General features: G+C 34.3%; 3 protein-coding genes across 3 annotated transcripts; 2 read left to right on the top strand and 1 right to left on the bottom strand.

Annotated features, from left to right (window-relative positions):
- The first annotated feature begins 34,530 nt into the window (after positions 1-34,530).
- Positions 34,531-37,957, top strand: LOC138336132 (thyrotropin-releasing hormone receptor-like). Its single transcript, XM_069285449.1, has one exon. The coding sequence runs from the start codon at positions 34,531-34,533 to the stop codon at positions 35,614-35,616; it is 1,086 nt and encodes a 361-aa protein (XP_069141550.1). The 3' UTR covers positions 35,617-37,957.
- Positions 37,958-38,504: 547 nt separating this feature from the next.
- LOC138336131 (testin-like) lies at positions 38,505-59,339 on the bottom strand. The gene is made up of 7 exons (XM_069285448.1): positions 59,138-59,339; positions 51,765-51,862; positions 48,283-48,514; positions 47,369-47,596; positions 44,727-44,942; positions 42,631-42,789; positions 38,505-41,703 (listed from the first exon to the last, which is right to left on the bottom strand). The coding sequence occupies exons 1-7, from the start codon at positions 59,180-59,182 to the stop codon at positions 41,476-41,478; spliced, it is 1,206 nt and encodes a 401-aa protein (XP_069141549.1). The 5' UTR covers positions 59,183-59,339; the 3' UTR covers positions 38,505-41,475.
- A 3,726-nt stretch (positions 59,340-63,065) lies between these two features.
- On the top strand, positions 63,066-64,418 carry LOC138336564 (uncharacterized). The gene has a single exon (XM_069286076.1). The coding sequence runs from the start codon at positions 63,066-63,068 to the stop codon at positions 64,416-64,418; it is 1,353 nt and encodes a 450-aa protein (XP_069142177.1).
- The last annotated feature ends 7,671 nt before the right edge of the window (positions 64,419-72,089 follow it).

The raw sequence follows: 72,089 nt of genomic DNA, 5'->3' as shown, positions 1-72,089 counted from the left end.
TCTTGTGCGCAGTTTTATTCTGTTACATAATGCTGAAATCGTATTGCATTCTTTTGTTGTCGCATCCCATTGACAGACGGGACCTATGATACCGACGGCCGCAGGTCAATACAATAACATTATAGTAACAAAAAATACAAACATATCAAAACAACTAATACCTAAAATAATAGGATTCTGGTTGAATTGGAATCAAAATGATCAGCAGATGTATTATGGAGTTATATATATAAACCAAAATTTTAATATTTATCCGAGCAGGCGTTCGATATCTAGGTCACGGTGTTACCACTTTTGACAGAATCGTCTGCGAACGTCTCTAGTAATAATTACGTCAAGAGTGAAATCTAGGCGTCCATCAATCTTGCATCGACTGGGGCTAATATTAGTCCTCCGGTAATATCACAGCCCTGTGAAAGGTTAGTGATTTTCTAACGCAAAGCAATCACACCATCCCAAAAGAGACATGGAACTTATTACTCTTATAAAGTTAAGTCAGAACCCAAGGCAAATACAGAAATCCAGGTTTTATAAATGGGTCATGTCAAGTTAATATTTTAGTTGAAAATTCGAAAGTTGAGTATTGCCGCCAGTTTTGTTCGATAAACTATCAAGCCACTTTCTTTCGTGAGTGTAGAGGTTATGCGAATTTCTAATTAAATTAAGCGAATTGGTATCTACATCAATTTTGTTGAAATATATTTACATTTAATTAAATTATCCGGGAAAGTTTATATCTGCAAACCTTATTTGAAACGGCAATCGCGAAATTAAGTAGCAACGAAAAAGTTTACAGTTTAACAGTTTGTATGTCTTTTTGTAACTTTAATCATCTGTTAAGGAATTTCTTAAGTTACTTGTAAACATATTATATGAAGATGCTACAATGTACGATATTTTGCAGTTGTGATACCTCGAAATAGAACCAATAGGACTATATTTGTCTGTCCCTGTTCATCAGTGTCAATTGTCAGACAAAATCATTTTGTGGATGTCATTGAACTCAAATATGATACTAATGTGTCAAAAACCATTATATTCGAAGGCAATGCAATACACAATGCTACTTAAACTATGTTTTTGTATATTTTGGTTATACATTACACTGCTAAACCCGGTATCAGCTGCTCAAGTGATTCAATGTATATCTATGTATGTGACGTCGTACGTCTGGATCGGATTTAAAAACAACGGTACACGTTCGTGCTTGAGCTCCTATCTACTGAAACTTAAACGAAGCATGCTTCTAAAGACAATTGATTCGATGCTGAACACAGCAGCACATTTATAACAGTGGGGAACGCTTTAGTTAATGTAAAAGGTCAGGTGATTTTAACTGATCTGTTTGAAACCATGTATAAAAGATACGATTCAAGATTTCAAATCAATCGTCGTTTATTAACTTTAATGAAGACAAAAACGATCTACGAAGGTTGTTGAGTCGAGAGGTTCTAATCTTATTTCACAATTTTGTGACTCGATTAACACTCTCTTCTACTTTTGAAAGACCTTCTGAGTCTTCCCCATGAAAGACCCAATTATCATTATTCAAAGATGGCGGAGCACAGAGTCCTCGTGGAAGCAACATTTCTGTATAAACAGCAAATCGTTTATATTTTGACACAGAAAGTATAATATATGATAAAAAGGGAAAAATGGAATTACACTCACTTGATATCCTGCCAAATGTTAATTTCGCTTTTTTATCAAAATATTTCCATAATCCGCCATATTTGCTTACATGCTTCTCGCTTGATCACATTCGCTTTTATCCTACCGCTTCCAGAAGGTTGTCAAGCGAGTTGATTTCCCAGCTGTTTATCTCATGTCTATGTTGAAATATTTGATAAAGAGATGATTGATTTATAGTTTTCTAGTTTAATAGTGATCTCAGATCCCATATTTATTGATAAAGAAGTGGTTATCAGTTCGCTTCGTCCCTCAAACTCACAATGATGGCTACTAAGAATTTCGTCTCACTAAACTGTTAAAATTGTACAAAAACACGATAGAAAAGTAGCCTAGTTTGGTTCGGTGGAATGTCTTTATAACAGATGAGGAAATTGAAGACTCATCATTTGTCTTGCGTACAAAAATATGGGTTTAGATACCTTAAAATTATATGTGCCGTATTTCACAAATCAAGGAATTATACACCTCCAAAAGTTACCAACATTTTGAATATTCCAATACGTACAATGCATAGGTTTTAATTTTGCAAGAACATATAAGAGCTAAAAATCACTATATTTACATCTACAGGGGAGTGAAATGTGTACATATCGTCAAATCATGAAGCCAATTTTGGTATACAATTTCATGCCACATTTTTATTTTTACAGTGTTATTAGTAATTTTAAAGTGATTTCTCCAGGTTTGTTTGATTTTAAGCATACATAGAGCACAAAAAGCATGAATTTTGCAGTGCATAAATTCTATGTGTTAACTAATGTTAATTAGGCATCATACATATTTGTTTGTCTCTTTCAATTATTTCTACAGCTTAATTAATCAAACCTCATGGTTTTCAATAGATTACTGAAGAAAAAAATATAATAATAAAAAAATCGCACAGTTACGGCACATAGAACTTTAATGTTGAGGCTCATAACGAGGTCAAATAAAACAGAAGTGCGCCAGACACAATTGTCTATCAGTCGGACTTCATCCCCTTATATGACATTGCCCTGTAGTGCTTTTGTTAATAGAAATGATTGAAGTTCTATATTTAGCTGTTTTAACGTGATCATTCTTTGTTCTTACCATTTTTACGAGCTAATCTGCCTTCATCTTTTTCAATTAAACCCTAAAGAAACTATGTCGTCTCACAAGACGCCAACGTGTTTAAGCGGTATCACAGGATTTACTTCATTGATGCAATAGACTTGATATGGAGTCGGAAGTTGTGGGCACGTTGACGTGATCAAACCTATCGACTAATTCTGTGTAACCTTAAATCACAACAAATACAACAACAAAAATCTTAACTTATAGAAAATATGTAAGATAAGTATAGATTTAATACAAAAGACTTGACATTGAAGGGACATTTTAGCCTGAGAATGCATTTAAATTTGCAAATAAAGTCATTTGTAAACAAGGTGAAGTAAGACAGTTAGTCGTAATTTGGAATAGCGAATAAAAAATAACTGTGTAACTTAACCTTGCTTAGTTGCTATCGCTTTGACCAGCATACACATATGTCTACTGTGATTTGTACTTGCAGGGCAAAATGAAGCATGCTCGTCGTCATTATAAATTGGCTGAAGCTACTTCATTTAGGTTAAAACCAACCCGCACCAGTGGAGTAGGACATTTTGTGTCGAGGCCTATTTCAATCGCCCCTACAATAGTATATTTACCATATTATACACATGATTCTATCTTGAAATTAGCTTTATCTAATAAAATCGGCTCACAAGTGGATATTTGGTGCTTGCGGGAATCCGGCTCAGGGATGGGCTTAGCGTATATACACTGTACCTGCATGATCATAGATGTCAATTACATTTGCTAACAATACTGTGGGATTTGTCAATATTTTATTTTAATTTCATAAGAGATCGAGATTTCATGTGACATTTTGATTTGTGTTGCTGAGGGAGATATATCTCTGTTATAAAATTGTATAACTCAAAAAACCATGAAAATACAAAAACCGAATAACTCATTCTATTGAAAATGTCTCAGATGTTCAATGCAAATGACCGCAAAAAGTTTATTAAAAATCCCGTCTCAATCTATTCAATACTGGGGGACTTGTTGGTATGTTACTATGAATGATAATGATATCTACCCGAGGGTCACAAATTCTTACATTTTGTGATCGCGAGGGTACAATGTCCCTGACCTTCATATCCACATGTGAAAGAGTATTTTTTATACCTCAACGTTTAAATACAGTTATGAAAGTCCGCCATTTTGAGAAGTGAGTTTGAAGAAAACCGCCACTGGAAATCAATTCTCCATACACGGAAATTACGTGATGTTTTTAACGCAAATTGTGTTGTTTGCATTCCTCATGGTAAAAAGTATAGTTTCGAATCATAACGTTAAAATTCACCGAGGAAGTAGTTATTTTGTTTACGCAGTGACGTCATTAAATTGAATTGCACGGGTACCCATGTATTACAGTCTTGGGAGACATGGGTGTACATGGAATAATCACGTGTCACAGCAATGTATGAAAGTATACTGGTACATTGAACCTTGAAATATTCAAAAAATATTGTTCAGTGTAATATGTAAAAACCGACCCTTGTTTAATCCGGATCATGCCTACTCCGGCCATGTTTATGGCATTTTTCTTCTTGATTATAGTAATTAAATCCTGTCTAATTTTGGAAACTTATCTATATCGGCCAAATACGCTAGTTCTGATAACTTCCGGTTTAGACAAGTTGCGATGTAATTGCAAAAACGAAAGATTTCAATTTATTGAAAATGTGTCAGAAAAGTATGGACGTAATAGAAATGTGTCATCACCGGATTGGCCTCTGACACCAGTCGGATGTTAAATCAATGGACATATCATGTAACCCAATATTTCACCTCTGATGCAATTATTAACGAAATGAGAATGACTTGACCAGACAGCGCTGTCAGATCCAGGGACACAATAACATACAAATCGGAAACAGAACTGAGATGAATATTCCGGCCAGTGCGGATACAAAACTGAGATAAATACCCCGGTCCATATAGATAAAAAACAGCCATCTGTTGTGTACTTTGATTGCGGTAAGAAATACGGGGAAGTGTAACCTTGATCTAAACAGATATGTTTTATTGTTGTTATTATGTTGACTAAATCGACAGACATCTCGGCGGTATACAAGTAGGTTAGTGTCCTATATCCTTCAGCAAAGATGTCATTTCCAATCGCTAGGTTGAGCAATTAGAAATAAAAGCTTGCCCGTTAGTAAAACCTTTTTCACGATTAAAAAAACCTCATGACATCAGGAAAAATCCCAGTTTTACACATTACTAAAATAAAATCTTAGCAGAACTGTTTTCACGATTTATAAATAATAATAAAATTCACGATTTAAAAATAATGATAAAAATCACGATTTAAAAATAATAATGAAAATCACGATTTAAAAATAATAATAAAAATCACGATTTAAAAATAATAATGAAAATCACGATTTAAAAATAATGATGAAAATCACGATTTAAAGATAATAATGAAAATCACGATTTAAAAATAATGATAATAATAACTGGTATCAAGACTTGTTATTACTGCATAGTAATCACATCACTGACGTCAACGTATTGCAGTTTGTTATCAAAAATACCATTTCTCTTGTCGTCGATAATTTGCTCTTTTCCCCCATCATTCTTTCCAGTTTAGGTAGCACTTTTTTCGCTGCTTTCGTGTGTCATACGTTTAATACAAATACAACTAAAATTGTCCCTACAGATTCTTTCACGTACTAGAGCACATGTTTTCAAACTATTTGCAATAGTCACTAATGATATACAATTGTAGTTCAAATGGAAGATTTGTGGTGTAAGCAATATCCGAAAATTGCATAAAACGTCTGATTTCCGGTGATAAAATGTTCCATTCCGCATGGTTGTGTTTCGCCCATTAATCATCAGGTTGTGCCAACGACACATTTCATAAATAATTCCTATTTTACATCGATTGCGAAACAAGCTATATGACTTACAAATGTATGCATTCGGTGGCACGTCTGTAAGTTCACAAGAGGTCTGCCTTAGAATTAGGAGGAAATGGAGTACTCGGGGAAAATGACCTTTAACCCCGTCACGTTCTTACTGGAGATCAGACATAACTATATTAGGTAATACGTTTACCAGGGCAAAAACACCATTGACATCGCTCGATATTTCGCCTATATTGGTTTCATACTTTTTTTTATGATATTTACTGTAGCCTCTAGCCGCCGGATTCGATATCCAATTACTTCTTGCCTTCAAGTATCTATGACAGCTGTTGATTATTGACAGAGGAATTATCTCATTAAGTCATAAAATTGATATCATTATGCATCAGAGAGTAAAACGAGAACGATCTGTTTGGATATGCCTGGTGGCTATATTTCATATGAAAGTGGGATTATGGCTGAAATGACCGATTTTTTATTTAGATAATATCAAATTTGACCCTTTCACGATAAGGCGTGTATCTTTGAGGATTTATCAATATCTTATGGAAAGTGGCGGTATGTTCATGCTCTCCTTCGAATTCCTCCTAATTGACCGTCCGCCAGGTGGTAGTTAGCCGCCCTTTCTCATGCTCTCACTCGCACGTATCCTCTTTCAATGTCGGAGCAAATGCCGTAGCTTACACAACGCAAAATACAAGGTCACGTGCGGTACCTGGGCGATCCGTCAATTAAGAGCTTGACTAAGATGTGCTGTTCACTCTGATTATGGCTATATTATAGACACAAACATTACAAAATTATTTTTATAAGGAGATGAATATATTTTGATGATTAAACTATCCAATTCAAAAGTGATAAAAAATGTCAATCTAATTAATGCATTTTTAAAACCAAAATTATATGCCTTATGCCTAGGATCCCCAAATAAAGCCATACGTGGTTCACTTCCAATAAAGTTCAATAAACGTTTTTAGGTTTTATAATGGATAAATTCAGGAGAAAAGTAAATGGTCGTGGTAACTGATTTCAGCCGTTATTACCATTCATGGCGACTGATTTCTGCAACTTCGTGACAATGAGACAACGCGTCATTGTGACAAAAAAATGGCGACAATGCAACAGAGCATTTCTGTCACATTGGCACGTAGTTTTATCGCACTGTCGTATTGTCGCATTGTCAGGTTAATTTTGTCGCATTATCGAGTTGCCGTATTGTCGCGTTGTCTCATTGTCGCCCCCGGAAAAATCAGCCACCATTAATGGTATTTAACGGCTTAAATGTAAGTCCCTGTAGATAAATTTATACCTAGCCCGCATGTGACACTTTAACACCAGGAATCTTAAAACATTGATTTACCTCATAGTTTTTGCCTTCTCGCATTTGCCCTTGACATTATTCTTAAAGCGCCGTTAAAGGGTCAACGATCTTTATTACAAAAACTACTTAACAAAACATCATCCTAAAACATTTACGATTGGCGGCTTATACTCATGTTTTTGATCACTAAACTAAACTAATACGTTCAGATCCTATTCAAGAAGAAGGTGATGCTGGCTTAGCATTATTCTGTGCTCGTTTATATGCAACCGGGTGTTCCTCTCATATAATTCTGTGATGCTTTACCGTTGTTTTCCACTCGTTATCTTAGTAGGATGGTTTCAACATTCTACGATTAATGACCCTCCTAATCAAGAAAATCTCTAAAATAAAAAGCCTAGAGTGAAGTTAATTGATTGGGGTTGTGTAAACACGTGTATTTGTTATAAGTCTGCCTGTGATCAACTCATAAACATTCATATTGATTATAGCCACAATGGAGAATAGGATCCAATGGCTCCGTACATCAGACGGGCTCTGGTAGAACCGGTGATGTTACAATCAGTACCATATCACTCTGTACATCATTGTTGATTACATTATGATTGATAAGTCTGACCAAAATGTCGTCATTGAATTCATCACCACTTAAACACATTTGGCATTGAAATGTCAACGTTTACGTTTAAAGATAACTTCTCAACTCAAGCAGATTGGAAATATCGATCTCTATATGCAGGCCAAGGGCATTGTAAAATAACGTTTTGTTGCCTGCGTCTAATTTTTTCGCTCGTTTACAATTCGGTTAATAATCGCGGATATCCAATCGCGGCTCAACAGTTACATGTGCTCAGATGACATTTTACACGAAGACAAGCCCATATTTCCTGAAATATTGCCCTTACTAGAGAGTTAGAATCATTGCTGAATGGCACAAGGCATCATAAAATAAAATATCAAATTATCACGACTAAGCTTTTACTTTATCGAAGCTGACATGTACAACAGAACTAAAAGCATGCAACACAATGGAAGCAAAACTTTGGAATAGTTTTAAGAGACATGTGCTAGTCTTATATCCAATATCACGTTTCCATATTTTACCGTATTAGCGATGTCAGAGGATGATAAAGTCAACCCCTGATATTTCATCTTGGGTTTCTCTAGTTTTTGATTAAGAAGTGTCTGAAGCTGTCTTCAGGGGTGAATCGGTTAATAAAGAATCGAAACAGCAACGATCTTCAATTTCCATTTCATTCCGCTGGTTTCTTGAACTAAAAAAACATACTACTGAAAAAGACAGATTCCGAATATCTAATACCGTAAAGCCGGTTATTTTCAAGGGATGATACTTTACTTTCGCGATTTGGCGGCACATTGCTAGGATCACGATGGATCCACGAAATATTGAAAAAAATGTTGAATGATATCTAACCTTAAATCCATATCGTGAAAAATTAAAATCGCTAACATATCGTTTTCTCGTTTTTAGATCAAATCGCGAAAATTTTGGATAAATAAAAAATACTGAATAATAAATATCATGTATCCTAAAATTATCAGCGAGTTCCGGGCGAGTTCGCTCGATTGTCGCTCGTCGCTCGCGGCGCGATTTAGTCCCGAATCACCCTTCGGGTAGTGTATTTAACAAATGTACAAGGATTTTTTCTTTGTTTCTGCCGATTCTAATTTTTGATAATGACCTGACCGACAGTATCCCTTGGACTCTGCACATATCGCATGAACAGTTTCATATAAGGTATTGCAATAAAATCAGACAGAGGACTCGCTTGTGCTCAAGCTTTATTTTCACAAACGTCTACATTATTGGTCTCCCGAGGTTGTGTCAAGCTCAACCACTGTTAACAGTGCAATAGAATTATGGCGTTTTTAAAGCTTGTTTCGGCTAGAAAATGTTTTGTGCTGTTAAATATTTGTAGCTTGCGGCATCGCCATTAAAAAGTTTTGCAAATTATGGCCTAAAGGCATTTATTTTTTCTACGAAAAAATCGTTAACTAATAAAACAATTTCGAAAAGAACACACGATCTAAAAAAATCATTGTATCAGTTTGCATGGGGTTTGTTTTCCTTTAACCAAACTAGAAATTGGAGAAAACCAGAGATGATGTTTTGAGGTTCAAATGACCAATTTTTAAATGATCGATTTGCCTTCCTCGAACTAAACTAGTATTAAATGTATCGAACAGCAATAATGTTTTGAGTTTCAGGTGACATATCTGTTATTATTATTTCTTTTTGTCTTCCTCGAACTAAACTTGTAATTAATCTATCGAAAACAAAATTTAATGTTTTGAGTTTCAGATGACATATCCATATATAAAAATAGTTTTGTCTTCCTTGAATCAAACTTGAAATACATCTAGCAAAAACCAGATTTGATGTTTTGTCTTTCGGATGACACATTTTTATATATAAAAATCATTCAATAAGAAAAATAGATTTGGAAAAGTGTCTCCCTCGAACTTAACTGGAAATAAATCTAGCGAAAACCAGATTTGATGTTTTGTCTTTCGGAAGACACATTCATATATATAATAATCACTCACTAAGAAAAATAGATTTGGAAAAGTGTCTTCCTCAAACCAAACTGGAAATAAATCTAGCGAAAACAAGATTTGATTTTTTAACTTTCGGATGGCATATTTATTTAAGTTAAAATTGCAGACTGTGGCTATATTGAATTGATCAGAATACACTTATTTAGAAAGCATATCTATAAAAACTATTACAATATATAAAATAGTTGATTGTTGGTTGCTGAAATCTAACGTTGTATTAACTACAATTGCCATTAAATCGGAGTTCCTCTGTGTGCAATTTGTTCCGTGTGTGAACATTTGTATGCTTTGGGAGGCTGTGGTATATCCATGTTGTGACACCTTGTATAGTGAATTTGCTATTGATAGCGAATTACAAGGCATTGTTTTAAAAATCAATGGTCAGTGTTTTTTCCTCCGGGTGCTTTCTCTTTTTTACATCACAAAATAAAGGTTCGTCTTTGAAGAGCTCGTATAATCATAATCACAGCTAATGATTTTTGATTCCAGTTTCGTATTGCTATAACTTTCGACATTTCTGAAGAAACGGGGTTCGATTTATCACCTCTTGACATTGACAAGTCCACGAGCCAGTCAATTTTCATTAATCTTTATGCTACTGATAATCAGTTTCTTTCATGTTCTCGCTATTTTCGGGAAATCGAAGAGTCAAGAATAAAAATTATAAAGAGTGTGTAAGACTTGCATGACGTTGATTGTGGATTTCAGTTTTGGTATTATGTTGACTTTCGACATATCACATGGATCAGGGTTCGATTTCTCTTTGTCCTCAGCTCTGATTTCTACCAGCAACGATATGTTGCTGGTAGAATATCTTTCGTTCATGATCTCTCTATTTTTGAGAAATCGAATAGTCAAGATTAGACCGTCTATCCATTTGCAACACTTGGGCTCTGATGCATCTTTCTTTACTGGGTTGTCCATACATACACATCTATAAAGATCACTCAGGCCGGGATAATTACCGAGAGGAGAGTGTTAATCATGGTTTCTTAGAGGGCCCGGTAGCACCAAAGACAGGCGAATTTCATTGTGAATGTATATACTGACTTAGTGCACCATACGACCGCCCTACTGGCCATGGAAATAAGTGGTGTTTCCAGCTCTACGTTTAGACATTGATCTTATTTGGGAAATTTAGTATCCTCCTGACGGATGGTGTATGAGGTCTAAGCAAGGCCCAAATGTCAGTGGTGTGGTTTCGCGTCAAATTAAGTTATCTTCAGTGAGATATCGGGTAAATAACTTTATCTCAGTTGTTTATTTCGACCTTTTATTACTATGATAGAAAAACAACAAAGACTAACGATTTAATAAGGTTAACCCATATTGAATTCCTTAACCCAGATTGATTTAATACGGGGGAAATATAAACTTAGGTATAAATTGATGATTACTGGTGAAAGAGATTGTTTTATGTTTTTCAGATCATATAGGTTCCGATTATTTGAGATAAGCCCTAAACACAACCGTTTTAAACTTAGCGAGATAACGATTGTACAAGTTGAAAGAAATTCAGCATTGCAAGTGTACTTTTGATATCCTAACAATATTTGACGAAACATTCCAAAGCAAAATTATGAAGATATGAGATTTATCATCAAAGGGATTAATATCAGCTGGGCACGCGATACTTTTATTAATTTCATTTGACAATGTAAGTCATTGTTTTATCAACTGCATCAATTAACTAACATTAGATAAAATCACTTTTGGATGGTTGATTGATTGATATTGCTTTACGTTCCATAAATAACTTAAATCATTTAAGAACGGATCCACGATTTTAGACAACTGCGGTATGTTCGTCTTACATGAAACATCCCGCTGAGGACACCAAAAATATCATCCTTCCCTGTCCTATTACCAGTGTAGACTGGGCATTTTTTAGGCCAAAAAGTATTGTACATGGTAAATTTCAGTCACGCTTCAGTTAAAATAAAGAGCTGTAATTAAAGTTTTACTGCTTCGATTGTTTTGGGTCAGTGACTGTACTCGAAAAATATTTTTCATTTTTCAGTACAATGAATTTTTAAGTGTAGCAGTTTAGGCTACTTCGATATTTTGGATAACGTAAACGTCCAATACTGACAATCCACGCAAGGACTCTCTAATCCAAGTTGGCATAACATACACCATTTCAAAAACTTCCACATCATAAATATTGAAGACCTGGCATTCCTCTCTCTTCATTGTGGACGTTGTGCAGTTTTAACTTCGACTAATAGCAGTATGTTGTATTGGCCTGTGGACTGAAACCGAAGTATTTTCCTTAGTGGGAAACCCAGGCTCAAAGTGAGCAGTTTCGAGAAAGCTAACAAATCAAGACTGTATATCATCGCAGTGATTCGAAAATTTAAACCTGAACGCTCAGTAAACAACTTGTAATAAGAGGATCTCGGCTTTAAAATATGACAAATAAGAAAAAAACCGATCTCAAAATAGAAGCACTCTGGTGATGCTAAGTGAATTTAAAGATATTAAATACGAGCCCATTATGGTAACGTACACGTAGTTTGTAAGTTTAGATGCATTATTACCCTAATTAAGGTTTCTAGACTACTTTACCTTCAGATATTGAGGATAATCTTGACGACAAAGCTTCCGAGGTCTCTCTGTTCGACTTCCTTTATACAAGGTATTTATGGTGAGGAGAGGAGATCTGATATTGATTAACATTGTCTTTTACTGTCATCTCTCTGAAGTCCATGATCATGCGCGATTAAACAACGTAGAAAAGGGCATCTAATTAATCTAAATGCATATGATCTACCGCGAATCACGCAAATCGTTTTTAGGTCGATGGTTTTGTGTCTTTGAATATAAAATACTATTGTTTGATAGAGTTTACGTTAACGTCTACAGTCCATCATTTAACAAGTGACATGAATTAGGTTCCAACAACCGTGAATAAAAATTTCGAAGTGGAATATCTTGAGAGAGAAAAAAAAACAACCGACCAGTGGCTTTCTGGCAACTACCACACATAGGATTCGAAGTCGTGACTCAGAGGTGGTGTGTGTTAATATATCGGATCATCTAACCGCTCGGCCACCGCGGCCTATTTATATTATTAGATTGTCAAAACTGTCTATAAAGACCACACAGTGCACCAAAGAAATGGTCGTTATAACTAAGTAGTCTTTATATACATGCCAAATTGTACTGAAGGTGCTTGATTGGGATACAAAGAAATGCAAGATGTCACTGTACAGAAGTGGTCGTATTAAGCAAGATGTCACTGTACAGAGTCGGTCTTATTAAGCAAGATGTCACTGTACAGAGGTGGTCTTATTAGGCAGATTCACTGTCAGAGGTGGTTATTAGCAAGATGTCACTGTACAGAGGTGGTCTTATAGCAGATGTCACTGTACAGGTGTCAAGAAGATGTCACTGTACAGAGGTGGTCTTATTAGGCAAGATGTCACTGTACAGATGTGGTCATATTAAGCAAGATGTCACTGTACAGAGGTGGTCTTATTAAGCAAGATGTCACTGTACAGAGGTGGTCGTATTAAGCAAGATGTCACTGTACAGAGGTGGTCTTATTAAGCAAGATGTCACTGTACAGAGGTGGTCTTATTAAGCAAGATGTCACTGTACAGAGGTGGTCGTATTAAGCAAGATGTCACTGTACAGAGGTGGTCTTATTAAGCAAGATGTCACTGTACAGAGGTGGTCGTATTAAGCAAGATTGTCACTGTACAGAGGTGGTCTTATTGAGCAAGATGTCACTGTAGCAAGATGTCACTATACAGAGGTGGTCGTATTAAGCAAGATGTCACTGTACAGAGGTGGTCGTATTGAGCAAGATGTCACTGTACAGAGGTGGTCGTATTAAGCAAGATGTCACTGTACAGAGGTGGTCGTATTAAGCAAGATGTCACTGTACAGAGGTGGTCTTATTAAGCAAGATGTCACTGTACAGAGGTGGTCGTATTAAGCAAGATGTCACTGTACAGAGGTGGTCTTATTAAGCAAGATGTCACTGTACATATGTTGTCTTATTAAGCTAGATGTCACTTTACAGAGGTGGCCGTATTAAGCAAGATGTCACTGTACAGAGGTGGTCGTATTAAGCAAGATTTCACTGTACAGAGTCGGTCTTATTAAGCAAGATGTCACTGTACATATGTTGTCTGATTGAGCTAGATGTCACTGTACAGAGGTGGTCGTATTAAGCAAGATGTCACTGTACAGAGGTGGCCGTATTAAGCAAGATGTCACTGTACAGAGGTGGTCGTATTAAGCAAGATGTCACTGTACAGAGGTGATCGTATTAAGCAAGATTTCACTGTTCAGAGTCGGTCTTATTAAGCAAGATGTCACTGTACAGAGGTGGCCGTATTAAGCAAGATGTCACTGTACAGAGGGTGGTCTTATTAAGCAAGATGTCACTGTACAGAGTCGGTCTTATTAAGCAAGATGTCACTGTACATATGTTGTCTTGTTAAGCTATATGTCACTTTACAGAGGTGGCCGTATTAAGCAAGATGTCACTGTACCAGAGGTGGTCTTATTGAGCAAGATGTCACTGTACAGAGGTGGTCGTATTTTGCAAGATGTCACTGTACAGAGGTGGTCTTATTAAGCAAGATGTCACTGTACATATGTTGTCTTATTAAGCTAGATGTCACTGTATAGAGTCGGTCTTATTAAGCAAGATGTCACTATACATAGGTGGTCGTATTAAGCAATATGTCACTATACAGAGGTTGTCTTATAAAGCGAGATGTCACTGTACAGAGGTGGTCTTATTACTCAAGATGTCACTGTACAGAGTCGGTCTTATAAAGCAAGATGTCACTTTACAAAGGTGGTCGCCAAAATAAGTTAAAACACCGAATGTAAAACAATGTGCTAATCAAAAGGTTTTTAACTTTGATGGTGGCACTAACTATGCTATGGAAAAGGACTTTCATAAAAGCAAACCATAAACGTTGTACTGTGAATCACTTTATTTTAGCGAGATACACATTTTTTGCGTAACTTCACACGAGAGTTTGAACGCGAATGCAAATGATTCGCAAATAATTGTGTAAAATATATATTTCAAATGTTTCGGACAAATCTCTAAGCCTATATTGTGAAGAGCTCGAACATGAATCCAAAATGTTTCCCCCGAATAATTGTGTAAAGCATATATATGAATAATAAATACCGGTAAGTGCCCTTGCTCACCAGTTCAGGTATTCGCAAATATAAATTAGCTTACATATATAAAATGTTTATACTAGAATATAAATTTATAAATCTTGACTGATATTTGTTAACATCATCAAACAATGAAACGAGCCTAACGAGAGCACTATTTAGTTATCTGACACGCTGATAGCCACTGATGCTAGCCGATACACTAACATACAGGTCATTCCTAGCTAATTAATCACGTCAGTGAATTACTGATGTATTTTAACCCTTGATCTGGATTCCTACGAATACCTGCCTAATTGGTTTTGAAAAACCACAATATGATCCCAACCACACGATTCATTTTTCCGGTGTGTAGCAAACAAACAAAAAATAAACAAAAAACAAAACAAAAAACAAAACAAAACAAATAAACAAAGACCAGATAATTTTGATCTGAAAATTATCTGCAATTGTTATATGGTTTAATTAAATTTAGACGTTTTTTTCGCATTCATCACCCGTGAAATACAAGGTAATCAAAAGTAAAAATGACAATTATTATTTACGTTCTTAAGGCTGCTAGATATACTGTTTCTCCCTTAAATGTAACAGCATACAAAGTCTCTATTACATAAATAAACATTTTTACCGCCGAGTGGTGTAGCAATAATTAATCCACGTAACGTGAAAATATGATCATGTGGGTTTTCTTCGGATACTCAGGTTTTCTCTTACGACCCTCGAGCACCTTCGAAAGTGATTTGTACACGTCTTCTAACCTGTTTTACAATATTAATAACATAAATATGTTATTATACATAAGTCAATCTTGCTTGATCAATTCCATTTGCTTTACAATTACTTCATAAGTCCATAACTGAAAAAAATGCGATATCGTTTGTGACGTCACACCTGAAACAACGGCGTAATACTTGCATTGACTCAATAAATTTGTTTTTAAGAAAATTAACTATAGTGGATTGAATTATATAGATTAATTTGATTTAAGAATTGAATCTTATATTGGTCTTTTTCTTGGGGTGATGAATTGAATTCCTATTGAAGCCAATGAATGAACTGTGAATCAGTTCATGTTGAATTTGATTTTTCAAGAAATTTCATTGAGTTCAACTTCAGTGAAAATTAAAACATGGCTATGATGTCATCTTTTGTTGTCCCCAGCACTTTATTTAGACTATTGTTCAAGTACTTGTTCTGTCTGTAGATTAGTTGATCTTTCACTGTACATTAGTTTACCTGTAGCTGTAGATTAGTTTCAACTAATCTACAGCTCCAGGTAAACTAATATACAATGAAAGATAGAGAGTGACACTACATGCAGCATTGTAAAATTGGACAGATAAATAACAAATAAATGTCTAATCAAATTCAACATAAATGTAATAGAAAACTTCAATAATGCATATTATTACATGTTTTCTGTTTTATTATATTGATTCGTGGACATCGTCATAAATCCAATCACATCAACCACAGCGCATAAAATTATCCTTGTGTTGAAAATCAAGACTCTTTAGTATTTCGACAGCACAGGCATTCCAACAATGATGTTTTGATTTTAAATAGAAATGTGTACTTTCTTTCTTGAAAATTGAATGAATGCTTTCGGTAAATTTCCCAATAATTTAATTGTTAATTGCTTCATTTCTTGAATACATACACGTAACACATAAATCCACGTTTCCCGAAATGAATAATTTCGGTATAATTCCTTATCAAAGAATCACACAAAGCCTAATGAACAAATTTGAAATTTTAAGCTCACTTTTTATCACTTTGCCGTTTTCACTGAATTTCAATGTAGTTTTCTTTAGAATCCACTAAATCTTGATATTATGTTTTTAGGACCAATCATATTCTTCATATCATAACGTAGAGCTGTATATTCAAAATTACTACATTTCCATGCTAATCCTCCATATCTTGTGAATTTCCAACACGTTATATCCAAGTGAATGATCTGCCTCTCACAGCAGTTAAATTAACATATCACAAAATATACTCTCTTATTGGAAATTTGATAATCATTTTAGATAGTTTGACTTCATAATGATCTTATCTGCACTGTCTACCATGTTGCCTCTTGTACTGTTCCACTCAGAATGAAGAGAATTCAAACTAACAAAAAATTCTGTGGTAATAACATTGGTATGGAATTTCATGAAAAATTCATGCAATGCATGCACGACCAAAGTAGACATATTACAACTGTGCTGACATGTTCGGTGTCAAAGATGGTTGAAGGCCTTACCTGTAGCTGTAGATTAGTTACACAATAGCCATAGTTAGCACTGTACATCAGAGTGCCATGTTTTAAGTCTTTGGGCCTCGCATTGTCCATTATCTTGACTAATCTACAGTTTTCGGTGTTTCTCCTATACTTAAATATGAATTGATTAATGTTATATTTCGGTCAATGTACACATTTAGTTTTGTTGTTTTTGTGGTGGTGTTGATGGCGGTTGTAGAGAGGTACTGTATTTTTCACCAAGACGATTAACTGTATTTCTTATAAATATTTGATCGAATAATATTGTAAGTAGTGTGAATGAATTACATTTGTAAAACAGAATTATTCCGGCATTTTTTTATTTATTTATCTTTTTTAACTTAGGTATCGTATTCTTGTTAAAAAAGGTAATGCTGGGATAATACGTATCGTAGTTGTGCATTTGAAATTGAAATCTTACAAACCAATAAATCACACATTATCGCCGTCATTGTAAAAGAAATTCAAATCAGTATTGACAATGAAAGACAAGTTGACAGTTGCGTCCCTTTTGTTGACAACAGCAGATGATGCTTTTTCTATTGCTCAAACACTCGATGTCTTACTTTGTCATATTTCATCAATATTAATTTCCAATCCGACAGCTTTGTCATGGATTCTAGTATTAGTCAGGTTTCTGTTCCTCTTTCTGTATTCCAAATGTCTCACCAATCACTTCGTTCTGACCCACTTTTTAATCTATCATTTAATAAAATCAGCAGACCGTAGTTATGAATTCCTCTACGACACTGATTATCAATGCAGTCGTACAATTCACAACAATGACTAATGACATCATCAGAAAACATTCAAAGGATCTGATCGACGCTTGAATATAATTTCTTTCAACAAGCAAGGAATTAGTTAATTCAGACCTTGCTCTACATAGTTGGGAACTATTGAAATTGATGGATGTCTATAGACTGGCCACCAGAGTTATTGATATCATTTTCTCAATTACATTTTAATACTAGAGTATCTGTCGCTAAAATGGGGGCTTCTTGGATCGGACATATTTGGAAAACTAAATAATTAGATGTTTGTTTGTTTGATTTCATTTACATCATATTAATAGCTAAAGCTCATGTAAGGACGGCCTCTAATGTATGCGATATTTTGCTTGCATGAAGTGCGGGTTTGTGTTTTTGCTGCAGTATATTAGTGTTGTGTCTTCTTGTATAGTGATACTTTTGCCCTTTTTATAGTAGTGTATCACTGAAGCATGCCGCCGAAGACACCACGCAACACACCCCACCCGGTCACATTTTACTATATTTAAGGGAAACTTTAATGATAGATATAATATTATATAGATTAATGGCAGATTCATACATTTTACAAGAAGTTTTTTTGACCACTGTTTATCTTGAGCCATAGCGGACGACATTTTATCAAATGGCACCCACATTGTATTTATATCGTATATATACTGCCATTTGGTAACAAACTATCGTTTCTATGTATGCTATTCCATACAGCTACACACAGGCAAAGTATATACGTACAATGACTTCTGAAATTTCCACAATTGAATCTGATAATCTCTTGAAAATAAGGTAAATATCTAGGATGAATTTCAATTCAATCTAAACCCTAAAATCTTCATATAAATTCCTCATCAAAATTCTCATCTGATTTTCTGATATTTATTTAGTACAATGTCCTGGATTGCACATATGAAGTTTTCCGAGAATGCAGAGTGATTAATTTATAACTAAGGTCATTGCCCTTAAAAAAAAGCTTTTGTCCAGGTAAACCAGGCTCTCCTAACACTCCGCCCAGATCCTGTGCAGTACAAGATCACTCGGTAAAACCTGATAAAATACTTTTCCCTAGTGACATTTGAGGTGTGTGTTTATCTAAATGCTGGCTTCTAACATTACCTTCCAGAAACATAACAAGGTCTGGTACCATTATCAGTAACAAGGAGACACCTTATATCAGGTTTTATTTCATTATACGTATTGTGAGATTACAATCATTCCCCAGCGTCATATCATTAATTGTTTTGATGGCAGATTCATACATTTTACAAGGTGATCGTATTAAGCAAGATTTCACTGTACAGAGTCGGTCTTATTAAGCAAGATGTCACTGTACAGAGGTGGCCGTATTAAGCAAGATGTCACTGTACAGAGGTGGTCTTATTAAGCAAGATGTCACTGTACAGAGTCGGTCTTATTAAGCAAGATGTCACTGTACATATGTTGTCTTATTAAGCTAGATGTCACTTTACAGAGGTGGCCGTATTAAGCAAGATGTCACTGTACAGAGGTGGTCTTATTGAGCAAGATGTCACTGTACAGAGGTGGTCGTATTTTGCAAGATGTCACTGTACAGAGGTGGTCTTATTAAGCAAGATGTCACTGTACATATGTTGTCTTATTAAGCTAGATGTCACTGTATAGAGTCGGTCTTATTAAGCAAGATGTCACTATACATAGGTGGTCGTATTAAGCAATATGTCACTATACAGAGGTTGTCTTATAAAGCGAGATGTCACTGTACAGAGGTGGTCTTATTACTCAAGATGTCACTGTACAGAGTCGGTCTTATAAAGCAAGATGTCACTTTACAAAGGTGGTCGCCAAAATAAGTTAAAACACCGAATGTAAAACAATGTGCTAATCAAAAGGTTTTTAACTTTGATGGTGGCACTAACTATGCTATGAAAAGGACTTTCATAAAAGCAAACCATAAACGTGTACTGTGAATCACTTTATTTTAGCGAGATACACATTTTTGCGTAACTTCACACGAGAGTTTGAACGCGAATGCAAATGATTCGCAAATAATTGTGTAAAATATATATTCAAATGTTTCGGACAAATCTCTAAGCCTATATTGTGAAGAGCTCGAACATGAATCCAAATGTTTCCCGAATAATTGTGTAAAGCATATATATGAATAATAAATACCGGTAAGTGCCCTTGCTCACCAGTTCAGGTATTCGCAAATATAAATTAGCTTACATATATAAAATGTTTATCTAGAATATAAATTTATAATCTTGACTGATATTTGTTAACATCAAACAATGAAACGAGCCTAACGAGAGCACTATTAGTTATCTGACACGCTGATAGCCACTGATGCTAGCCGATACACTAACATACAGGTCATTCCTAGCTAATTAATCACGTCAGTGAATTACTGATGTATTTTAACCCTTGATCTGGATTCCTACGAATACCTGCCTAATTGGTTTTGAAAACCACAATATGATCCCAACCACACGATTCATTTTTCCGGTGTGTAGCAAACAAACAAAAAATAAACAAAAAACAAAACAAAAAACAAAACAAAACAAATAAACAAAGACCAGATAATTTTGATCTGAAAATTATCTGCAATTGTTATATGGTTTAATTAAATTTAGACGTTTTCGCATTCATCACCCGTGAAATACAAGGTAATCAAAGGTTAAAATGACAATTATTATTTACGTTCTTAAGGCTGCTAGATATACTGTTTCTCCCTTAAATGTAACAGCATACAAAGTCTCTATTACATAAATAAACATTTTTACCGCCGAGTGGTGTAGCAATAATTAATCCACGTAACGTGAAAATATGATCATGTGGGTTTTCTTCGGATACTCAGGTTTTCTCTTACGACCCCTCGAGCACCTTCGAAAGTGATTTGTACACGTCTTCTAACCTGTTTTACAATATTAATAACATAAATATGTTATTATACATAAGTCAATCTTGCTTGATCAATTCCATTTGCTTTACAATTACTTCATAAGTCCATAACTGAAAAAATGCGGTATCGTTTGTGACGTCACACCTGAAACAACGGCGTAATACTTGCATTGACTCAATAAATTTGTTTTTAAGAAAATTAACTATAGTGGATTGAATTATATAGATTAATTTGATTTAAGAATTGAATCTTATATTGGTCTTTTTCTTGGGGTGATGAATTGAATTCCTATTGAAGCCAATGAATGAACTGTGAATCAGTTCATGTTGAATTTGATTTTTCAAGAAATTTCATTGAGTTCAACTTCAGTGAAAATTAAAACATGGCTATGATGTCATCTTTTGTTGTCCCCAGCACTTTATTTAGACTATTGTTCAAGTACTTGTTCTGTCTGTAGATTAGTTGATCTTTCACTGTACATTAGTTTACCTGTAGCTGTAGATTAGTTTCAACTAATCTACAGCTCCAGGTAAACTAATATACAATGAAAGATAGAGAGTGACACTACATGCAGCATTGTAAAATTGGACAGATAAATAACAAATAAATGTAATCAAATTCAACATAAATGTAATAGAAAACTTCAATAATGCATATTATTACATGTTTTCTGTTTTATATATTGATTCGTGGACATCGTCATAAATCCAATCACATCAACCACAGCGCATAAAATTATCCTTGTGTTGAAAATCAAGACTCTTTAGTATTTCGACAGCACAGGCATTCCAACAATGATGTTTTGATTTTAAATAGAAATGTGTACTTTCTTTCTTGAAAATTGAATGAATGCTTTCGGTAAATTTCCCAATAATTTAATTGTTAATTGCTTCATTTCTTGAATACATACACGTAACACATAAATCCACGTTTCCCGAAATGAATAATTTCGGTATAATTCCTTATCAAAGAATCACACAAAGCCTAATGAACAAATTTGAAATTTTAAGCTCACTTTTTATCACTTTGCCGTTTTCACTGAATTTCAATGTAGTTTTCTTTAGAATCCACTAAATCTTGATATTATGTTTTTAGGACCAATCATATTCTTCATATCATAACGTAGAGCTGTATATTCAAAATTACTACATTTCCATGCTAATCCTCCATATCTTGTGAATTTCCAACACGTTATATCCAAGTGAATGATCTGCCTCTCACAGCAGTTAAATTAACATATCACAAAATATACTCTCTTATTGGAAATTTGATAATCATTTTAGATAGTTTGACTTCATAATGATCTTATCTGCACTGTCTACCATGTTGCCTCTTGTACTGTTCCACTCAGAATGAAGAGAATTCAAACTAACAAAAAATTCTGTGGTAATAACATTGGTATGGAATTTCATGAAAAATTCATGCAATGCATGCACGACCAAAGTAGACATATTACAACTGTGCTGACATGTTCGGTGTCAAAGATGGTTGAAGGCCTTACCTGTAGCTGTAGATTAGTTACACAATAGCCATAGTTAGCACTGTACATCAGAGTGCCATGTTTTAAGTCTTTGGGCCTCGCATTGTCCATTATCTTGACTAATCTACAGTTTTCGGTGTTACATTCATGTATGTGTTCGATGGCGGTTGTAGTGAGGTACTGTATTTTTTTTACCAAGACAATTAAATGTATTTCTTATAAACATTTGATCGAATAATATTTTAAGTAGTGTAACTGAATTACATTTGTAAAACAGAGATGTTCTGGCATTTTTTTAAATTTTTTTTTTTAACTTAGGTACTGTATTTTTGTTAAAACAAAGGTAATGCTGGGATGATACGTATCGTAGTTGTGCATTTGAAATTGAAATCTTACAAACCAATAAATCACACATTATCACCGTCATTGTAAAAGAAATTCAAATCAGTATTGACAATGAAAGACAAATTGACAGTTGCGTCCCTTTTGTTGACAACAGCAGATGATGCTTTTTCTATTGCTCAAACACTCGATGTCTTACTTTGTCATATTTCATCAATATTAATTTCCAATCCGACAGCTTCGTCATGGATTCTAGTATTAGTCAGGTTTCTGTTCCTCTTTCTGTATTCCAAATGTCTCACCAATCACTTCGTTCTGACCCACTTTTTAATCTATCATTTAATAAAATCAGCAGACCGTAGTTATGAATTCCTCTACGACACTGATTATCAATGCAGTCGTACAATTCACAACAATGACTAATGACATCATCAGAAAACATTCAAAGGATCTGATCGACGCTTGAATATAATTTCTTTCAACAAGCAAGGAATTAGTTAATTCAGACCTTGCTCTACATAGTTGGGAACTACTGAAATTGATGGAAGTGTATAGACTGGCCACCAGAGTTATTGATATCATTTTCCCAATTACATTTTAATACTAGAGTATCTGTCGCTAAAATGGGGGCTTCTTGGATCGGACATATTTGGAAAACTAAATAATTAGATGTTTGTTTGTTTGATTTCATTTACATCATATTAATAGCTAAAGTCATGTAAGGACGGCCTCCAATGTATGCGGTATTTTGCTTGCATGATGTGCGGGTTTGTGTTTTGGCAGACTGCAGTATATTAGTGTTGTGTCTTCTTGTATAGTGATACTTTTGCCCTTTTTATAGTACTATATCACTGAAGCATGCCGCCGAAGACACCACGCAACACACCCCACCCGGTCACATTTTACTATATTTAAGGGAAACTTTAATGATGGATATGATATTATATATATTAATGGCAAATTCATACATTTTACAAGAAGCGTTTTTGACCACTGTTTATCTTGAGCCATAGCGGGCGACATTTTATCAAATGGCACCCAAATTGTTTTCATATCGTCTATACGCTGCCATTTAGTAACAAAATATTGCTTCTATGTATACTATTCCATACAGCTATACACAGGCAAAGTATATTCAGGTCAATTTTACGTACAATAACTTCTGAAATTTCCTCAATTGAATCTGATAATCTCTTGAAAATAAGGTAAATATCTAGGATGAATTTCAATTCAATCTAAACCCTAAAATCTTCATATAAATTCCTCATCAAAATTCTCATCTGATTTTCTGATATTTATTTAGTACAATGTCCTGGATTGCACATATGAAGTTTTCCGAGAATGCAGAGTGATTAATTTATAACTAAGGTCATTGCCCTTAAAAAAGCTTTTGTCCAGGTAAACCACTCTTCTAACACTCCGCCCTGATTCTGTGCAATACAGGATCACTCGGTAAAACCTGATAAAATACTTTTCCCTAGTGACATTTGAGGTGTGTGTTTATCTAAATGCTGGCTTCTAACATTACCTTCCAGAAACATAACAAGGTCTGGTACCATTATCAGTAACAAGGAGACACCTTATATCACGTTTTATTTCATTATAGGTATTGTAAGATTACAATCATTCCCCAGCGTCATATCATTAATTGTTTTGATATAGGCGGTCGGTGCCCTCTTGTTTACCTAACGAACCGATGTAACAAAGAACTGAACTTGTCAATGATACGTGATAATCATAACAATGCCCCAAAATACATAGTGCGTTAACAGTGTATTTGTTTGAATATATAAATTAATATATATTTCAATAAAGACTTTTTTATCCGATGTTCAACAACGGCTTTTGCAAACAAAGTCAAATTTATGACATCAGACAGCTATAACTGAAGTGTTAATAATTTGATATCACATGAAATTCGACAAAAACTACAATGACAACAATTATAAATCAAAATGTATATATATCACTGTACGTGTGAGCGAGGACAAACACCGTGAACTGTTTGTTTTTAAAATTGTTCTGTTAATGTAATCAGTCTTCGGATTTTTTTTTTTTTTTTTCACCAATCGTCTGTATAATAAATTTTGTATGCATGATAAATAGGAATCATGTTGTGGTCTGTCCTGTCAACAAAACATATCAACCCTAGTCACGTCTCCACTATCTGGATTACGTAATGAAGTCGCTTCGTCTACAGATAAACATTTAACAAATATCGTCTGCACGACAAAGTAGTTTGTCTTGTCTATTTAGACTTAGACATATACATGAGAAATTTCCTCGTTTAACACGTCCCTTGTTTTTGCGTCTGATACCCTAGTTAGGAACTAGAGCCCACCGCCGGATTCTAAGGCTCAAACTTTGCGGTTCCTGTCCGTTTAGGGAATACGTGGCAACAGTCTTATTATAAGATGATGTTTCCGCATCTGGATCCCTCTTTAGGGACTAAAAGTAGAAGCTGCTACATGACCCATAGTCCGTTTCGAGCACTTATATTCTAATGAAATTGTTTCGGAACATATCCTTTTCGTTTGCAGCGAATTGCCGGAACTATTTTAATGACTCATTTGATTTAGTTAGTTTTGTGAAAATATCACTGTATCCAAAGTAACGGCATTTTGGTTTGTTGATGGTTCGATTTACGTACTATTAACGGCCAAGGTCATTTAAGGACGGTATTCCGTGTTACAGGGTGCTGCGTGTATGAAGTATGCGCGTGGTGTATGTGATTGTAGTCTTGGCCATGGGGATGGATCCCACAGTTTTTCTCACGGACGCTTAGCTTAAGGCCAAAAGTGAGGCGATGTCGAGAGAGAGGTTAGAACAATACGAAAGCTAGTTTCACAGGAAAAAAGATAAAATGTCTGATTTAGTCGCCTTTGTATGATATAATGCAATGGGGACACAATTTAGATTGTCACTCCAAACCTACAAGGCAAAATAAGTAAGACAACAAAAATGTTCTCTCTTAAAATCTGTCGATTAAAACCTGTCATATATAAAACAATGGAAAATATAAATCATTTAATAACATAACAGAAATTTTCATCTTTCAAAAATTCATTGCTACAATGTTTCCAGGTAAAAACTTATTTTGTTTTACCATTCTCATGCTCTTGGGTGTCAATCAAGAAAATAAAGATACGACACAGTAACCCAAAATATTTTAGCACAAGCCTGATTCTATGCATTCGTAATAATTGTTATACTGACGTCATGTAGAAAATAGCTTAACGCAGTGATATTTTATCGTAAAAATCGTAAAATATATAGCTTTACAACATGCTAGTGTGTGTACCAGAGCTATACGATCGACATGATGAACTCAAAATCTTCTGTTTAAATGGCGGATTCTTAGCGAAACTCCCAAGGGAACTGTTTTGTTAGGGGAAACGTTCGAATTTCGAGTGTAAATTGCAAAACAATTAATATGAAAATTACGTGTTTCATTGCGCTATTGTGAGTAGCAAACCAACTCGCACTAGAACGAATAAGTACAAAACTGTCTCTTGATCACAAGAAACCGATATTCATTATATTAAGCTTTATTGTAGGGTTACTGTAAAAATACCATTCGACTGAGGAACATCTTGAAATTAACTTCGGTGCTGTGATACACAGGCGGTATAATTTCGGATTATTTTTATAAAGCTTTATCAACCCGGTTTGATTTAAACATATTTTATTTGTATCAAATATATGAAATGGGATCGGGCACAAGTTGTTTAATTTGTTTTAAGCCGTCTCTTAATGCAATGTTATCAATACAATTTGATTTACTAATGAAAGCATTCTCCGATGCTGACAGCAGAAGATTTGATAGTTCTCTTTTCAATGCTTTCTGCTAAACCCGGATTCTTACAAACGCATTCCATTAGTATTTGAAGATAGTTCCTGGTTTATTCCTGTTATACTAGCAAAGGAACACAAAAATGCTACATAGAATATCTCCACCCTTGTGAAGCTGAGAAAACCTATTTTAAAAGATTCTAAGTTTATCGAATTGCGAGAATTTTTTTTTTATCTTAAAACAACGCATCACTATAGCAAAACACGTATGTATTGCTGCAAAGGTACATATATCTTGTACGAAGACTTTTCGCAAAATCAGACTTTCAATAATGTCATAATTTTCGTGTTGTGAAAATAAAATGGCGAAATTCAAAATAAGCGTTTCAACGTCACGAATATTCCCACTTTTCAAGTTAATGATTTTTCATTTATACCATGATTATTAGGTGGAAAATAATTGTTCATAAAAATTTCATAATTTCAAATTGCATTTAATGACATTCTTATAACATATTGCGGTTATTAAAACACTTAAATCACATAAAACTGTAATCATTATTGAATTGCAATTAATAAAGACAAAAAATATTATTTCTATCAAACCTTTTAAGGTAATTATTAATTAATGGATTAATATGACTGAAATAGCCGACGTTTTAATCGATTAGAAAATCTGTCAAAATTTATACGATAAGTTGATGAGTCGCTAATCATAGAAAGTGATTTACTCCTAACAGTACATTTGATAAATTAGTCATTATCCTGATGCTGCGAATTCACAGTATGACCCTTGACAAAAAAGAGAGTCAGGAAAAAAAACCATGTATACGGGATTAGCTTTGTAGCTGTGTATGGAATTGATAAGTGTTTTACATGCGGTGAGGATCCCACATGAAAGCGTGCGTGAGATAAATGCACTGTCTCTACTTTGAACAAAGATCGTGGTCAACCCTCTAGACTACTATGCATCTATGGTGCCAGTATTGACCGATGTTGGAGCTATGTGAGTGAAACAGTCAGAGAGCCTACGACTCCTCTTCACTACCATCGAGTTTGAATGAACCGTTTGTTTCCGTCACGGAGGTCGCTTTTTTTGTTGATGAAAGTAGTGTCCGCTTGTTCTGCAGTAGACAGAAGGTGTTCTTTGCAAACATCTGGATTTATCTGTTCTGTATTTGTCAAAGGATTTGCTCAATTTTTACCTTACCCGGACTTCAGAACCAGGCTTCATTTAACTTATGGATGGACAAATTACTTCATAATAATTTAAAGCTATTGTTTCCGAAGAAATTCTGTGATACAGAAATTACTGATAGTGCAAAAATTACTTCTATGAACGGTAAGATGTTTATTCTATTTATTAAGTATTTTCCTTATTGACGTTCTCGCTAGGATGCTTTTTAAGACAATTTATTTAAAAGTATCTCTGTATTGTTTAATAGATACAGTATGCACTTAAAGTGATATTTTATTTACATATTTATCTATTAGAAGTATTACCATATATATTCATGCATGAACTATAAAATGATTATCCTCGGGAACCTTTTTGATAAAATAATAAGCTATTTAGGTAATATACAATCACGTTACACCTAATAATCGATAATTATGAGATATATGTATATGCATTTCTTGTAAATGTTTCCTACCTCCAATCATCGAAGAATAAAGATGTTATGGGTATTCGATATGTATTTAATAAGCTCTTGAAGTTTATGTGATAATTGATTATGTCAGAATGGCGTCTGTTAGCATATATATATTACAACAAATATGATAATTTAATATAATTTATTGTATTTGCATGAGTGACGTATGAACTGTCGTAATCCACCTTAATGCATGAAAATATAAAGCAACTAAAATCAGCATTTTAACAGCAAACCAAAAAATTGTAGACCGGGATTCGAACCCGTGACTTCCAAACACTAACCTTTATTCTAGCGACTGTGCTATATGTACCTGGCCACAGATAATCAACTCAGTCCAATACCGCTACAGTATAATTGTTTTAACCAAGTTCTTGACGTTAAAGTCTCTTGAGACCTCCTCATATTTGACCTGTGTCTGAAGCGTTATCGTTGTGTGGAATCACACAGGGGTTGTTGCCTGGATGAATCACCACAAGGTCTATATAAAAGGTGACTGCTTCTAATCTTCAGCAATAAGCCATCAGGAATTCGGCCTTTTTAAGTAGTCATAACTATGTGTCCGGTGGGGATATGTTGTCCTATGTTGGTGGCAGTTAATTTTTCCATACTGTTGAAAACGTCAATCGAATTCTCCGTCTTTCCTGTTGTCGACTACAGATAACACCGATTTTCTACTCCGTTGTTTGAGTTTTCCGTTTCTGAAAAAAACCCACTTGCTATAAAATGTTAAGTGTTTTAAAACTACGAACGAATTTTTGTTTTCGTTTTTCTTTGTTTTGAAGCTGTATATCACATGTCAAATATCATATCAGATGTATGTCAGCAGTTATAACATTTTGAATATGATTTATGAGACAACCTGTATAACGACATTTTGTTTTTCCAAACCTTATAATGTTATACATTATATATTATATAACTTGGGTTTGATAATGGCTAACTTTCATACAACATTTATTAAGAAGTTATTCAGGAAGGCTATCCTTAAATAGGTACGTGATAAAATGGTTATTGTGGCTAATAGTTCTTCTTGGTTCATGCGACTGGTCTATCTTCAAATAACAAGATTTCGCAGTAAAAGTTTGTATAAAAAAACTCAGTTGGGATCCCTGAGACGTATATTTGCAAATTGAAAAATGGGTGAAAATCTTAAAATTAATTATTCAAATCCACTTTAATATTATGAATATTAGTCTATGTCTAGCAAATTACGAATACAGTGAACGCTCGATAATCCGGATTATGAATATTCTGGATTACAAAATTCTGTTCCCTGATATATCTGTCCGGATCGCGAGTTTTCCGGAATGTCTATTTAAAAAAAAATCTAATTTAGATTTAAAACAAAACACATTTCTTATAATGGTTTGTTTTATCTGTCGATGTCGAAGAGCGATGATGATGAGACCATAAGCAAAAGAGAGTCTATAAAAGTCAAAATGAAAACCAAAATGTAAAAATTAGTTTCAAAGAGAGAAATTTTAAAAGAAAGTGCAAATTAACTCATGCGAAAGAGACATTTAAGAGTAGTTGCAACGTTCTGATGCACATTGGTTAGTTGTTTGTCAAGAGATGCTATGTTGATGTCAACAATGGAACATTTATCCGCTATTAATGGAATAGGATCCAGTTGATACTACGCATAGTTTCTGACAATTACTGTTGTTGGAAGCTACTGTATACATTTAATTAAATAGTTGTAGTTTCGATAAAATACTGTAATGAAATATTCAATACAAAAACATAATTCAGGGTCCTGGAATTTACAAGCATGCAAACTTTCAAACATGTGTTGTATTGAACAAATGGCGTTTCTAATCTATCGTTTTCATGACTGATATATGATCAATAATTTCCGATTTGAATGCAGTGTGCGTTTAGCTGTATCTCGTAAACATAGTTTTATCGCATGATTACTGTGTTTTCCATTTTATTAAGCTGTTGGATAGAAAATGACAAGGATCGCTTCGTCAGAGATATTTCTACAAGACAGTCTATTCCTTTTAAACCAGAACTGTTTTGATGACTTTTAATCGTCTTTACATATTCTTCCTTATCACACACTGCGGTCGTTATTCAGTCACTTCCCCCTGTAGTACATATACACCTTTCATAAGTAACCATGAATGTCTATTACGACATCATAAAAGGCAGGATAATGTTGTGAGAACCTTAATATTGCGTCACACACAAAAAAAAAGAAGCCAAAATGTCTTAATTCCATTAAACCGTCTCTCTTTTGCTTTAAAGTCTTTAGAAATGTGTGTGTTTGAGCTTTATGATGAACCTTAATGCGGTACATCTTCTTAACGGTACTTATTTAATGTATAAGTAATTCTTTTTAATAAAATTAAGTCGAAATCTGCATGATATTTTGAAGTTTTTGCATGCTGTACAAGTTAAACGTTGGTTGTGTAGATATTTTCGTATATTCTAGTATAAAGTAAACATTTTAATATGACCCTCGTGACGATATAATGCGGATGTTAGATATTAAAGATGACGGAGCTGAACGATCTGCTTGTCTTTGATCATGTCGTGATTTGAAGACAATAATTAACATAATAAAAATGTACATGTATAACACATTCATGAAATGCCACCAGTATAACACATTCATGAAATGCCACCAGTATAACACATTCATGAAATGACACCTTTGAGTTTACGTTAAAATATAGCTGGTAATAAGATGTTCGGCAATTAAAACCAAACCAAGGAAACGTAATTTTAGACATTACATGAATATTACGAATTTGCATACTACGGAGTTATCTGCACTTGCGGGTAGGTATTGATTGTGACGTCGTGAGTTTGCGAGCGTAACATCATACGTTTCGGAGAAATCGACGTGAATTGCGCTCACAAAATAATGACGTAACAATCGATACCTACCCGCATGGGAGCTAACTCTGTAATATGCAAAGACGGAATAATTTCATTTAAAACATTTTTATTTCTGAATCCATTATTTCACTGTGTGTTTTTCTGACTGTATTTAAGATTAATGTGATGATTTTAAATACAAATATTCAAAATATATATCAAGTTAGATCGTTGAAATCATTGTTTTTACTTAATTGTGGTATTTATTAAGAAATGACATTGTATGTTGGGGTTAAAGGAATAATTCAGTCAGGTTAAATCTGTTACATCACTGAGAAGCAAAATATTACATAAACGTATTGTTCTACATTTCTTATGAAACATATAAAACATATTGATAAATTCCATGACATTATTAAGTGTTTTAATTGATACGGTTGAAATTCCAAATCGTATAACAGTACGATTAAGCAGGTACAATATATGCGCTGTATCTATACCCAAACCAGTGTACATTAAACAATTGCAATACATAACCAATAAGGAGTTGGTGATTTTTTTTTAGACAAGAACATGCACCTAGTAAGGTAGACACACTACTGTAAGAGCGATTGCAGTAATTCTAGACAAAAATTGCTTTACTCCACTCGCATGACCAAGGTTTCGGCATACAAGACGTCCGACTAAAATGTGTAATGGCGGACAGCGAATAAAGTTGAACACTTGACACACTGTCACCCCAGGGGGATTTTCTGGCATAATTTTCTGATTTCCAGTAGAACTGGTTTGTTTTCTATATAGGTGCAAATTTTAATTTGCTGTTAGACTGAACTATCTCTTATAAAACTATGGAACTATAAACAAACTAATTGCCGCGTGCAGTCCATTTTCACGAATTTCGTGTGAAAGTCGAACTCACGAAAACAAAAGTAACAAACATAGGTATAATGGAACCTTATGACTCTGTATCGTGAAATTAAGTCGCCGTGAAAAAGTAGCTAGGCATGAAAACGTAAAACCAAGTGTCCACAAAAAAAGTAGCTAGGCATAAAAACGTGAAATTAAGTCTCCACAAAAAAGTAGCTAGGCATGAAAACGTAAAACCAAGTGTCCACAAAAAAGTAGCTAGGCATGAAAACGTGAAATTAAGTCTCCACAAAAAAGTAGCTGGGCATGAAAACGTGAAATCAAGTCACCACAAAAAAGCAACTAGGCATGAAAACGTGAATTCAAGTCTCCACAAAAAAGTAGCTGGGCATGAAAACATGAAATCAAGTCACCGCAAAATAGCAACTTGGCATGAAAACGTGAAATTAAGTCTCCACAAAAAGTAGCTAAGCAAGAAAACGTGAAATTAAGTTTCCACAAAAAAGTAACAAGTCACGAAAACTTGAAATCAAGTCTCCATAGAAAGTAGCCAGGCATGAAAACGTGAAATCAAGTTGTCCTAAAACGTAGCTGGATACGAAAACGTGAAATTACACCACAAAAAAGTGGTTAGGCATGAAAACGTGACATTACGTCACCACAAGAAAGTAACTAGGCATAAAAAAAGAGAAAATTAAGTCACCACAAAAAAGTAGCTGAGCATGAAAACGTGATATGAAGTCGCCTCAAAATTAGGTTAGTTTATATGCTCTTTGATCAGATAACAAGTAAACAAACCACATTGACATAAGGATTATAATTAGTAGAAATCGCCGTGAGGTTCCTGCATATAAGATCAATGCTAGCTTCATCAAAGGTGTCATATCTGCTGGCCCAACAACTGAACTGGGCTATCGTGATTGAAAACATATATGTAAAGCCATATGAGCACAATCTTATGTGAAATAATGGAATCAATCACAGAACCTCGAACCTTGAAGTAATATTGTTAACTGCGAAGTTGCGAGTAATACTGCGTTTTTACTTTTTCACTGTAATCGATTTATTCATGAAAATATGGATACATATATCTACAAAGAGTCACAAAATCACGAAGTATTGTAATTTTCATATAATTATTACGCTGTTCTATACCTAATTAGAAAAATGTACTTGTATTTTTTTCCTTCTTTTATTTTTTGAACAAATACAAAACGGCCATAGCTCGCGTTTGAAAAAGAATAATGACCATTCAAAAATATTTTCCTTTGTTCGTTTATCCCTAAAATCTATTGTCAGATTTTTTTATTTTGATCACAAATGGTCATGATTAACGAACGGAAATTCGATTTTAGACAATGTTATTGACAAAGACACAATTTGCCAAGGGGATCAGACATCGAGCATTGTCTGTGTAAGTCTTCTCTCTAACAGACGGAAATATGAAACATGACATGCTATTTATTCCTGATTATGATAGACTTCAGTGCGACAAATATTGCATAATCCGTTTATTTCCACTGAAGAATCGTAAATATGCTTACTTGTATCACCAGTTTATATTAAATGAATGCTGATCGTTACAATAACATTTGACGCTGTCTGTCTCGCATTGATTTTTACTATTGATATTTCATATAACACAATGTGAGATTATTATTTGGATTCTGGTTATGTTTACGGAAATGATAGATTAGACAAATAATGGAATATCATAAATTGCCATTATGGACCTTTAGTAGGGTTCATGTGGTGCTATTCCGCCAAGGTAGGGTTACATAATGACCAAGGGCGTATTTGATATTCTATTCTACCGGGGCGGTATAACATCATACGGACCGAACTAAAGGTCTTCAGTCCTTATAATAAATATCAAAACTATTTTAGGATGCTTGAAACATGCTAAATAATTAACACATGCATGGATAATGGCTCGACAAAATCTTCCTGAAAATACTGGAAATAAGCCTAATTTGGGTTTAGTGAGAAAGCTACTATAATACAAATATGTGTGTTTCTTTCTGGGCGACTGTGGTAAATCTATACTGCATATATATATATTTGTCCTAAAGAAACTCTTTCCCTTTAAGTTAAAGTGTACCACAAAAAATGTAAATAATGAAAAAATAAAAATAGTATAAACATACAAGCAATAAAAATATACCTCACCTATATTGAAAGTTACATTTTGTTTAACAATTGGAAAAATGAAATTTAAAAAAAAAATCTGTTAAAAATGGTAGGATTATTTTTAAATATCTATGCAAGTAATTACTTATTGCTGACAAAAAAGACATTTTACAATAGATTAACAGTTAAAAAATAAAAAAAATGGTCATTTCAAAACAAAGAGGGAGGTAACTCAAATGTTTCTTGGATACAACCATCGACAAAAACCGACGTGCTACAGCAAGATGGGAGGTCACTCTAAACAATAAAAGTAACAGTGAGATTGGAACTCTCGTTGCCCTGAAGTGTAACTGTATAACTCGAACAGTGTTACACTTTACCTTAATAGTGCTATGTAGTAAAGTATGGCGCCAAATACACCGAGCATCACACTCAACCTGTTCATCTTATTCTGACAATAGACGTAACTCTCCCTCTCTTGATATTCCGTCTTTGCATATTATAGAGTTAGCTCCCTTGCGGGTAGGTATTGATTGTTACGTCACTATTTTGTAAGGGCAATTTACGTCGTTTTCTCTGAAAAGTATGACGTTACGCTCGCAAACACATGACGTCACAATTAATACCTACCCACAAGGGCAGATAACTATGTAATATACAAATACAGAATACAAAAACAGGTGCTCTACTGTAATTATCTATCAACTGTGTTCTACATTGTATAAATCATTCGGTTTCTCAGTTCTAGTTTCTTTGTTTTAACCTTTATGTTTAAATAGAAGATATAACATGTATGTTCATTTTTTAACAGATCCCCGTTGGAGATGTTGGTGGATGGCAGCCTGATGAATAACACAACATATGTCTTCGTCGATCTGCCTATTAACGTGGCAAACGTCTCATATTATAATGATACGTCACACGACCAACTGCCGTTTTACGGCTTCGTCCATGGACTGTACCTGTACGCCATACCGCTGATATCAATACTAGGAATCGTCGGAAACATCTGCTCTTTTAAGGTTTTCATGTGCACCAGTTTCAGTCGACACCCGTCGAGTATCTACCTTTCTGTACTCAGTGTGTCCGACACCTGGTTTCTTCTGGCCCTTTTCCTCGGCTGGCTTGGTAGTCTGGACGTTCGATTTTCTAAGAATGGTGCTCTGTGTATGGTATCCGTTTATGTTACTTACATTACGAGTTTCTTATCTGTGTGGTATGTAGTTCTTGTCATGTTTGAACGTTACATAGTCGTGTGTCACCCCTTACGGGCCCCTTCTCTTTGCTCAAAGAAGAGATCTGGAATAGCAACGAGTGTGGTTACAGCATTCGCTGTAGTGTTTTACGCACACAGTTTCTTCACGATGGAGATCGCCATGAATCATTCTGGGAAAAGAACAAGTGCTTGTCAAATGATTGATGACGATATTAAATTGATTGCCGTTATAACGTACGTGGATTCTACGATAACATTCATTATACCCTTCATTGCCATTTTTACATTGAACGTTCTAGTAATCCGTGCAATTAGGAGTTTCACCTACCGACACGTCAGCCGACACGAGAAGAAGTATTATTCCCCGTCTCACAACACTCTGTCAAAAGCTCAGATGAGACTTACAGTAATGCTGATGGTGGTGTCCATTGTTTTCTTGGTGCTGAACTTGCCGAGCCATGGAGTTAGATTCTATATAGCTGTAAACAATCTAATTTATAAGCCTAACATTCCTCTTTTTCTCACACAACAAGTATGTCAGATTCTGTATTATGCTAACTTCGCGGTAAATTTCCTCGTTTACGCGTGTACAAGTAAGACGTTTAGGAGGAGTCTTAAAGAGAATAATAAGTGCGGAACCCCTCAATTACTTTGTGTAGGAAGCAGTGGAGGAGGAGGGGAACAAAGGTCATAGTTAACGGAAGTAACAAAGTAACACTAAAATTAGTGACGTGTAACTTATTCCGGAAACGGTCATGGTAAACGCAAGTAACAAAGGAACGCTTCAATAAAGAAATGGTGACGTGTGGCTTGTTCCGGAAATGTCAAGAGCGCAAGAAATTTAAATGGCAACGTTCAATACATGTATACATTTAAAGTGATTAGATTCTTGGAATATGAGGAATTGTATCCCCTTGTTTACTCATGTAAGCAAGATTTAAACTTCTAAAACATTTAGTGAATGTTTATGCCAGATGTTTCTTAGTGAGTGTTTACACCGAATGATTATACATGGATGTTTATATCGAATGAATCAAGGGAAATGACGTGTTAAGAAAATCAAAATCAAGATTGTTAAATATGACGACCAAAATACTTTGTGTGAAGTGGTGGTAAACAATATGTTGGATATGCATGAAAGAGAAGTGATATAATCGGTGCCGACGAAGCTCATCGTCTTTTTTGAAAATGAATTCAGAATTGCGTTATTTGAAATTGAATTCAGTATTCTATATAGAAATTGCTTTCAATGAAATTAAATACAGAATTTGGTATAGATCGAATACAGAGGTCGCTATAAGTAGTTTTTGCCATGAAACTGAATTCAGTGGTCGGTATATATACAGTGTACGTTATGGAAAAATATCGCATTTTGAACATAGCGTTTCCGAGACACAACAACGAAAGCTATAGCTGAAAATTTTCACTTCTTATTCTTCAACATCTCGATACTCCAGGGGTTTCTATCATTGACGTTATATCCACTCCTGGACTTTCTCATAGTAAAAGATATGCACACCATTATATCTATTGCTGAACAATGTCATAGCAACACTTAAAGCGTTTAGGGAGAAAAACAAAACAAAACTACCTGTTTCATCCGTTGTCGCACACAAAGCCTTTGCTATAACATAGTCTAGGTATGATGTAGATCAAATGCAGTCAATTTTATTATGAAATAGTCCAGGGGTGGATATAACGTTAATGTAAGTAACCCCTGGAGTATCGAGGATGAGTTGTACTATCAATCGAATATTTCTTATTAGAAATGGAATTTAAACAAGAGAGACCCAAAAATTTATAGTTTATAGTTATATATGAAATCAAAGTATGAAGATAGTAATACAATTTTAAAAAGATAAACGTAGTTTTACATCTGTTTCTTGTGTCTGTCAAACAATATCGCTGACAAAACGGTAAAAAGGGAAGTAACTCAAATAACATAGAACTGTTTGGATATTATTTAAAGTAACTTGTTATACTGTATAATGTAGTAAATATTGTTAAAACACTATGATTATATTACAAGTGACCATCATTATCAATTGTTCATATTTTTACAGATCATGTATGTTGTAAAAATTTAATGAAAACATACAATAGTTGAAAACACAATATATACTGTGATATAATTCATTCGAAGCTCATACTTCATTAAGCATCAACATTTCAATTTTTGCATTGTTTTGAGTTGTTTTGTCATTTAAAGAATGTCACTGTTTATAATATTGAATTCAGTTTAAAAGTTTACAATGATAATTTTACACTTTGTGTTGTATTTGTTGTTGTTAGTTGTGCTGATTTTGTTTGCTATTTGTGTTTTATTTTGATTGCTGTACCGATTGTCTAACGCTGAATTTAAATTCGCAAACAACAATATATAAAAATCTGAGTAACAACATTTAATCACCTTATAATAGCTCTGGGAAGAAAATAATAATGATGACGATGCTGATATTTCATATTTGTTTAGACCTATTTTTATATGTATATCATTAAATATCAACATCAACATCACGGAATGTTATCTTTAGCTGGGTTAATTTTCTTTTCTCGTGTTCATTGTTTTACTTGTTTCTTTCATTTGAAGTGTGTGGGAGTGTGGGGGTGGGATGGTTGAGCGATGTTGTTACAATCAAATTAATTTGTTAAGAATTCATGACATACAACGAATAATGTAAAAACAATATATCGTGTTTAATCGTCTTTATCAAACCTCACTAAACTCTATACTTACTTAAATAATTTGTGACAATACAATTTCAGCGCAAAATTGATTTCGAACATGTTAATGCAGTGATATATTGCGCCTTTTTTTAAGCAATTGATACCATATAACCGGTTATTTTCGCGGACCAAAATTTTCGCAATTTGATCAAAGAACAAGCCTTAATATTTCGTGATATGAATTTAAGGGTAGATACGATTCAACCATTTCTCATTATTTTGCGGATCAAAGTTTCGCGATAATAGCAATGTGCGAAAATAGCCGGCTATACGGCATTTCAAATCTGATGACAAAACAGAAAATACAATTAACGCAGTCATAATTTAGCGAAAAATGCATGACGCGAAAATCGCCAGAATGTTATAATGTCGCTAAAATACGTATGTTTACGTATACAATTCTGTGTTGCATATTATATAGTTTTCAGCCCTTGTGGGTGAGTATTGGTTGTGACGTCATGTGTTTGGGAGCAAGACGTCATACTTTTCCGAGAAAACGACGTGAATTGTTCTCATAAAATAATGACGTAACAATCGATACCTACCCGCAAGGGAGCTAACTCTGTAATTTGCAAAGACGGAATATATGGAACACAGACTTGTTTTGTATTAAGGTGATTGGTAGATGGTTTGTAAAAAAATGCATCAATATAGATGTTATAAGTGGGTTTTTTTCTGGAGTAGATGTCCAAAATTATCAACCCTACACTATACCTGTCATGTTTCTGTGATGTGAAAAACAAAGTACATTATTTAAATGTTGCATTTCATTCCTGGTCAATACAGACGTTTTGTGAATTAAGCATTTTGTTATGTTTATGTTTTGAAATATGGTATGGAGATAATTAGTATGTCAACTTTATTATCTCCGTTTTATTCAAGCATATGACTGAAACATTATATATGGTACAAAATTTCTACTTTGTACATTCGTGATAAATTAGACATCTACTTACCTCTACATTGTGGGAAATATATCGTAAGAACAGGTGGTTGTTCATAGTATTTGAAAGAGTTTTCAAATCGTACAATGGTATCAGTATATGAACGATATGGATGTTCTATCCAAGGGTCTTGAATGTTGTGAAACCAGAGGTGCGACGAGAGTTTTACAACATTTTGTAAAACTGGGGGTAGAATATCCCTATTATTTGTATCCACTTACGAAAGAAACTTTTTCTCTCATACCTCGATGTTATATTTTATAATTCTTCATCTAGAAATTTGATATTGCTATAGTTAAAAGTTTTTGACTGTAAATCAATCATCCATATAAAGGTGCATAATAAGTTAATCACAAATGCATATTGTCTCCTCTACATTAACCCTTTCACCACTGTAGGCCATAATGGACTCATCCAGATCAATTGATGGTAGAGTCTACTAAAGTTACATAGGGGTGAAAGAGTTAAAGCCAGTCTGTTTTCGAAAATTTACATTCAATTTTTACGCAGTGACGTCATAAGGCTGTACTCTCGCGATGTAATGCCTCGTCATATGACAAAAGATTGCATTGTATGAGATAAACCAATATACACCTCTAGGTATGAGAGAAAATGGCGCGAAAATTGAGCGGATAATTTTTTGATGAATTTCATAACTTGATATATGTATGATACATGTAATGTTCATGTTATGAGAGTGCAATGATGATGGATAATAAACATATTGTTTTTATATGAAAATGAAAATATTTTATTTTTCTTTTAATTCTAACAATCCGAAAACGTTGACAATAATTTCAAAAAGAGTATGCATCTACAGACTTTAAGATATACCAGATTTATACATATATAACTGTGAGCTTCTACATCATGCAAACCCCTGATCACACATTTGGACGATTCTAATATTCTGGGAAAGTTCATTGTGGAATAACAAGGGAGAGTAAGGCATAATATCACACACTGTTACACGCAATCACATTAATACTTACATTGACTTCCTACAGTTACAAATAAATTAAATTAAAAAATTAATACTTCTCTGGAAAATACAGTATTGTATTTCAAAATACATTGCTATAGCACTATGAATTATTGCCTTTGACGACAACATGATAAGAATACCGATTACCATAGTACATAAATGTAAATATTTGCTTACACGTAAATTATAATAATCTGATTATCTTAATACAGGAACGCTACTATTTAAAGTTTCAAGTGCTAGAGAAAACATTCAATTTATGAAAAATGGATCTCCATAACATGCTATATATTATAAACGTCAATAAAATAGTAAAAATAGTTAAATGGTGACCTGTTTTGATGGTAATTTTATTTAAATGGTAACTTAATTATAACGTCATGGCTCAGTGATCAAAATGCTCTGATATTATATTAGTCTATTCTTAGGTCGCTGGTTGTTATCCTAATACCCCTGCTGTTCTATCCGACTGGCAGCGCAGGTGAATGGCACTGAGTAACATTAGTCGAAATTAAGTCAAACTTAATAAAAAATATTTTAACGGCTATGTCACATTTTAAATGAAGCTTGATTATAACACAAAAATGTTTAGCGATCACCTCATTTTGACTAGAATAATACTTCCCCTTTCCAATATATCTTATCTTGCGTTGACTTTCAAGGTGATCATTTGAATTGTGATCTGTTTGAAAAGAAAAAGTGTCAAGACATTTATGTTTACAATAACAATTATATGCACAAGTTAGTGTTCAAAGATAATCTTTTGCATGAAAACAACTTGTCTTAATAAAGAGCACCTGTTTTAGTTATGTTTTAGTTAACAATATTTTTAAACATTTATTACGGCACAAACATCTTTATTTGTGATTTGCTGACGTGCCATGTGTTTGGTTTTTTGAAGCAGCGCCGCATAGTAAATGACCTTGACATCCAGCGATTGGGAATTCAATTACAAAATAACAGCCATCTTGTAAACACATAAACCACTGCCAACAAAAATACTTTGATATCACTACAATATGATGAAAACAACATTTTAATATTTTTTAGGAATTCAAGGTGGACGCTGAAACTACAACGAAATGAAAGTTTGCTAATAATGATATATAAAATATATCAAATGTATCTTTATATAAAAAAATGCACTATACAGAGTATGGTATTTGGCATTTAGCATGAAATAACATTAATGTATGATACTACTATGACATTAATCGGAAATGATTAAGTAACACATGTAAATAATATCTTCTCACTAAAGTATAAAATATGAATGCTGAATTTCGTTTTAAAATATTTTAAATGATACAATCAGCTTTTACTGTAAATCAAATCATTTCGCGTGCTGTTAATTTTGCGTATTTTGCGGGCGACGAGAATTCGCAAAAATTAATCGCCACGAAGACATTTCATTTACAGCTTTTTAACTGTAAAACACATTCTGTAATCCAACTATCTATCGCGGCTTCTTAATTTTGCGATTTTCCGTTTCAAAAATGTTTCGTGGAGATTAAGTTTCTCAAGTTTATGATTGAATAGAGAAATATTTGACTTTAATAGTGCAAGAATTGTGGAAGATATAAATTTGCGAAGATAAACTTTTCGCTAATTTACTTGGATCGCTAAATTCGCGAAAAATAATCTCACGCGAAAGAAAGTTGTTTACAGTAATTAAATGACCGTTAAAACGTCGTTTGTGCTAAAAACGCAAAATTAAGTCGCCGTAAGAATAATTTGGTTTACATTCTGATAAAATCAGAAAATGTCACCCAAACTTCCGAAATTGAAATCATGTTCAGAAACACGTATGTCCCTTACACATAAAGTTCACGTCATCAGCCACACTTTCAACCCGAACAGTCCATCTGCCATTTTTAATGTTAACGCTCCAGCAAAATCATGGATGCATGTGTCGCGGAAAGCCCTGATTCGGACGACTCGTGAATGTCTGCTTACAATCAAGACAACAAAAGAGTCTTCCGTCCTTCAACAGGAACTGTTGGTTGATAAGGTTGCGCGCGCATACATGACAACTAAAGCAATGTGGGCATGCGTGCCAGTGGAATTCTCCGTGGGATAGTCCTGGGGAATCTGCCGTGATGGTCTTCCCACATGTAACACAGATCTGAAAAAAAATGTAATAATAATAAAAAAAATAAAAATTTTAAAAATCACATAAAAAACCAGATGAAGATATAAAATGGGACGCTTTAAACACACTCGAACAATTCAAATAAAGTGACAATATATAAGCGCTGATCGTTGATTTATCAATAAAATAAAACCTGTATTATTTCTATCCTGTCATGTTTGTGGACAAAAGGTGTAATTTTGGCTTAATTTTACCGTACATTTCCAATATATACGTAAAACGTTCATGACATAATTAGATTGTGTTCCTGAAGATAAAGCGTCCCCAGTATATCGACAATATCCTAATTAAAATTATATTGAAATGTACTAGTATGCAACCAGCGATGCAATAATAAAGCACAGAAATTAAACAATTAAATAACAAGCGTCGGACAGGTGTTAAATCATATCGCAAAACTGCAGTAGTAGGAGTTTATCAAATGTTTGGTAAAAATATTTATTATACCCTAAAATTATGAATTTATCAAATGAAATAGAAGTGTAATGGTAAGACAGTGCGAGTGAACTGTTAGACGAATTAACATCATGATAATTATAAACATTATCCTTTAATTGTATAGCTAGACGTTATGTTGTTTATTTCGTATGTCTCACCTCATTGATACTGAAATGTTTTTTCTCATATTTTGACAAGTAGATAGATTAGAAATAAATATTCAAAAAACTTGTGAAGCTAAAATGTATTTGAGAGAAAATTTTGAAATGTTTACACTTCGAGTTAGTTCCCTTCTAACAGTTCAAAACTAATGTAGTATTGCATCAAACTTTGGTTATTTTTATTAGGAAAAGCATTTTATTTGGTTATTGAGCTTAGTTAAAAATACAATGTTGCTACCAAAATGGTCATTTCACAACCAAATTAATTCATTTGCATTTAATAGACAACGGCAACTCTTACCTTGCTATACAACTTATCAAAGCAGAGAATACAATATGGGTTATCGTTCTTGGCGATGTAGCGTTGGCCCGCCAGGGGCGCGTCACAATACCAACAGCAGAAATGTTGCACGTGCCATGTCTGTTTCTCAGCTTGGGTGTACTCACGCGCAAAAATTATCTGTAAAAGTTGACGGGTGATGTATATAAATTGTTATATAGATTAAGCCGCCATGTGAAATAGGTGTGTAGTTTAAAGTGAACAGTCGGGCAAGGATAGCTAAAGTTGGTAAAAATAATGTGAATGTATCCTGTATAATTTCTTATGAAAGAGAACGTCAAAATCTGTCTGCGTACGAAGAAATTAATTTAAAGTACCGGAATCCTAAAACGTCCTCCCGGCTGACTATGTCCGTGGTTACATTTCCACACAGCCTCGCTTTCAATGCTTTCAACTTTTCTTTATTTCAATGGTCAGAACTGGGAAACGTAAGCAGAACTTGACCGTCGTATTAATATGTGAGAACTTTTGAAAGGCCAATGAACGCATTTAAACTGGGTTTCTTTGCCCGACTATTCACTTTAATATGTAAAGGAAAATCTACAATATTCACCACGCCCGCAACACACGCAACAACAACGTTCTAAAATTGTATGGGTTTGTGTGTATTTTGGCTCCAAGATCATAAAAAAATCTTAAGTTTAGACTTAGCAAATCACAAATGACGTTACAAAAAGATACGTATTTTTTGATTGGTTAAACAAAAACTTAATTCTCAGACTGCTTCCTGATTTCTGGTAAAAAAATCGTTGATAAAAGCGAAAAACCAACACCCGCTCCTCAATCCAATCATAATACCTTTTTCGTATAGACGTGCAATTGTACATATATCAATTTGACTCTACAGCTTGTGCATTTTTATTTGATCTAGTGAGATATCCTAAAGAAGACAAAGTTAAGGTATCATTTGGCGTCATGTATTAAAGCTAGATCTCCTCTTTCTTAAAGTCTACTTCCTTTTGTGTCATACTTCAACTGAAGGTCATTTTGAATCCCCTTGCCCTCTCCCACCGATTAAAAGTACCATTAAGAACTAAATATTACGCGGAAAAATAAGGATAAGTATCGTATACTATTAATTATAATCCAAAGTGGACAATTAAAATTCAACCACGTTTAAGCTGAAGCTCTGTATAATGCATAGTTAAGCATATATACTACTTAAATAAACATCCCTTTATCAAAGAATTTTTTCATATTTCTATTTCCTTTATTCTTTCTTAAATTAAGAAAAAAATATCAGATTTTTGTTGTCTTACTAAATTCCTTCACAGCACACACAAAGGCCGACATGACTTGTCGAAAGGATATGTTTGTACGTAACTTTAACCATGTGTAGCAGATGTTATGATAATTAGTTTGCCATATTAAACATGTGCTTTATTGCAGTATGATGCTATTATGCAAGAATGATTTACATAACGGATAAAGGCGGCACGATAAAAATGTGGCATTATCGCAATTTATTTTTCTAGACGGAATGTTCGTTTGCTTCAGAAAGGGATTTCATGACATGGAGTGTCAGACCAAAGGACAAATTGGTAAAAAAAATAATGCAAAATTGAGATGTTCAAGATGGGAGTGATTCTAGTACTGAATGCATCCATCCCTTAGATCCCCCTTCTTACACTTTCAGTCGTACACATATCTTAAGTTTTATAATACAAAACCTAGTCCTCGGCAAAAGATAAATTTTGGTATTATGTAGGCTATGAATTTCTTTGAATTGGTTTTTGTTGTTGTTGATTTCCCTTTATCATCATCATACTATGTATTTATCTATTTATTTATTTATCTCATTCTATCTAAAACTATTTACTTAATTATTCATTCATTTATTTTCATTTATTCATTCATTCATCCATCCATCCATCCATCCATCACCCATTTGCTTGTTGTTTTATATACACTATCCGCCGCACCCAAAATAACATGAGGGAATTAGAAAACCATACAAAGTAATAAAATATGTAGTATCTAATGTTTTACTGCAGATTACACAGTGTGATCAGCAATAAGTCTACGTATGTGGTAATCATATTACAACACAGACTTACTTCGTCACAAGAACAGCAACGTGGATAAATGGAGTCAGCATAATGACGTTCGCAGTAAATGTCGCCATTTTTATGGAAATAAATCATGTCGACTAGTAGCTCCGAGCACGTGGCACACGTGAAACAGCCCGGATGCCAGCACGTGCCAATACCCATGCGGTCAGCTACAACAGCAATTCCACCACTCTCCACCGCCTTGAGACATCGATGGCATTTCTGTTTATAAAACAGGGGTACATTACACAGGCAGTATAATTACACTATAGGTAACTAGCATCAAAAAGTCAAGTTAGATTCGATACCATCATTTTTAGTATTTGTAGATTTGGTTAAAATTAAAGGGACAATTCAGTCTAAGAGAACATTAAAATTTGTATATATATCAGATAAAACAAGTTCTAATGGAAATTACATCAGTCAGTTTTACTGTGATATGCCAGAAACGCCTATGGGGATGACATGTGTGTGAAATATTCAAACTTGCTCGCTGTCCGCCATTACACACTGTGGTCGAACTTCTTGTATGCCGAACCCTGTCCCTTGCTCGTAAAGTAATGCAACTTTTGGCTAGAACTGCTCAAATCGCTCTGACAGTAGTGTGTTTACCTTATTAGGTGATTTTTCTTGCCTAAAAATCATTTTATCACCTTCTCAGTGGTTATGTAGTTCATTTGTTTAACGTGCGTGACTTTGGCTCGGGTATGGGTACAGAGTTAATATTGTACCTGCTTAATCTTATTGATCAACAATTTGATATTTCAACGATATTAATTAAAATACTTAACAATGTTGTGGAATTTGTCAATGTTTTACGTTATATGTTTCATAAGAAATGTAGAACAATACATTTATGCTATATTTTGCTTATTGGTTATGTAAAAGAATTTGCCTGAATGAATTGTCTCTTTAAGCTATATCAATAAATATTTATAATAATTTCTAATAACTTTGTACAGTTGTTGTTGAAAGTCGATGCTTGTACACATGCCTTCATTTGAAACTGGTCGCTAAGTTTCGATTATTGTCAAACGGGAGTCGGAAAGGTCATGAACCGTTCTCGGAAGAGTTCGGAAGGACGACACGTTGTTACGTAGTCACGTGGTGTTCTCGGTAACGTCAGCTTGTTTGAAAAGTGGGACACATTTATCCATGTTCAAATTTTTTATCAAAAGCTTCCGAAGCATTATTGCTCATATTTACTTCGATTTAGTCCTATCTCTGTATGATTTACAACAGGATTTTTTTTTCAAAATTCTTCTAAATCATGAAAAAATCAGACAGATACGGATATTGGAACTTTAGACAAAAACAAAGTTTCAAGTATGCGAGTGGGTACAAAGATATGAACGACCATAAAATTTTAATAATCGTTATGCCACAAATATATCCAAATAGATATCATCACGGGTAACCATCGATATTTATTGTGGCGTATCAATTACGCCTATTGCGTAGCTGTTTAAAATTTTGGTGGGAGTGGCATTTCTATTTAATTTGAATTCGCTAGCACATTTTATATTTCTTACAGTAGGATGTCATACAGGCAATCTTGTCACTATCACTATCATCGCGGTAACATCTTTGTATTTCATCATTTTGTATTTTGATTAATGCATTGTTTTACGATCCTTAATGAAAAACATTATTATTTAAATAGATTGATTTTTCTTTACATAATTAATTCCATTATTTTTCTTATTCTATATTTCGTACTGACATTTCCTAAAATTGCATGATGATGACATTCTTGGAGACTACCTAAGTTGAGAAGATGTTAGTGTAGTTGCGTATTTTGGGGAGACTGAAGAATATTTCAATTGTATGTTCAACTGATCACTCAGGTCGCATATTCAACAGGGTTAACTGTACAGTACAGATTGATAGAAACTACATGCTCTTATCAAAGTCTATCTGACTCTGGAAAACAGGCTCAGGCAGGCGATAAGCATCTCAGTAACTTATTTATAGCATTTCCCCTCAGAAGGAGGCCTTGTGGGTGAAATACACGTGCGCCATTCAAACATGTACGGAGATGACGTCAGCATAAGGGTGTGGTCAATTAAGTCTGTACATGAGCTTAAGTGAATGTATTCGTGTGTCTAGATTAAATCTCAAATCAGTTTGACAGAAGACAAATGTGAGCAACTGTTTCAAATATTGAAATAAAGACGTGTGCTTATCAGCTTACTGCCTCAATGGAATTACAACATCAGAATAAGAGTCCATTCAAACAAACCCTATATACTAATCTCACACAGGCGTGTCTAAGCTAAATCTTAACGCTTTATAACTTCCTCAGAGAGTATATAGTAAAACATGACCAGAACTTGAAACGACACTTAAAAACTCAATTTTAATATCATTGAAATAGCTTTATATGCAAAGCAAATCAATACAAAAATCACAAAAATGATAAAGCAAAAATTTTAGTCATATCTTGTACTTAACTCCAAAAATCTATATTCGAGTCAGTCGAACTTGCCTATAATATCAAAAGTATCACTGCTGATTATTTTGTTTCTTTGACATATATTTAGAAAATAATCTTATTATAACTGATCAGCTTGAGATGCATTGGTCTGTCTCCTTATTGGCTACAGTAACAAGAGTACCAGTCAGTGACATGCTTAATAAGTACTCACGTGTTCTCCGGATTTCGGTAGATCTCGTATCTGCCCAATACCAGCCGATTTTAATCTCCTTTTATTTGTAAACTTTTGGAATTTTTGCATTTCTGTTTCCGATAAGCTGTTGCAGAATTTGTGATGAAGGTCATGAAGTGGAAGTTGTTTCTGAAGTTGTCTTCTTCTTAGCTGAGCAGCAAACATTTGTTTATCTTTGGGAAGCATTGCTATATATTTCTGTGAGCGCTGGATGAAAATGATAATGTATTAAAGATCATTGCCACTATTTAAAAGGAGGAAGATAAAATGAATGAATTCATAAGTAAAACTGTAAACAGCTTTCGCATGCGAAGTATCTTTGCAATTTTCGGGATAGGGACATATTCAAAAAAGTGTATCTTCGTGAATTATCCCTTACTTAAATAGTTTTAAAAGATAATTCAATTCATTGTTAGAATTCGCAAAATAGATATCCGCAAACTTGATTTTAATCGAAAATCGAAAATTTCAGTAGCCGAGAAAGAAAGTTGTGTACAGTATGTATACGGGATTTCAAAACAGCCTTATGATGCATTCAATTTAATTTCAAGAAAATAATACATTGTTTCGAATTATGTAGATACAAATTAAATAAAATCCAACACTCGGTATTTGGATTACTGATATCATATTATGAAAATAACTATAAGTGATTTTATAAATATATATTAAAATATGCCTTAGCGACCATCTGTGCCTAAAGCCGACCTGCAAAACAAGGCCACTTGAGAATTCGAGAAGGCCAATTTAAACACAAATTGACCAGTTTATATAAAAAAAAAAACTTTTTTTTTCTTTGCTCGTTGGATGATCTTTATAAACAGGTTTGGTACATAAGACAATTTTCTAATTTTATTCAAATTCTCACTTTTTTTTTTTTTCTTTACACGTACCAGGTTTTCAGATATAATCCTTGCTAATACCACATCGTTGTCTGGACCACATATCTGGGTCAAGGCCGCAGAATCATCAAGGTTAAGGCGCTCGAGACGCTGCAGCAAATCTGATTGGTCGCCATGGCGGGGCAGCGAATCAAAGAGGAGATTGATTGGCTGAGAATCTCTTTCATCAGGAGGTTGAAGGTCATGGTCTTCTCGGGAACATCGGCAATGTTTGCATACTTTCCTGCAAACAAACATTTCATTTAAATATCATATCTAACTTTTATGAATTATCATTTCAGAATCAATGTTCTTTCACGTGACTTCAATAATATATATTTTAAACCAACTTAATTTTTTGCGACAACTTATTGTCGCGTTTTCATCCGTAGGTTTTTCTGTGCCTATGCCTGACATTTTTTCGTGACAATTTATTTTTGCGATTTAAACATTTACATTAAGGCGAAAATACTATTAAATCTGTGTTTTTCGTGGAGGTTTAATTTTTGTAGATACTTTTTTTTGACCAAAATCAACGGATTTACGTCCCCTTGAAAATTTATTTTGTATGGATGTAAACTCATGTCATGTAAGTTTATAGTGATCACAAAGTACAGGTCATAGTGTATAAGGTTCGACTGTAATGTGTACGATCTTCTCCACGAATTTAAGTGTCAACTAAACTGTAAAGTTTTATAATCCACAAAAAAAATGAGTCAAACGAAAATAAATGATTTCACAGTACCATAGGACTCAGGATTGTGAAATCATATCGCCATGAAAAACGCGAAAATGAGAGTCCGAAAAAAACTAAGATGTTTGATAGTAAAACTCGATAAGATTCTATGTTACGAGAATATTCTATAATTCGAGATACTTCAAGACAGAGAGAGTCGAACAGTAAAGAGGTTGATAACCCGAAATCATACACTAGGAATGAAAATGTTAGCTTATAAGAACTGACTCTACATCAGGCTTGCAATATGCTGCCAGAAACAACATATTGTCAGACATCTTGAAAATATGGCATATAGTGGGCCAGTATTTGACGTAAAATCTGACACACGCCACAGAGATAAGGGATTGCATTTGAATGCGATTATAATACAGCTACCATGAATTATCTTTATTGACTATAACGCCTCGCAATAAAGCTCATGGTTTTACAGTCCCAACCGTATCATAGCCAGATAACGTTGAAACCACGGCCGCAACGTGATCTCAGCAAAACACATGCATTGTTGTGTTTACTTTACATTTACGTAAGAGAGCACGATCCAAATTGTGAAAAATTTAAGTATGAAATAATAAAACATTTACAATTTTCTATCTTAATGACATTTCATAACAAGAATTTCAAAACTAAAAACACATCGCATGTTCGTGTTAACTGTATTTTTGCGTAAGAGGGCACGATCAAAAATGTGAAAATTTTAACCGTGAGAACGTTAAAGCGTTTACAGTTTGCTACATTAACGTAATTTCATAACAAGAATGTCAAGATAATAAATAACATATGTTTAACATTTTCCACTTTATTGTTTACATATATCAGTCATATTTAAAGATGTCATGAATCAAAATTAAATACTTTGGTGCCTTTGTAAAAGAAAGGCATGGCCTAATGAATATAAAGATTTTATTTTGAAATTTTGCTTCATACATCAGTCATTATTTTATGTTGTCTTAAATATTAATATGAATATGCGATCATTTATGTGTTGACATTTTTTACCAAGTGTACAGGAATGTAAAACCTTTTGCGAAGTGGAATCGTATAAAAGTTTGCACAAAAAAAATTCTTCAAAACCTGATGAAATTAAAAAAAGTAACAACAAAGCTTATGATTGATTTTTCAGACTACTTGATAAATAAAACATGTTTTAATGTAAAATGTATCGAATTTTCAAGGTTTCATTTTTCCTTATCAACATACAAAGTCATTGTCTCTTTTGAGACGTCATGATAACGTCAGGTTTTTTGCGACATTCTCTGACTTTTCATCATGGAGGTATTCATAAAAAAACGTCCAATCAGAAAGTCATATTAAATATAAATGAAAACAAAGAAAAACATTTAAAATAAATCAAAGAAAAATAAATTATTAATTTTTTTTTTTTATAAAATGAGTCCTTTAATTAGTTTTTCGCGTGAAATTCGTGGAAAGAGATAGCCGTTGTTCACCATTGAAAGAATGATTCTATTATTGTATTAAACAAATAACGTTTTTTTACATTCATGGTTCCATAGACATCAGGAAAACAAAGGAACATTTTCTACTCAACGAACATTTTATACCATACTGTAGCTAGTAGATAGGACAGCCGAACAGAAAGTTCCTCATTTTACGATAAGCCTAGCAGAACGCAATGCGCCATCTACACACAGCATCTTTATTATTTACGAGCTTATCTATAAAATGTTTACTCTGCAGCATTCAGTTGTAAGAATTAAAATTCCATGTGAAGGATTTTATTCCAACACGCTTAGAAGTTCGCAATGGCGGGCAGTGAAAGTTCGTCAATAGCATATCTTATGGGGTTATGCGTATTTTTTTTCTGTTTCTTTTTTAACGTATATTGTTTGCACTTCTGTAACATAATTAAACTTATAAAAACTCAAACATTGAAAATGCACTGATAGGACGCCAGGCATCGGGAACTTCTAGGGGAATAGATTATTCCCGCGATAATACCCGACGAGTTCAGTATTGGACGCCATGCGCGTAATTCTGAAAACAGAAGCCTTTAAAATGACGTCACGATAATGCTTATTTCAACGTGTTTAGTTTCAAGATATAAGTCACAGCTTTGCTAATTTAAGCGCGCTTATTTAAGATGTAATTACAACCTGAGAATATAAGTTTTATTTTCTGAAAAGTCAACGTACTTTTGGCCCACACTATGAAATCACTATCTAAAGCAATAAAAGAGTGCATTCTCTTTCATGTATTTTGGGAGACCGTGGTATAAACTTTGGTTGTCTCGTTGCGATAGCAGTCACTATTATGTAATTCATAGTGTTATCTCTCTGAAACATAGCAAACTGACGAAATCACTAATAGAGTAACCTCAGTCGGTTACAGTACACTGATTCATCGCTGAATAATAGCTAACATTTGCTGGGGAATCAAATTCGCGAATTCCATCAAAGTCGCAAAATTTATTACCTCGCGATATTTTAAACATGTCACACACTGTCACGTGAATGACGATTTCAAATGCTTCAATATGCAAACCCACCAATAAGTTCCAATCAGTACATCAAGAAATTATAGACCATTGAAATCTATCAATTTTATAATATTCTGAACGAACTATAAACTATGAATATCTTACTGTATCTTTTTCGCGTGTATCTCCTTGTGAAAGTAAGTAAACATTATCTTTCATGGCACACCGATGCAAAACGAAATTGGCAAAACATGTTTCTGACAATGTACATTTATTTAACTTTTATCATATTAAACGCTAGTGCCAAAACACTTCAGATACCTCCAGTAATGTGCGTCCAACCCAGGGCACTTGTCGCCGCACTTTAAACATCCTAACTTTCTCTGGGATTCCTGTGGAGCGCGTGGTTCTAGATCAGTCTAAAACAAAAAACAAGCAAATATAAATGTTTAATCAAATGTGTATATGTTGGTAACAAAACTCAATAAATAGACAAACTTTAATGTATTCGTTGATAGATATCCATGAAAATGATCAAATCCTCGCAGAAATGACATTAGCTGCATATTACATTGTCATAAACATATTAATTATTAATAATTTGCTTACAAAACGTCATTGCCAACATGTTTGAGAAAATCATTGACATATGTTGAGTTCATAGTCAGATTTTAGTGATTAATTCTATTAAATCATTCACTTTTAGCAGAAATTCATTATAATATCATCTTGAGATAGCCATTAGGTATCATTTTCAAAAAAGTATTAAAAACTGGAGTTATTCCAGAAAGATACAAACATTTATGTTTCCGTTTTATCATTTTTGAGTCGGATTATCTTTTCATAAGTCCTGGTGTTCGTATGTTTCAAACAGGATTATGAAACAGTATTCAAATCAATTATAATATCATCTTGAGATAGCAATAAGTATCTTTTTTTTTCATGACACGACCAATTCAACGGAGACTGCAATAAATGCTCCAGTTTTCTTAAAAAATATTTGTGCGATAGAGTTTGTGTTACTAACCTTCCGCTTCTGTTGACACGTAGTATGATTACACCTTCAAATTACAGAGAATCCTACCCAAAGTAAGATTCTTATCCACCGATATCTGCAGACTACATTAAAATTACATTTTGTTTATCTGTGTCAGACATACGAACTGTACTAGAATGTCGGACAGGAATAAATGTAAATGTATGCATTGAACCTGCATATTTGGTAATTAACATTACACACATTACACTACTGTAATGAAAACAAGAGGCTCAAGGGCCTGAACGGCCATCTGACCTAATAAAAGCGTAGAAAAAAAAGTAAAAAATATGGACTATGAACATCAGCTGAAAATCCCAATCAGAAGGATATACCAATATAAGCTGACTCACATCTCTTGACGGATATACTGTGAACTGGTTTATTTTTGCGAGTTTTAAATTCGCGAGACGCTCAAACGCGAATTCAAATGTTTCAAAATAAATGTATAAGTACAAAAAGTAAATGTATTCGATAGTCCTATATTGCGAATATTGATGTTTTCACGAATATGTTGAAATTAACGAAGTCGCGAAGTGTAGTAGGCGAACATGTTTTGCAGTATATGACGTGTATTATGTAATTGCCAATATGATACAATGACTTACAACATACATTATTATACCTCACTTTCGTTTATAATGTTCTGATTGGATTAAACTTGATCACATGACATTGAATAAGTTAGATGTTCCGCCGGAATTGGAAGGCGGGGGAAATAACCCCAGGGAAATAACCCCCGAGGGAAATAACTCCAGTGAAATAACCCCTTGGAAGATCCGCACATGACCGGAAGTTGACATCATCTGCAACGTCAACCAACAATGCCAACTCTTTTGCTTATTTTTTGTAGCCAAACGAATTTAGCAACGTTGTTGTCGGGAAATATCTTCATGGGTTCTTTTAACAGAGATGTTTTTTCTTTTAATTTTGTTCGGTATGATAAAGTAATTATGTCCCTATGTGTCGGGATATATCTAAAATTGTCTCCCCTTCGCCTTCGAGAAAATAACTCTTTTCAGGGAGACAATTCTAGATGTATCCCTCCACAGAGGGCCATAATCGTCTTTGCAAATTAAAGAGTTAGCTCCCCTGCGGGTAGGTATCGATTGTCAAGTCATTATTTTGTGAGAGTCGTTTTCTCCTAACAGATGACGTTGAGTTCGCAAACACATGACGTCACAATCAATTCTTACTCTCAAAGACATATAGCTCTGTAATATGCAAATACAGAATATATGAATCAAAATTATGAATGTATCATTACACATACTAAACGAAAAATAAATCATGTAAGTAGCAAAACTTTTATATGTTCTTATAAAATTAATGTGTTACAAATGTTGTAAATGTACTTGCTTGCAGTATAAGTAAATAATATCGTTACATTAGCCTAAATCCAGACGGATGTTATTTTCCATACAAAAATATTATGACTGCGTGTGGAGAATTCGTGGGAAAATAAAGAAAGCTGAGAACGTGGACGTTTGATGCCGCTAGAACAGATGGTGATGTTATAGGAAACACGAGACTGTGTGGGATGTTCCACCTGCTAACTGTCTGCACCCAGCGCCAGGTTATTCATCGCAGATGATGGTGGCAGCGGGCCAAATGTTAGTCCCTATAGCCTGGTCAGAGAAACCAAACTGCCGAACGTCATCGAAGGCCACAGAAAACAAAGAATCAACGCCTGGTCAGAGAAACCCAACTACAGTACCACACAAAATCAACCTAAACCAATCTGATGTCATATTCAAAGGTCATACAAAACAAAGAAATATCTTACTTCATCGTTTGGTTATAAAAAAAAATCGAACCAAATCTCAATATTATTTTTTCGAACAAAATCTCAATATTATTTTTTCGAACAAAATCTCCATATTATTTAAAACAATAACTTTGTTTTATCGTTTGATTATTCGAAATTTGAAAACAAATTTCAGTATCATTTGGAAGAATTATTTTAGTTCAACATTAAGTTTCAAAACAAATCTCAATATTCTTTATTTTTTATTTCATCGGTTATAATCATTTGAAGTTCGAAACACGTTTCACTAGTAATTAAAAGATGGTCAATGATATGACAATGTCGAGACTGTACGAAGAACTATATTGACGTTGATCTTTGGCCTTTGTTAGTACAATGATCCCGTCACTGGTAAACAGAATAGGAATGTTTTTGTTGTGATTCACAGGTTTCGGTCAGTGAACGCACGCTACAGCTATTTCTGACTAACAACTATTTGTAATTTTATTGGATGACTATATAGTGATGGTGTGTCGAACTACATTACGGGAAGTCTTATAGATCTCTTGAAGCTAATCAGGACTCAACGATGCAATTAATTAATGGGGCATGTTGAGTGTTTGAGTCATTAGGATGTTATTTGGTTCTCTTTCTTTGTTTTGTGTGTCAGTGAAGTCAAAATGTGTTAGTGCTAGAGCCGAGTTTCGTAGTTAATGAAGAAAAAAATGGAGGGCATCTTGACCTCATTATTTTTGCTATTTTGGCCTCTTGTCCTCTTTATTTTTGTTATTTTGGCATCTTGACCTCATTATATTTGCTATTTTGACATCTTGACCTCATTATATTTGCTATTTTGGCCCCTTGACCTCTTATTTTTGTTATTTTGGCATCTTGACCTCATTATTTTTGCTAATTTGGCTTCTTGACCTCTTATTTTTGTTATTTTGGCATCTTGACCTCATTGTATTTGTTATATATCTTTGTGGTTCTAAATACTTTAACTAGTGATTACGTCATCAACGATACTTGTGCGATATCATGATTTTTTTTAAATGCAACGCTTCCTATTCTGGAGCTCCTGGGCTGATTTTTCTAAAATTTTCATAGAAGGTTGAAAATAATTTTATTTTCGTTTTATCAATTTTGAGTTGGCTTCTCTATCTTACATCAAGTCCCAGCGTTTCAGAAAAGAATTATAAAACAGTATTTCAACTAATTAATAATTATTCATGAGGTTAATAAATGAGGTAAAATGAAATGAATTTTTACTAGATCCGAAACTTAACCAAGGCCCTTACAATAAAATTCTGTTCCAATCATATGATCAGATAGTTTACAGTGTCTCTGAAGTTCACCAAGTTTCTTTCTTTAGCTTAGTAGGTATATCCGTTGGGTTATCGCATTGGAGACCCCGGTTCGATTCCTTGTCGGGTCGCCCGACAGGATTGAGTATTTTCCTGTTCCTCTACATTACATTCCCAAATGTTCGTTTCCTTTTTAACCGATCAAAGTATCTTCTGAATTGATAGGATCCCATCGCTAGACTCTAAGTTTGACATTAAATGATGAGTATCTAAGCGATATACGCCGACGCACACGCTTTGAACATACATCCAAACGGTAAAAACGAAATAAAACATAAACGATTTTTTCTGATCTCCTCATCAAAAGAGTTCCAGAGATAAGGGAGAGAAGTAATAGTAATAGGATTAATACAATCAAGAAAGCATTCCAAACGCATCATCGTCTGGACACTGGTTTTTATGTCAAAGATATTCTCGAGTAATTTTGAAATTTTCCATTTCAGAAAAAAAATCTCTTTGCAAATATTTTACAATATCGGTATCATCTCCTCAAATATTTGGTGTATTTATAGTCTCTGTATATCGGCTTTGTCAATGCTTGGAGTTTAAAAACATTAAATAATCGTGCCTGTTATACGTTTATTTTGAGCAGCTAACATCGATGTTGCGAGATTTCTATCCGTGATAACGTTTATCTAGAAAATGTTTTATGAAAATACACATGCATTAAATCGTTTGAATACAGGAATACATTGTTTATAACAAAGGACCTTTGCATCCATCGTCGTGGTAAATAAAAGTCAAAATTGGCCTTTATCACTCTTTTGTGTTTTACACGGAGATAAGTTCAGAATAAGATTCTCAGCAATTGTGAAAAGCAGTTTTCAAAATGCCATTCAATTAAATTATGGTGCATTGATTTGATTTTCTTTTAATTTAATCAACGTCCTATTAACAGCCAAGGTCATTGCAAGGTCGTGCCCGATTCCGAAGATTCAGAAAGGCCAAAGTACCCGGAGAAAACTCGCTTTACTCTGGTCGGTACTTGGTTATCTAACTGTGTTTGAACTTGAGAATCAATGAAGACCGAGGAATGATATAATTTCGGGACATATTAACAACATGGCTATCGCATCGTAGTACTTGAAAGCTAGTATGTAGAATGTCTGGACATCTTAACCACTCGGCCATTTAAGCTAGAAACCGGGGTGCCTCTCTATATGAGATCAGTGTTCAAAGCAGGCAATTAATGTCAACTGACCGTTTTAACACATCTGCTGCTGGTATTTGTAAGGCCGAGATAACCTTTTCGTATGTTGGCAGATAACATCATAGATATCATAACCGCGATGTGATTTTCGATGCGAAATATCGCACCCAAACCTGTTCGGTTACCATGACAACTATGGCGTCCAACTATGTTAATTTGGTAGAGTACGTATGTGTAAAACGTTCATTGGCATATACAGGGGATCAAATCTAGGCATGTTAGATTTCATCGTACCTGTCGATGTAATTAAGTGTTCAGCACTCTGAGCTATGTTCCAGATATATGGGATCCGGGGAATATCAAGACACGACTAGGGAAAATTTTCTAATATGGCCCCAGGGAAGGCAGAATACTTCATTCAGAAGGTAGATATTACGGTCAAAGTGAACTAACTCGATCTAATATAAGATCAAACCAGAAATATATCCGGCTAGTGTGTCACACCTTAAACAGATAGGACCAGAAAAATCTTGGACTAGCGTGGCACTCCCGTTACCAGATAGTGTCAGAAAGATCTCGGACTAGTGTGGCACTCCCGTTACCAGATAGGATCAGAAAGATCCCGGACTAGTGTGAGACTCCCGTTACCAGATAGTGTCAGAAAGATCCCGGACTAATATGAGACTCCCGTTACCAGATAGTGTCAGAAAGATCTCGGACTAGTGTAGCACTCCCGTTACCAGATAGTGTCAGAAAGATCCCAGACTAGTGTAGCACTCCCGTTACCAGATAGGTTCAGAAAGATTTCGGGCTAGAGTGACACTCCTGTTACCAGAAAGGATAAGAGAGATCTCGGGCTAGTGTGTCACTCCCTAAACCAGATAGGATCAGAGAGATCTCGGGCTAGTGTGACACTCGCGTTACCAGATAGTGTCAGCGAGATCTCGGGCTAGTGTGTCACTCCCTAAACCAGATAGGATCAGAGAGATCTCGGGCTAGTATGTCACTCCCTAAACCAGATAGGATCACAGAGATATCGGGCTAGTGTGACACTCCCGTTACCAGAAAGGATCAGAGAGATTTTGGACTATTGTGTCACTCCCGTTACCAGATAGGATAAGAGAGATCTCGGGCTAGGTTGACACTCGCGTTACCAGATAACTTGAGCAGAGAGATCTCGGGCTAGTGTGACACTCACGTTATCAGATAGTGTCAGAGAGATCTCGGACTAGAGTGACACTCCCGTTACCAGATAGTGTCAGAGAGATCTCGGGCTAGTGTGACACTCCCGTTATCAGATAGTGTCAGAGAGATATCGGGCTAGTGTGACACTCCCGTTATCAGATAGTGTCAGAGAGATCTCGGGCTAGTGTGACACTCCCGTTACAAGATAGTTGTGTCAGAGAGATATCGGACTAGTGTGACACTCCCGTTATCAGATATTGTCAGGGAGATCTCGGGCTAGTGTGACACTCCCGTTATCAGATAGTGTCAGAGAGATCTCGGGCTAGTGTGACACTCCCGTTACCAGATAGTGTCAGAGAGATCTCGGGCTATTGTAACACTCCCGTTACCAGATAGTGTCAGAGAGATCTCGGGCTAGTGTGACACTCCCGTTACCAGATAGTGTCAGAGAGATCTCGGGCTAGTGTGACACTCCCGTTATCAGATAGTGTCAGAGAGATCTCGGGCTAGTGTGACACTCCCGTTACCAGATAGTGTCAGAGAGATCTCGGGCCAGTCACTGAATAATTAAGAGTTGGCAGATAGTGTCAGAGAGATCTCGGGCCAGTCACTGAATAATTAAGAGTTGGCAATTGACTACATTATTATAATGTAGTTGTGAATATGATTAAAATAAAAACTTTATACATTTGACAGAAATAGAACATACAAAGTGTATATATAATGCAATAAAATCGGTATTAATATATGATGTTCCTATGTAAATATTTAATAACATAGATATACTAGTTGGTACACCTGCTGTATGTATCTACATACTCGGCTGAACATAGGTCGTAACCATCCACTCCCCTCCCCTCCCTCCCTCCTACTCATCCTCCTCCCTCTCCTCCCCTCCCCTCTTCCCACCCCCCGCTTCTCTACTCGGCCGTTCAGTTCGAAGTTTTGAACCCTTTGATAAGCTTCATACCGGCAAAATGAGCTTGCATCCGTTCAGAAGGTTTCATTTTAAATTTCCTCTACTCAGTTTTCATGTTCGATGAAAATTCTTTATAGTCGGGATTTTAAAATCAAACCAATCTAAATGATAAAATCTTAATTAATATATACTGTATTGATGGTATATAGACACTTCACATTTGTACGTGTAAGACCGGGCGGTCACGTAGTGCAATGTGTATTTGTAAACTTTGAATATATCTATATACTTACTACAGACATCCCTGGCCCCGGGATGACCACGAGACGAGTGGCCATGGCGACGATTAAAGTTCTATAAATATCCAAATAATCCTTAAGATGTATTTTCCACTTTTGTTAAATTTCGTCAAAACTCCATCATCCGTTCATCTATAGTGCCGAAACATCACTGTTCTTATCTTAGACGTCTGTGCTATAGCTAGCTCTAGGCGCATTTGGCAGATCTCTCACAGCATCATCGGCGCATGCGCGTTGAATGTGTATCAGTGAAGCCCACGCGTAAAAAAAACATTAATTGTTTACCTATAATAACGGGGTTAAGATATCACGGAAAGCCAGATGGCTTCAACACTTATCGTACTTGGAAGGGTATGATATCATAAGCTATTTTTATTGGTTGAAATTTTAACCGTGAAAGTCATTTAACCATACGCATTCAGCATTTGACGTGCATATATATTTACAGTGCCGGCTTTGCAGCTCTTAAAAATATCTGTCATATTAAAATCTCAGATTTTTCACGCTTGTCTCTAGTGTTATGGTTGTGTTGATAAAGGCGAGGTTGATACCTCTTGAGCACTTGAAGTGCGTCTTGTATAGTCTTTCCATTTTCACGACTGCTTTAAGTAGCTTTGAAAAATTAGAGTGATCATTTTATGTTTAGAGTTTTAACAATATCATATTACTCAAACAATGGAATCTACCTTTTATCATTATTTAAGTTAGAGTGTACTCTTAGAACAACTTTCTTCCGTGGCTCCTATTAGTGAATTTAAAGATGCTCCACCACTGACAAATGGTAATTTTTCTCTATCAAAACCAGGAGCAGACTTATAAGTAATTTTCTTCATTTACAAAAGTTATTAACACCATTACTAGACTGGCCACCACACCCTAACTTGCTGATATAACTTTCTCAGCAGAGTTCTTTACTAGATTATCTCCCCTAGTTTAAAACTTAGAATCAGGCATGTAGTAGAGACAAAAATAATCAAGCCAATTTTTAGTGATTTGTTTAATATTCTAGAGACTGGTAGCCAGTCTACACCATTACTACAGTTGAAAAGTTTGAGCTTCTAATTTCACTTCAAGATAAAAATATTAAAAACTAGAAATTGTCATAGACAATTTGGCGGGCTTTTCACTATATTTAGTTTACAATATACCGTCATTGCCAGGTAAGTTAAGAACTAGGTAATGCATGGGGTTTGAAGTTGTAACCAATAAATGACAATGACTTTCAGCCCCGAATAAAAATGTTTTAGTGAAGATCTGCATGAAGTTTGATCAGCCGAAGAAAACTCTCATCTTAATCCAATTCATATTTCCAAATTCGTTCGAGCAAATGATAACGTGATCGAATGCGCCTTAACGTCATCTGACTTGCGGTGTTGTTAAGTATATATACCCCGGTATGTATATTTAAACTCTGGACCCCTGTGACCTTGAACGTATGAAGACTCTTGTCATTTTGGTTATTGTTGAGTCATTTAAAGATTTGAACATATATGACTCATGTGACCTTGAATATGGGTCAAGGCCATTCCTAATATTTGACTTCATAGCCCATCCCCTGGACATCTTATATATGAAATATGAAGATCATAGACCTTACAGAACTGCAGGAGAAAAGTTTTCAAGTTTATTGTTAAAAACAGGAACTTTAACATTTGACCCTTACCGAAAACCGGAAGTTGCCATTTTTTGTAATAACATGTAGAGAGCAAAATTTTACGCTTAAGATTATCTGCAAAAAATATTATTTGATGAAATCTGTGAAAAGAACTGTTAGTGATTTATAAGCATTCTTAAATTTTAAGATATGACGTCATAGCGACCATTTTTTTTTTTTTTTTTTTGATGAAGATGAAAATCATATCAAACGTTAGAGAACATTAGAGGGGTCTTTTCTAAAGCAATTGCAGACTATATTAGTCATTCAGTTCGACAATATATAATGTTAAACATTTTGGCGGGAATTTAGCAAAGATCAAAGGATTGTTCAAAATGACATACAGCATTAACCGGAAGTGCTACCGAAAAATAAAAGACACCAAATTCATCAGAATGACATTCTGCATCGATATATAAAAAGAAATTTCGCAAAATCAAGAAAATAAAAAATCGTAAATTTTGACCCCATAGCGAGCTTTTTTGTTTGACCTTTGACCTACAATTATGTAATTGCTGTAATTGAATAAAAGTTATTTTTTTATCATACACTTGTCTTTGATTATATTTATTTGATATGGCATATAATTCAAAATATCTATTTGCCATGACAAAACAAGCAATTGCTATTGCCTGTTTAAATGAAAATAAAAAGCAGTCCTGTTGCGGAGTCGAACTCCGAACCTTTAGCACATAGTTCCAGCGCCCCAACCATCTGAGCTACACCGACAAATCACATTGATTGATACGCTTTTTAACGGGCATTGGATTAAACACGCTTTCTTCTTCATTTTTCGGTACGAGTGCATGAGCGGACTGCTTTTTGTGATCAGGACTTCTGTTTTTTTTTCCGTTACATTTAGTACAATGATCCACACTATAAGTTGGTCCTCCGATGCGCTATATGACCAAACATTTTTTTTCTAGTTTTTGGTTTGTTTAAAACAACTAAAGAGTCCCTTTAAACCCGATCCTATGTACATGTAATATATAAATATAAAAAGGAAAATAATCAATTAGCTTCCTCTTTTATTCAGGAGTCTTAGAAACAAACAAAAAAATAATCTTCTTTTAGTTTTGCTATATTGCATTGATCCGCTACTGTAAAATAATTAAATCAAATCTAATATGCATCGTGGAGTTTTTTTTCTTTTATATTTTATGCTTATATGTTTCATGAAAAATGTAGAACAATATATTGATGCCATAATATGCTTCTTGGTTAATATAACAGAATAAACCTCCGTTGATTGCTCCTTTAAAGGCCCACTACATTTCCGGAGCAAAATTTAAAGGTTTCTTAAAAACTTAAATAACAAAAGAAAATATATATCGATGGCTTAAGATGAGGTTACAACACGAAACATATGCAAGATTTCCTGTCTTATGTACGATAACAGTGGAGATTCATTTCGCTGTTTTGCCGTCTGGCGCAGTGATAGTCAACTACCGCGCGGCATTTAGGACGACGGCGGGAAACATAAAACGACCCGCGTTATGAAAATTAACATTTTATTTATTCTAATTAAACAGTTCTGAAGGTGATGATAAGTGTGCTAGTAAACGTATAGTTTATAAATCCTCCGACTCTGCAAAATTATTGATCTCGTTTTACATTCCTATTTCAAAAATTAAAAGCCGTTTCGGAAAGGTAGTGGCCCTTTAAAGTGTAATTAACAAATAATTTATATCTTTAACTTTACATAGACAAGGATATTTAAAACGAATTAATCAACACGCTTTGACGTAAACATGATGTAGCACTATAAAAAGGGCAAGACTTCCACTATACAAGAGGACAAAACACGAATATATCGCAGTCTCCAAAACACACACCCGCACTTCATACACCCAGCACATCGCACACATGGGAGGCCGTCCTTACACTACTCTGGCTGTTAATAGGACGTTGATTAGTGAAACAAACAAAATATGTATACCAGCCTACAAATTTAATATTGCGTGCTAGATATATGTAAGTTGCCCATTGTATGTTGCACACCAATTCGTGTTAAAACACAATATATGACACAACGTTAAATGATGTGAAGTACAAATATTTCAATATTCTATACTTTTAAAAAACTTGTCATATTTATGATGTTGGCTTTATTATTTTTATACTTTCATTACCTTTCATGAAGATTGCTGAATCAAGTCAACAAACATGATTGGTTAATGAAAACAGTTTTATTATCAGAAGTGCTGCGTGATGAAGCTGTCATTACGACTTGAGTAAATATAAATGTTAACATTACAGTATGTAATTATGTTTTTCTCTGCAGATTTCCCACAGAAAATGAACAGTACGCTCAACAATAGCACAGCAGAGGACGGACTCTGGTCGTTGTCCACCAAAGAAACCTTTATTTTATGGACTTTGTGCGTAGTTTCAGTATTTGCCGTCGCTGAACATTTTGCGATATTGCTTCTGACAACACTGAACAAAACCTTACGTCAGAAACCGTTTGCTGTGTCTATTCTTCTGCTGAGTAGTAGTGACATTTTACTAAGCCTGGCATTGGTTCTATTTTCATTCATAAATCTCACATCATTGCGGCAAACTTGGATATGCGCATTGTCATACTTCGTTTTGCAACTTGGATTTGTGTCATCTCTGGTTCATACCTTGGTGATATGCACAGAACGATATCTATGTACGAGACCATTTCGAATGAGGATTTTCTCTGTACGCAAGCGTCAAATGTTGACAGTCATAAACACGGGAATATGTTCTCTGATTCTTGGAATACCGTACCTGTTTACAGTTAGGACTGCAACTGTTGTACCCTGTAGACCCCTTACTCTATTTCGGGAGAACGTCTCATATGCTTTAGCTCCTTCGCGGGTTATAATATTCCTAATTTGGATCTGTACGGTCATAATATACGTTGTAACATTTAAGAATTTCCGACGAAGAAAAGATCGGTTAAGAGGAGGCAATTCCAAACAAAATAACATATTCCGAGTGAAAGACATCCATCAACAGACTATGGGTGTATCTACGTCTTGCTCTAATCCAGGTTTTACTGACATCGTTACTAGAGTCAACCGTTCTGATAAAACCAAGACACAAAGCCGGACTTCAAATGAACATGTCGAAGACAATGAGACGGCGACACAGATGAAAGGCGATAATTATGGACAAAATGCGGCATTCTTCTCTGAACCTGAACGCAGAGTCCAACCTGGTGGTTCTAGAGAGCTCCATATACAAGACGTGGAACGTGAAGAAAAGAGAAGAGAAAACACTTCTGACATGGATGGAATCAGAAACCTTTCTGTGGAGCCCAACACGATACCACCTGAACCATTATCAAGCAAGTTCAGTGACACAGAATCCTCTTCACGGTCGGTGGGTTTGGACAGGCAGATAAAATCACGATCATCTTCTTCAATACCGGAAGTGAAAGCTTTCCGAATCGTGTCCGTCGTTTTTATAGTGTTTATTGTAACGATGACTCCGCAGTCCGTTTCCGGGCTTGTTTTGATAGCTTTCCCTTTCTCAGAAAAGATTGATTGGGTTTGCGTAATATTAGCAATTTCCTCTATTCTGACAAACCCGATCATGCATGCATTCTTGCTAAAAGATTTCAGAAAAATTCTTAGATGCAAATATTGAAAAAAAAACCCATTGAAATTGTCCAAGATATAGAATCATGTTTATTCATTATTATAAAAATATCATTATGAGATAACATAACGTAATCTGTACATATGTAACTATTGAAATATTGAATTATAAACCTTGTTATATTATTCGATTTGCTAATATTCTTAAGGATCTTTTCTTCTGATACTATGGCCAACTATTTTTTCTCATGGATATTTTTCGAAATAGTTGTTCATATCCGAATTGAAATGATATAAAAATATATATGATGTGTGCTAATTTTGAACTTTTGTAAAACAATGATAGTTATTTGGCATTACATTTTTGTTATGCATTATTTTACCGGAATTTCGCTGTTTTGACCACACACACACAAGAAGCGAAAGCAATATCTTCCAAATAAATTGTCAGGTAAGTTTAATCGTTTGCATACTTGACAAAACCAGTAATTATGTGGCATTTGCTTTTAATATGGGCTTTTCTTTAATATGGGCCTTTATCAACCCTATTTTCTATATTTGAAGATGAAAATATCTCGTTTTCTGCTATTTTGACAGATGTAACGCTTCATACCAAACGTTCTGACAACGATTTTTTCTAACATTTTGCTGCTTAAAAAAGGTTGCTCTTTCTAAAACCGCCGCTTCACTTTTTGTCATGTTACAATATGTAATACTGTCATCATTTCTAGTCAAAAATTCAAAATACTTTTGAAAAAGTTGAAAAACAAATTATTATTTCACTTTAAAATACAAATATACTTAAATATCTAAAATACTACATTAGCTCCTGTTTGATATCATGTCCTAGTTGTTCATGTATGAACATAACTATGTTGGTAAAAAGTGTGTATGCATCGGGGATGAACATAGATATTACCATTGACTCTGACAACTATGGACAATTAGATTGTTGTCTTTTCTATAAATTTATTTGTATATTTCAATTAAACAAAAAGTCCACAGGTTTCGGCTCATATTTCCGTCACCAAATAGACCATGCCATTAGGAGGAGCGCTTGTTACGGCAGATTCGACTTTACAAAAACATAAGTGTCACAATCCGACTCTATATTATTATAAGCTGCAATATTGTAGCTCAAAAGACTTTTTGACAGAAAATGGTGTCGTCTTTAGAGCTACAATTGGTGCCTATTACTGCTAATAGAGCAAAGTAATGATTATGCAAACAATTATAAAACGTTTGTTTGCATTTTTATCGTTCTTGTTTGATATCGCTTACCTACTAGGCAATAAAACTGAACCACATAAAACATCAAATTCTCATCGAGGCATTTTTTTTACATAATAAATATTAAGGTCTTTCTGAAGGGAATGTATACGGCATGTCCACAAATTGTGAATTTGACGTCTTGTGAGCGGTACAGTAGATATTAAGAATGGTAGTTATGTTTATTTTGGACAGAAATAATATGTGAATGCATGTATAGGCATAAAATAATTGGAAACCTACAAAAAAGTATAGATAACTATGCCCGAGTGATTATCGGAGGCAGTGCTCCACTACGACACATAGGGACCAATTCGTACCCGGCCGAAAGGTATAGTAGGCCGGGTACGTATATTCGTTCTATATTATTATATGAAAGGCAAGTATGTACGTCAACGCTATACGACAGCCGGGTCGTTTGGGCTGCCGTAGTCAGTAATCCGACCGGCACATAGTAATTTCGGGCATGGAAATATGTTCACAGGAAGCGTGAAAACACAGTCACGATAAATTTAATCTATCTTTCTAATCTTTCTGCGTGTGTATATAGTTGATGATATGAATATATTTGTTGAAAGGTCATTTTAAACAGGTATGAAACAGTTGTTATTGTGTTAACCGGGTACGCTGTAGCACGTGCGCGTATACTGTTTACGTTAGCTATATAGGCATACTAGGGTAATTGTATGGTTAGTTAATGCCTATATACATGTTCATTTTTTTATATTAATTGTACTTATTGTGTAAATAGTAAGTTAAAGATGCTCCACCGCCGACAGAGCATAAATGATATTCCTCAGTTGAACAATAATTGGTGTTTGATCGTGTATATATATATGTCTAATTAACACAAAAAAAATATATAAAATAATTTATTTCGCCTTTGGTGCATGCGCAATCAGTACTTCGTTCCATATAGGATATAGTGACACGGAATTTTTTCGGGATGCAATTAATTATAATTATTTGTCATATTTTTAACTTGAAGTAAAATTAGAAGCTGAAACTTCTCTATGTTGGTAATGGTGTAAAATAAGTAACTTTTGTAACTGAAGAAAAATACTAAATCGTCTGCTCCTGTTTTTGATAGTGAAAAAATATCATTTGTCAGCGGTGGAGCATCTTTAAGGGTTTATTATCGTATGTTGTATCTTCACGTGTAAGGACTCGCTGTCCAGGACAGAAAAGTAGGAAAGCCGGGAGAAACCAGATTGGTCCGATATATGATATAGACTGTTCTACATTTTTTTGTAATTCGCTATGTAAACGGAGTACCACGGTCGCATTGTACAATTTATCTGATTGTGGGAGGTAACGGGAGGACACGAAGAAGTACTAGTGTGTGCTCTGTTGTAGCCTTTACGGCCAGTACAATCTGAGAGTTGGTATTGAAGCAGGCGGCGTCGAGGACAACAGTTTCGACGGGGTTAATCAGACAGTTCCAGGTCTCAAGGAGACAGATATTACGTCATCAGTAATCAGGATCAGAGACATTGAACCCGGATGTGATATTTGTGATGCTTCAAAGATTGTAGGGTTGTTAGGTTAATTTTAGGAATTGTATTTAAGTATAATGTAATGTAATGATAAATATGTGTATGGACGTGAGTGGGATTTCATAAAATAGAGAAATAGTAAAAAGAATCTTGTAAAGTAACTGTATATCTTGTTGTATATTGCTTGTAATCATAATGTATAATAATAATTGTGAATTTGTATTTCCTGAATTTCTTATTATTTGGGTTACCTGTGTGGCAATTGCTCGGCTAAATTACATACAGATACGGCACTTTATTTCGAGATATTACCCTGCATATGCGAAGTTTTGCTCTAACGAATTTACTTGTTTCTTCTTGTTCTCTGAAGCTTAATATCTATTATTATTCTGTTATTTAGGTAGGTTCCGCCCTACTTATAGATATTTTTATATAAAACTCGATAAACAAGAAAAAAAAAGTTTAAAAAAAGGCTTCTTGAATACCATAATTAAGGAAATCCTTATTTCATTACCGATGACTGGCTTATATGCAAATGAAGCTGCGATGGTTTGGGTTTTCGAAGTTGTGCCCATGCGCAATGTTGCATACTAAACGTAAACAAAAACAATTATTTGATTACAGAAAATTTCGATATAACTAGAGGTATTAGGCAAGACTGTCCATTATCATGTCTTCTTTTTGTTATTGGAGTAGAAGTGATGTCCTGCAGAATCAGAAAAATAATGAAATGCCAGGGTTTAAAATAAACATAAAACAATTTAAAAATGCACAGTTAGCTGATTACACAACACTATTTTTAAAATATCTTGATAGACCTAAAGTTTTAAAACTAGAGGAATTTAGATATGTTTCTGGATTAAAGTTGAATAAAGGAAATAACAGAGTTATGGCTGGGATCCAATAAAAACAAATATAAATCACATACAGGTATCAAATAGACACGAGTTGAAATAAAATCATCAATTTTGGAACCAACAAAAAGTATATATTAACTTAAATTGGGAAGGAAAGAAAACATCAAAGGATGCATTATTTAAGAATTGGGAAAAAAGAAGAAAATTAACGATTTTGGGCAGAATATTGAGTAAAATCGCTTGTTAAACCAAAATTTACTTACCTCGCTAGTACACAATCAATTAAAAAAGGGCCAGATTAGGGAAATACAATTTATGGTTTATATCTTTATATGGCATGAAAAGAAGGAAAATATAAAGAGGATCATTGGCCCTAAATGATCTTAGTTATCGATGGGCCGTAAAACTCACAAACACAAAAAGAGGAACATCATGATTGGAAACTATGAGCAAGGAGGACTCAAGGTTAGAGACATGTTAAGACAAGTTGGATAAAAATATGAAGCGATGGGAATTCGTAAAAGGCGACTTAAATAAGAATTTTTTCTTTTTACTTCTTCCTAACTAGCTTTCTTCTTCCTAATGTCTAGAATATGTAACATACATCAATTTACATTATGTTTTTCTCAACAGATTCCACCTTTGCATTCGCAGTTTTTGCCGTCACTGAACATTCTGCAATATTGCTTCGTACCACAATAAGTAAAACCTTATGAAAGAAACCGTTCCTTATGTCAAATGTTCTGTTGATCATGAGTGACCTTTTATTGAGTCTCGTGTTCGTTATAAACGCGTTTAATTGTATATGATATTCATAATTCGATTCATGGATGTTCATACTGAAACAACGGCCCCGTTTGCAGTAATAAAATGTTAAGTTTGCCGAAGTATCAATGTTTCTATTATCAAATCGACACAAGTTGTAATGATTCATTTTTCTTTGTTTTCATACTAAATCTGACTTTCTGATTGGCGGATTCCTTTTCTTCGTATACTATGAAGAAAAAGTCCGAGAATAGCGCGAAAACTTGACGTTACATCATGAAGTCACAATAGAGACGTCGACGTTATTGATTTAGAAAAAAAAATAATCTTTGGAAATCATTGGGATCGTACTTCTTTACTTTACTTATCACAGTGGTCAGTAGCAACTGATAGCGAAGTTGAATCTCAAATTGTACATGTATTTGAATTCAATTCAGATTCAACTTTATTGCTTCCTTACATCTATACGAAAGGGATCGATAGCAAAACATACATGTACATAACACACAGTAGATAAAAACAACAACCTAAACATTTATCGAGCCGGCTTTCCTCAGTTCAAATGACTTTTTAACAAAGAGGCCTAAATCCTGTAGAAGTTTTAGATAATTTTTAGCACTCAGAGTTGAGACATCAGACATGTCAGACGTTTTCAGTGTCACCATCGTTTTTGTCCAAACCCTAAGCACCAATGCATTCACTCTCGTCCGACATTCGCAACCTTTTTGCATATGATTTAGATTCTTCTCTCGTGACTTTCAGATCTAATAAACTATTTAGCTGAAACTTTTTATTGGCATCAGCAATTACATAAATCAAATATTCTTCCTTTCACTACTATTTTTTTCTTTTCACTTTAAACCTCTCATCAGCAATTACGTCATACAAATATTCTTCTTTTCAATATTCTCTTTTTTCACTTTCACTCACGTTTTCTCTCTCGCGTTTATATGCAAAGTTCATGCAACGTAGGTATACTTGGTAACATATATTCCTCAATACCTACTCATGTAAAAAAAAAAAAAAAAAAAAAAAAAAAAAAACTTCCATGCTTAAAACCAACTAAGTTTCGCTATACATAAATATGTACCTTACATTCAATATTTCCACTATTTATTATCATACTCCAACATTTTATTTTCTCATTTTTCCCCCTTTTGTATTGTTAAGTGTTTCGATGTGTTGACATTGAATATTTGCTTTTCTCTATCTTTAATCTCTTTTCATCATAGTACCTTTCTCTTTATTTCATTTCTATGTCACTTTTTATACAATGTAACCAATAATTGGTCTTGCCATATTTGGCTAATAAGGTATGAAATATTTGATTACGGTGTTAAGAAAATCATCCAGTAAAAATGATGGGCGCAGTGCAAGAGTGATTGGACGATTCTTTACCGACAGACTGCACTACCCCCCAACATTTTTAGATCATTAGAAGACAAGAGTCGTTGCAAATTTTCAAAATCTGTCAGATGGTGGTTAATTACATCTTTATGACTATCAAAGAAAATAGTTCTCACTGTAGAGTTAACGGAACACTTAAAATGAAGTTGGCTCCATCCTCAATTTTATTACAAAATTTGCATATCCGCACAGGACGGAAAATCTTTTTAACCCTACCCGCCTCCATTTTTAAACTGTGGTTGCTAGTTCGCAGTTTTGCGAGCAATTTTCTTAATTCAAAATCCTTAATAGAAAGATATTTTTCTTCCTTATAGTTTTGTTTAAATCTACTATACAAAAAAGGTTTACTGTTATTATCTGACTTATCTATCTTAGTTGTAAAAATGGCTTTGAATGTACCTTGTATCGATTTCTTGAATAATAGTTTCAGATTACGTTTAAACATCCTACTAGTATTGGCATTTACAAAGTAATAAGAAATCTTATTTCCCTTTATGATATTAGAAACACAGAAAAACCAAGAATACGTTCCATTTGCATGTATATTTTTACTGACAGCCAGTGTTTCTTTCACCAGGACGTTGATGTCTTTTTGTGAAATCCTTCTTAAATAGCATAAAGCTTGTGTGTTTATGAAACAATCTAAAGTAAACTGTCCTAATTCAGTCCGGGAAGCTATATTCAATGCATACTTTCAAACATCCAAAGCCATTTTGCAAAATTTCAAATTAATTTGCTCGAATGGTGTTTTATCAATTAAGGAAATTGAGTCAAACAATGCCTTGTTCGAGCAAGCTCTTTAACTAGGATTTGCTATCTTGCTAAAATAATCAGCATACCAAATTTCAGAGTTATACGTCAAATCTGGCCGGACTAGGGATTAAATAACTTTTCCCGTAGCCATATGGGTATAACAGCTATTCCGTTGAGGTATTGTTTAATTGTATGGTACATCGTATAATATGAAAGCGATTTTGAGTGATTCTTAAAAAAATGGTTACAATATCCATAAGTGGCTGATGAAATTCATAGTCAATCACATGTTAGGCAGCATAAGTTTTACAGGTGGCTGACCAATCACATAACACCCTGGATTTATAATTGTAAGTGGTAGTGACTTTCAGTTGTCGACAGAATATCGGTGAAGGGTTGAAGATTACCTGTGACCACATAATTGGTGTAACAATCACCCCTCGCACAATCTATTTGAAACGAACTCTACCTGTTTCCGCGGTGCAATTAATTCCAATTATGTTTAATGTCAGTTATTTTTGACCAACAAATACCATGTCGTGATCCTACGAAACATTAACTACCATGTCTAATTTGACAGAACTTCCTGTGATTCTGATGTCTATTGATCAAGAAATTTCAATAACAATGTTACTGTACTATAATACATTACATATTCTATTAACAGCGGAGAAACCTATCATTTCCATTCAGACTGAAAGGTTTGCAATTAATGCATCTGATTTTCGTCTTTCCGAAACATTCCATTAAATCAGTCATTAGTTCTAATGATTTGCACTAATTAGTAGAAGTTTCTTTATAAACTCCACAAACACATTGCTGTAACAAAACCTCAAAGGACTTCACCAACAACTGGACAACACAATAAGGTATGAAATGTTAATGTATTTTTTTAAAAACAGTAGACCAAAACAGGAATATCATAAAATCATTGAAATTGTAGAGAGATGTAGACATACAGGTTGATTTGGCAATCTTAATCTTTTTGTATTTTTAAGACACTTTTTTTTTTAAATTTCGCCTCAGCTTTATACATTCTCTTCCTTATTACACACGCAATATCTTCTTTCTTTTTCTTTTCTCGCAGTTCCTGATTATGAATAACTTAAAACTTACAAGATATTAAAATCATCTATCTATGTAAAATTTTGATTTTATCATTAGTATAGTTTG

The sequence above is a fragment of the Argopecten irradians genome, chromosome 12 (genome assembly GCF_041381155.1).
Source record: "Argopecten irradians isolate NY chromosome 12, Ai_NY, whole genome shotgun sequence".
Taxonomy (NCBI): domain Eukaryota; kingdom Metazoa; phylum Mollusca; class Bivalvia; order Pectinida; family Pectinidae; genus Argopecten; species Argopecten irradians.
Note: the sequence above shows the minus strand (reverse complement) of the source record. Positions and strands in the feature narration are given on the sequence as shown.

What these genes read in the sequence shown, in the direction of transcription:
- LOC138336132 (XM_069285449.1), top strand. Translation starts at nt 34,531, where the DNA reads ATGTTGGTGGATGGCAGCCTGATGAATAACACAACATATGTCTTCGTC.
- LOC138336131 (XM_069285448.1), bottom strand. Translation starts at nt 59,182, where the DNA reads ATGGCCACTCGTCTCGTGGTCATCCCGGGGCCAGGGATGTCTGTA. An exon ending in GGATTATATCTGAAAACCTG is followed by an intron (nt 47,597 to 48,282) that starts GTACGTGTAAAG and finishes ATTTTCATCCAG; the next exon opens with CGCTCACAGAAATATATAGC. An exon ending in GTTGCTGTTCTTGTGACGAA is followed by an intron (nt 42,790 to 44,726) that starts GTAAGTCTGTGT and finishes CAACTTTTACAG; the next exon opens with ATAATTTTTGCGCGTGAGTA.
- LOC138336564 (XM_069286076.1), top strand. Translation starts at nt 63,066, where the DNA reads ATGTTTTTCTCTGCAGATTTCCCACAGAAAATGAACAGTACGCTCAAC.